Here is a 72,089-nt window from a genome sequence, read left to right as displayed (position 1 = left end):
CTTCAAGTCTGCAAAATTTCATCCAAATCGATTCAGATTTTGATATAGCTCTCATATATATGTATCGCCCGATTTTCTCAAATTTTGCCACAAAACCTTTATTTATCAACCGATCTTACTCAAAGTTGGCTAAATATAATCTTCTATAGCACTAACTATATGTGCAAAAAATCATCGAAATCGGTTCAGATTTAGCTATAGCTCCCATATATATGTACCGCCCGATTTTTCTAAATTTGGCCATAAAACCCTTATTTATCAACGGATCTTACCCAAATTTGGCTAAATGTAGTCTTCTATAGCACTAACTATATGTGCAAAAAATCATCGAAATCGTTTCAGATTTAGATATAGCTCCCATGTATATGTATAGCCCGATTTTCCCAAATTTGGCCATAGAACCCTTATTTATTAACCGATCTTACTAAAACTTAGCTAGATCCAGTCCTCTATAGTACTAACTATATGTGCAAAATTTCATCGAAATCGGTTCAGATGTAGATATGGCTCCCATATATGTATCACCCCATTTTGAAAAATTCGTCCCTAATAACCTTATGTTTGACCATACAGGTCTCATTTCTTAACTGATCTTACTCAAATCTTGCACAAGGTAACCTTTTGTGGTATTAATCAAACCCGCAAAATATTATGCAAATTGGTTCAGATTTACATGTAGCTCTTACATAAGAATATTGCTCGATTTTTACAAATTTGTATTTATTACCCACACTAATTTAACGATTTTCTCTTTTTTAATAATGGGCTCAATATTAGTGGCATACTAACTCCGTAGGCGCAATATCAACACAGCCAGTGTTGCTAAAAGTAGGGGAAATTCCCTATATGTAGGGTTTTTCTAATATTTAGCGTCTTGTAGGGACGTAGGGCCACAATGTAGGACATTTTCACTCAACACAATTTGTAATAATTTTTACATTTTGGTGGCTCTAGAGGAGGAAATTAGAAACCGGCAAGGCTTGATCTTTAACAATGTGTGGTAAATTTTATTCCTGTAGAGAATTTTGTCAATATTTTATTTCTACACTGAAAAAACAGTGAACCCTTTTCCATTGCAAAATGAACTAAACTGTAGTAATATTGACCATGATTTAGCCCTTAAGATTTTTTTCAACTTGTCTAGTTTATAATTCTCTTAAATTTTAGTTAATCTATAACATTGTAGTTTCGTTCATTTTTACAACACCATAAGATTTATATACCCCTACCAAGTTAAAAAGTCAGTATTCTTTTGGTTTACTTGCTTATTTTGTGGGAAACCCGATAATTAAAATTGGTTAACAGTCTCTTTAAAATGTCGACGACTAAACTATTTTTAAATCATTCATTCCACAGTACAGAGAAATTAAATAATTAAAGGAACAACAAACCGTTTTACTATTATGAAAATTTTCATACATTAAAATGAAACTTTCTTTAAGCAAAACTACTTTATTATAAAAACTTATGATGAAAGTTCTTAATACAATTTTTTTGTGAATAAAAATTATGACCACGTGGAACAGAGAGTAGTCCATTTGAACCCGCTGTTTGGACATTTTGACTTATCCTTTTTTTAGTCATCGTAGGTAATTTTTTCACATACCTTTCTGGAAAAAATGGGAACAATAATGAAAATTGTTAAAAATTAACACCATGTAATGAAATATAATTTTTAATTCTTCATTTTAGCTTGTAACTTACCATATTTGAGGCCATTTTATCAAATGGTGTAAGGAATTCAACTTTTCTTTGGAAAACGTATCTCATAAAATTTGTACCTGAAACAATTAGAGAAATAATGAAGTATTCTAAATAAACTCATAAAACTGTGTTGTTATCGATGTGAAGGATCTAATAAAATAAATATTCTAGTTGAAAGAAAGCCAAAGTTTTAATATAAAACTTACCAATTCTCTATTAAATTGTACGCTGAGGGGAAATATAAAAAGTTGTCCAAATTTATTTGGGTTACTCTGAAATTAAATATTTATTTTTTACATTAAATAAAATTATTAAATAGGTTTTCAAAAAATCTAATGAAAAAAATAATAATATGCATAGAAAACCAAATATTCTTGATATCCCTAGACAGTCATCATTCGTCAAAATGACGACACGTAATTTCATTTTCGATTTAAAATGCATTTTAGTCTATTGGGAAATGGTAAATTTAAGTTATACTAATTGGACCGTTTTATGAATTTTTATTATATACTACTTAAAACCAAATTGAATAAGAAAATAATTTCAAGTTTGGATCACTTTTTCGCTCACGATGAAAATCAGCCGTAGTCAAAATGACGTAGGATGACGTTAATGTACAAAAAATAAGGATGGCTGTCCAGGGTTAAAAGAAAGTGAAAGAATCCTTACCAATTCACTATTAAATTACAGGCAAAGGAGTACTAAAAATGTGTCCAAATTTTAAGGGGTTATTCCGAAATTAAATATTTGTTTTTACATTAAAAATATTACATTGGTTTCCAAAAAATTTGATTAAAGAAATACTAAAATAAGGTATTAAAAACCTGTAATTTTGATTATAAAAAGGTCATAAAAACGTAAATATTCTAGTTGAGAGAAAGCCAATTTTTAAAAGAAAACTTACCAATTCTCTATTTTTTTAAATTGTTCGAATCCATCTGGAGTTGCTCTGAAATCAAATATTGTTTTTACAACAAAGAAAAACATTAAACTGGTTTCCAAAAAATTAATTAACAAATAATAATATACATAAAAAATATTATTTTTAAAAGAAAGTAATATTAAAAAACTACTTACCAATTTATGAATAAACTATACGCTGACATATAAGAAAAATTTTCCAAATTCATCTGGAATTGAATATTATTTTTTTACATAGAATAATAAAAATTTCAATACACTTTCAATACAATCAACATATTTTCCTAAATATTCTTAATAACTTTTTTCTAAACTACCGATAAAATATTAATAACTTTCATTTAAAAGGTTTAATAAACAAACACCAATATATGTCTCAAAAATCCAAAATATTCCATGCCTTTATATTCCCTTGTTGCATACCTACTTAAAAGATGCAACAGCCCACGCCAACGCCAACTATACAACTGAAGCATGCCAAACAAAACCAAGCAAAGCCAAAACATTCCTACAACAACAAAAACACATGTGCCTTTATTGAAAACAACACCTCATCCAGCCAAATAAACCATCCGCGAATAACAAACACACACACACAAACCACTAAATGAACAAAAATAAAAACAACCCCACGCTCATGTATACACAACAAAACTCAAGTAACATCATCTTTACATTAATCACATTCCACTATGCCGATAAAGATCTCTGTACTATGCATTAGTTCATCGCATCTGCTGACAATTTACTCTAAGAATCATATTCGTAAAGGTAAACCAGTTTATGAACGATGAAACGTTTAACTTAAAATTTGCAAAATTTTCAAGAAATGTTATCTACCATTTTTGACGAAAATGTCTATAAATTTAATTACATGTGAACTAAAAATATTTCATTGGGTAATTTTTTACCAACAATTATTAACTATAGGAATTGTCAGTAAGAAATTGCTATCCACTTTCAAGTTCATTTTTCGTAAAAAAATATTTTCTCATACAAAAAAATCTTATAGTAAATTGCACTTATTATTTAGAAAATACTTTACATTTCACAAGTAGTTTTATAGCATGACAAACGAATTTTTAACTACCAGTTAAGAAAATTTTTAAGGAAATTTCCATCGTATTTTGTAGGCTATGAACTAAACGATTGCTACTTAAAATTTGTAAAATTTCCTTTCGAGTAGTTAATTTTTGTTAAAGATACGAAAAATGAACTAAAATTCTGGAAAATTCTTGTAATAAATTATTGTAAAAATCTTCTAAAATTTACGAGACACTTTTTTTCTGTGTGGATATGTACCCCTTAATTTTCTTAAATATGCAACTGCGGTTTATCTCCCAGACCTATATGTTACCCCACAAATGCTTATGATAACTAATTCTGTAATGGTGGTTTAGGGTATGATATAGTCGGCTCCGCCCGACTTTCTACTTTACTTACTTGTTGTTCTTTGTAATTGCATAGAAATAAAGCTTTCTCAAATACCTTTCTAACGATGGGTGATATCTACACCCGTGCTTAGCCAAATGCGCCAAAAACTTGCGCTAAACGTCAGTAACTCGGGTAAAATAATGCATTTCTGCAAATGTGCCGTTATATGGGGGCTATACCCAAATCTGAACCGATTTAAATCAAACTTGACACTCGTCAAGTAGTATATAATATCAAATATACTTCTTGTGCAAAATTTTAAGCAAATCAGAGAAAAAATCTGGCTTCTAGAGCCATATATGTGCATATCGGGTGTAAGATATATATGGAGGCTATATCTAAATCTGAACCGATTTCAACCGAACTCGGCATGCGTAGCTAGAATGTTATTTCTGGTACCTGTGCAAAATTTCCTTAGAATGAAAATTTAGATTCCGGTGCCCATTTAAGTGTATATCGGACAATAAATATATATGGGAGTATCTAACCGAACCGATTTCCACCAAATTTGGCCGACGACTGTACTACTAATTAGACTCCTCGTGCAAAATTTCAAGCAAATCTAAACAAAACTTTGGCTTCTGAGGCAATATAAAATATTGGCAAAATCAGGTGTTGTTGCAGAAGCCAAAGTTTTGCAAAAAAATAAATTGTAGGTACCATATCTTGCAAACGGTAAAAGATAATTGCACACGCACGCAAACTTTTTTGTAGATCTGTCCAGCAAAGAATAAATCATCGAAATCGGTTAAAAATTGCGGAGTTTACAGCTAAAACAAAATGTCATACCCCCGAGGTGACCAACTTCCAACGCCTACAGGTCAGCTCGTGGACCCACTAGGGACCCACAAATTGGCAAACTTGGAGGAAAAGAAGACTTCAGCTTTCACATACAGAAAAAGTTATATTGATATCTTTATCCGTTCAAAAGTTACAGAATTATTTCCAAAAAAAGCGATTTGGAACCACTGTGCGCTGGGGCACAATGTTTTCTTATGTTGAATTTTATAATTGCATAAATATTAATAATAATAATAAAAAAACCGATATGAAGTTTTCAATACACCCCCATCCTATGGTAGGGGGTATAAAAATTAAATCAAACCCAATAGTATGAGTGTTTTTGTTTGTTTTGGAGGAGGTTAGACCCCCAGAAAATTTTTTGAAAATCTATTTACGACTTTGCATTGTGGTGGCAGTTGCCGATGGCAACATATGTTTTTATTTCTTAACATTGTCTTCTAAATTGTAAGTTAGTTTCTTTATTATAAGATGAATTAAAAAATTTTGTGATATTTTCCCGAATAAATTTTTTTATATAAGTTTTATGATTTTCAATGCATTATAACGCTTGTCTGAAACATTTGACATCGAATATTTTCAAAAATTATTAAAATATTAAAGTTTTCTAGAATGGATTTTGCATTTTTGCGGAAAATTTTGAAAAATTATACCATTTTATAAACTCTTATACTACGTTCGCACTAGACACGAAATCCTCGTAAACGAGGATTTTGGCCGAAATCCTCCTAGATCTCAGTAGATTTGCAATAGGCAAATATCAGCTGGCTCGTAGAGGATTTCAACAAAATCTCTTTCAAAATCCCCTATACTGCCTTGTACAACTGTGGTTTTAGTACTAAAAATGCGCTTTTTGCAACCCTGCCCCAATTTTCCTTGTAGATGAATGTGTGTGTGCGTGTACACATACGGGTTTGTGTTTGTATTGATATATTTACAAACAGCTGTTAAATCCTCAAATCTACAAAATCTCGTTATTTTGCCAGTTCGAACACTTGAGTTTTTAAAGAGATTTTGGTTCTATTTAGAATTTCTATTTAGAATTTCGAGATTTCGTGTCTAGTGCGAACGTAGTATTACTATTTTTTTTAACCTATTAAAATAAAAATTCCCATTAAAAATACGAAAGAAACGAATTAAAAAAAATTGAATTAAAGCAACTTCGTGCGTAGTTAAAATAATTAACTTCTTTGTGGGGACATTTTTGGAAGTGCTTTTAAAGTTGTGCCTTTAGAACAACACCCAAATTTATTTGCTAAGAAAAAGTGTGGAACTACTTTTAGTTGCTTTTTATAAATTAATTATCTAGTTATGTTGAAGTCTAATTTTTTATTCATTTTTATAAAATAAAACATTTATTTAACCTATAACTTCAGTTTGTTAAGTTTTTGCTAGTTTTTTTAGGTATGTTAATGGTTATGCAAACAATAAAAGATAAATACACATCGCAAGCGGACTTTTTGTAGAGCTTTACAAGTTCTGCCAAAAATCATCGAAATCGGTCCAATATATATATATATATATATATATATATATATATATATACACCGAAAAAAAAGTTTACTATTGTTTACGAAAAATGAACTAACCCATAGTAAGAATGACCATGATTTGGCGCCAAAGATTTTTTTCATCTAGATAAGTTCATGATTTTCTTATAAATAAGATTATGTATTGCATCGTATTTTAGTTCATTCTTACTACGCTGAGGGAAGAATGTACTTACACTCATTCAAAATATTCCTGCTATCCGGAAAAATGAACAAGTTTTTGGGAATCCTATATTTAGAAATTGGTTTCAAATAAACTATTTATCAGTATAATTTTCAAAGAAGTAAATAAATTGAGGAATTAAAGGTACAACAAGCCTGTATACAACTAAGAAATTTTTCGTACAATATAAGACAATTTTTCATAACTACCAGTATTTTATTTCAAAAAATTATTATTATATTACATAAAACTATGGCTTATGATATACAATAAAAGAAATGTTTTTATTTGTACGCTGTATGTTGTTACTTTTCGGTAGTTAGTAATTGCTTCTTCAAAAGAGTAATATTCTATGTTAGTAGAATGAAACTAATTAATATCAATTTCCATTTTCTATCCATATGAAAGATATATGCCATAAGTTGCTATTTTCATTTCATTTTTGTCCAATTTCACCGATTTCGCTAGTTTTTGTTGTGTGGATTTGCGTCATAAGCCTCTGAAGTTAAAAAGGTATATGAAATATAAAAATATTATCAAATTCTATGGTATTTTGATCTTTAACTTACAAGAGAATTTTCTTAGAGCCAATAGGGATATCAGCTTAGATAGCATTAAACAGTAAGAAGATTCCAAAAAATACCATTAGATTTGCTGTCATCCTGCAAATGAAAATTATTTTTAATAAATAGAAATTTTGGCTTTATTACAAATGGACGAAAAACTTACCACATTGAAAAAAATCATCCAATTACTACATTAGTGGAATCATATCCATGCACAAATGGGACATTTTTGAAATCCTTCTCAGAATATAAATGAAATAAAAATATTATAAAATTAGATATAATTTCCACTTGTCAATATAGCATTTAGTATTTATGGTGGATATTAAGTTCGAGGTTAGTGGCTAAAATCCCAATTTTTCATGATTAGTTTTCTTTAGAAATACATGGGAACAAAATTGTGTTCATTTAAAATTTATATCAAATTTTTAGTAATTTGAGGTTGCTGAATCCAAATTTACACTTGTTTTTTAAGAGCTAGACTTTTTGAGATATACGGTTATGTTCAAAATTAAGGCACTTCCGCTATATATATTGGAATAACTTGAAAACAATTCATCATATTAAATTAAAAAACAGCGTTCTACATAAGCTTAAAAACGATTTTCTGTTCTTAATCGTGTAATCCATTTAAAGAATATAAACTTTATAAAAAACTTGTTTCGAGCTATTCTCCATCAAGTTATATTTAAATTTGCATCGAAGGCGTATAATTTTATACTTTTCTTACTGATTTATTTCTGATTTTAGCACCTAAACTCGAACTTAGTACACACCTTAAGGACTCGCTATAACATAAAAATATAGACTCAAAAAATTGTACTGTGATCCAGATGTAGAGTAAATATAGATCATTTTATTACCACTCATTATGAATATTTTTATGTAAACCAATTTAAAACCGCACTAATTTTAAATTATTAATAGAAATATACAGTTTCTTAATATGTGATTTATTTTAGAGTTATTTATTTTTTATCAATATAAAGTGTTTTTGTTTTCTCTAACATCACACCATTCACTTATCAGTTTCTAAAATGTTACGAAATAAATGTATTTTTATTAATAAACACAAATACCGCACGCAAGCGCACCACGTGTGCGCTTCATAAATGCATCAACAGAACTGAATGCACTAATAAAACTCAAAGACACAAATAGTCATAAAGGACACATATGTAAAGAAAAACAACTCCACACACACACATGATCCCTTTCTGATCTCGCTATTGCAACAAAACAACTATCACCACAAAAGATACCAACAACACACATTCCATAACATCATCGCAATAACAAACACAAACAAAAAAAAAAAAAGATGATGCAATAATTTCATAATTTCTTCTCACTTCAATTTCCAGTATCACGTTTATTGATTAGTTGGTATTCTATTTATAGGATAAGGTAAAATATATTCAAAATTTACGAGGAATCCATAAAAAATTATATACACCCGTCAAGGATTAAATTAACTACTTTTTATTCTACTTTATCTAAAATTTTCAATGTGAGGAAATATACTCCAACTTATAGTAAAAACCGAAATAAGCTGTAGGAAGCCGCCATACGAATCGGTACTGTGGTTAAGTTAATTTTTACTACAAAATTTTTTTTCCATACAAAAATTTTTCTTAGTAAATTGTCCACATTTCGTAGTAAGATTTTTATATTGCCTATGTCTTTTTATAATACAATCAACGATGCATTAACTATTGTATTGGAAATTTATTTAAGGAAAAATCCGTCCCATTTCGTAGTTAGTGAACTAAAAAACATTTACTGAATTTTTATAAGTTTTCCTTTAGCTAAGTTAATTTTCGCAGTGGTTACGAAAAATGAACTATATTACAGTAAATTTTTTGAACTATGTGGAAGTTAAACTGGTCCTAAAATTAACAAGACACCTTTTTTTCTGTGTATATATATATATATATATATATATATATATATATATATATATATATATATATATATATATATATATATATATATATATATATATATATATATATATATATATATATATATATATATATATATATATATATATATATATATATATATATATATATATATATATATATATATATATATATATATATATATATATATATATATACATTCATAAAGAACTTAACTCATTATATACATATTGTCATTAGCGTAGCTAGACAATTTTCCTAGCTAAAAATTTATAGACTGAACTTATAGGTTCAATTAATCTTTTATTTCATAAAATTGAATAAAAAATTGGGCATCAAAATAACTCGACAATTAATTTATAATAAAGCAACTAAAAGTAGTTCCACGCTTTTCCCAGCAAGAAAATTGTGAGTTGTTCTAAAGGCACAACTTTAAAAGTACTTCCAAAAACGTCCTCAATTAGTTTAACTACTTCATTTTTTACTTTTTTTTTGTCATATTTTAATGTGTAATTTTTTGTTTTCTTTTTTTTTTCAAATAGTTTAAAAAAAGAGTAAGTATAAATAAATTGGTACAAATTATTCAAATTTTGCCACAAAACTGCTAAATCCATTATAGAAAAATCGATAAGTTTGGAAATTATTCGAGGAAAAACGTTTCAAACAAGCGTCAGAATGCATTAAAAATCATAAAAACAATATAAAAATTATTTATTTGGAAAAATATCACAAAATTTTTTAATTCACTTCAAAACACTGAATTCGGATCTCACCTTAAGAAGTGATGCAAATTCATTGCAACGGCTGTTGAAACGGTGAACAATTGTCCTATGACAAGCTCATATTACATTCATTGCTTCTCCGCCAATTTTGCATCACTTCTAGACCCAAAAAGAACATTTTCACTACTTTTTAGGCAACGCTTTTTCGCAGCATTATTAAGATATTAATTTATGAAAGAATGTTTTAATATCAATTACTATTTTTTTAATTAAATTGTCTAAACTAAATCAATCATAAGTTCAACCACAGCTTTATTTCATAAATATCTGACTTCAAACATTGCCATCGGTAACTGCTACCACAACCCAAGTAATTCGATTGTTCATGAAAGTCATTAGCGGAACTTTGTGCAATTGTATATACTTGTTTTATTTTTCTAAAAATTAAAAAAAAAAACTATTGACATTTATTGAAAAATGGAAAATCATAAATAGAGTTTCAAATTCTGGGGGGGGCTAAAATTTTTCTGGAGGGGTCTAAGCCCCCTCCCCAGAGGCCTTCCTACGCTTATGCATATTATAATTTGAAGTCGAGTCTGAATTTGGAAATTTAAGTTGTCGTTAACACGGTTTTAAAGCACTTTGAAACTCAGCAAAAATGGGTCGCCAAAAATGTAATGAAAATGTTCTTTTTGAATCCGGAAATTGTGCAAAATTGACGCAGAAGCGATGAATTTACCATTGGCTTGTCATAGGACGGAAGTCCTCCATTCCAACAGTCATTGCACTGAATTTACATCACTTTTTTAGGTGTCATCCGAATTCAATGGATGTAAATTAAAAAATTCTGTGATATTTTGTTAAATAAATAATTTTTATAATTTTTAATGGATTCTAACGCTTATCGGAAACTTTTGACCTCAAATATTTTCAAAAATTCATATTTTTTCAGATTGGATTTAGCATTTTCTTGGACAAAATTTAAATGATTTGTACCATTTTATGACTTCTTACTCTGTTTTTAACCTATTTGAAACAAAAAAGTTAAAATTACCCTTTAAAAGTATGAAAAAACCAAGTTATAAAAAATTTAGTTAAAACAACATCCTGAGTAGTTAAAATAAAGAACATCATTGGGAGTGCATCTTCTGGAAGTGCTTTAAAGTTGTGCCTTTGGAAGAACTTCCAAATTTTTTTTTGCTGGGTAGCTCATGAAGAAAAAGCTGAAAAAAACGAATAAATTTAAATTTGACGCGAAATCAATACCAAAATCATTAGTGTACAAAATCTTTGGAAAAAATACAAAAAAAAATATCGTATTGATAGGATCAAAACATTCATAAACGCGCGATAAAAACAAATCTGCTATTTATTAATGGAATGGAATTACATTTACAAAAATTGGACAACAATAGTTTTGTTTGGGTAATTTTGCAATAAAAGTTATTCAGTATAAACTTACAAGACAATAAGAATGGGTTTTACTCTCTTGGGTAAAATTAGCAAAAATGTACAAGTTCACGAATTTATCATTAATTCGGCGTATTTAAGCCACTTAAAACAAAACATATTTATATTTTCTTATATGATTTAGATATTGTTGCAGTCTCACAGAAGTATAATTAAAATGAATACAATTAAATTAATATGCATTTTAAGTGAAAAAAACCTTCTAAGTTTGTTAAATTTCCATGAAAAATATGACTTTTGATACAAAAAATTTAGCGTTTTTTCTAGCTATTTTTTAGGGCAAATCTAGCGGTTTTTGGTGAAGCAATTCTGGCAACGCTGATAATCATTAAAAGAATGAAAAATGTTAACATTATCTGCGTACATTAAAACGTTACACCGTAATATTGATTCTGGTAAATCATTTATAAACAGGTTGAACAAAATCAGACCCATGTAGCTTCCCTGCGGTACTCCCGAAAATACAGCAATGTCTCTAGAAAGCGTATCACGAAATTTAACTTTCTGTGTTCTACCAGTCAAGTAAGAGCGAATCAATTTTAGAATCATATCACTGAATCCCATAAACTCCAATTTCCGTAGTAAAAACTTATGATTACCCTTACAAATGCTGGATTTAAATAATGGTAAAGGACTGTTTCCATAATGACGGGAAAATTCCTGAACTAAGCGATTTATTGAATAATTCGCATAGAGGCAGAGAAAGATTATCAGCACAATGTTTCAAAATACAAGCAGGAATGCAATCTGGAACTGGAATATTGTCATTTTTAAGGCATCGCAAATTTTCAAAAACAGTATTGATATTCAGTGATTGTATATTGAAGAGAATACAAGATTGCGGTATTGAGTAAGGATATGAATTACATTCATCATAGGGCTTGGTTGAGTAAGTTGATTCAAAAAAGTCTGCCAATAGATTAGTAATTCCAGCATCATCATCTGCGACAACAGATACAAATTTAAGTGACTTAGGAAAAGTTCTAACACTGCGTTTGGAGTTAATAAATCCATAAAAAATTTAAGATTTTCGTTTCAGTTCACTTTACATTTGATATGTGCAATTTATAAGATCTTTTATTCTCCATGTTATAATCAGATCAGGCAACACAATATTTGGAAGTTCGTTTTTGCAAAGCAGTACTCCAGTTTTCCACTGTTATTATTCGGTTCCTTTCATGTAATGGCAAAGGAATTTGAATACTTATTGTCGGATAATAACGATCCTTAGGTACTGTTAACGGATCAGAGGAAAGAGTAACAATATCTTTTTGGTTTGTAAATATAAAATCTAAAATAGTATTCCGGTAATTGTATACACTACTAATTTGACAAAGATCAAATTGGAATAACGACTCAATGAAGTTATTCCTAAATCCAGATACAGATGGAACTAAAGCGTTTGAGCCTAAGCATTGATTGATGGTAAATTGAAATCACCAAGGGTAATACGTAAATCCATACAGTTAGATTTTTGAAAGACTAACAAATAGCATTTGTATGTTTACCATAAATATTTTCTTTTGAAAATGGTGGAATATATGAACATGAAACAAACATGTAGTTTCAATTCAAACGAACTGCAACAAATTCAATACCATTTAACTCATTCGAAATTTTTTCAAAAGAATATTCAGAAGAAACTGCAATATGAACGCCTCCTCCAGTTTTCTTAGATTTATCCACTCGATCACATCTATAAATCTGATATTTATTACAGAAAATTTCAGAGTCTAGAACATTATCTTGAAGCCAGGTTTCAGAAAAAGCGATGATTTGATAGTTCAAGCCAAAACTATCCACATACAAGTTGGACAATTTAGTATTCAGTCCTCCAACGTTTTGATAAATCAAAGATAATTCGTTTTCAGATTTATGGGCAGTTAGTTTTTTTGATGCAGTAATAGGAACAGTCGGTAAACGAGTAATAAACAGTAATAAACGCTTTAGGAGGCCAAAAACCCGGGTCTAAAATTTTATCAAAGAGATCCTCAGGCACCAATATCCTAAACGATGGGAGCCACCATGGTGCAATGGTTAGCATGCCCGCCTTGCATACACAAGGTCGTGGGTTCGATTCCTGCTTCGACCGAACACCAAAAAGTTTTTCAGCGGTGGATTATCCCATCTCAGTAATGCTGGTGATATTTCTGAGGGTTTCAAAGCTTCTCTAAGTGGTTTCAATGGAATGTGGAACGCCGTTCGGACTCGGCTATAAAAAGGAGGTCCCTTGTCATTGAGCTTAACATGGAATCGGGCAGCACTCAGTGATAAGAGAGAAGTTCACCACTGTGGTATCACAATGGACGGAATAGTCTAAGTGAGCCTGATACATCGGGCTACCACATAACCTAACCTAATATCCTAAACGATGATTTTCTTCGTCTTTCAGCATATGTAGTTTAATTTCAGCATTATAATTCAACTTCCATTTGATGTATGATGATATGTCTTCCGATGTTGTATCCGGTGCAAAACGGGCAGCACATATGTTTTTTTGGGAGTAAAAACTTTTAAACGAGATCCTGGATCCAGTGTTGTAGGCGTATTCAATGGCGAATAGTAACAGTTGTTCCTTGGACCCCGATATTGCTATAGAACTGGGCTGATTATTACTAGTAGGTTAGGTTAGGTTAGGTTTGGTTAAAGTGGCAGCCCAATTAAGTTTCAGGCTCACTTAGACTATTCAGTGCATTGTGATACTACATTAACTAAAAGTACTTATTACATATGGGCACTTCTAGTTTTAACCGCTGAATCTTCTCGATTATTTTATTCTGTTGAACCAACCAGATTGTTCCAAAAACATTAGCAGACTGCTTAAGTTGACGTTTTCCAGGTCCGCCAGTAATCTAAAGCTATATGCCCCTAAAATTTGCTTACGCTTACACAAAATGCAGGACACTCACACAAGAGGTCTTTAATTGATTCCTTTTCCTCCACATCATGACATCTCAAACAATATTCATTATATTTCGCGCCAAGATTTTTTGCAAAATCGCCTATCAGGCAGCGACCCGTTATAGCAGATATCAGGAGTGATATCTGACGTCTCGAGAACTCTAGCATATCTAGTGTGCGGTTTAAGTTTAAATGGGGCCATATTTGCTTGGTGTCGTTACAACCCTTGCAATTCTCCCATCGAACATTTGCCATCATAACAGCTTTCTCACGCAATATGAGCTTACAGGTAGCCAGGGACATACCAACAGATTCTAGTTCCCCTGGAATATGTAAGGTAGTCCCTAGCCTCGCTAACTCATCCGCTTCGCAGTTCCCCGGTATGTTCCTATGGCCAGGCACCCATATTAGGTGAATATTGTGCTGCTCAGCCATCTTATTGAGAGATTTGCGGCAGTTTTCGAGTTATGCAAGACAGCCGTTTTCGAGTTATGGAACAAACCTCTGCAACGAATACACAAGCGAATACTTCAAGCACACGCCACACAATTCGAGTAGTAACTTCAGTGTCCATTTCTCAAACGAGTGAAATAGAAACTAGAGGCCTGCACAAATGTATTTGGCAGGCAAATACCAAATGGTGTTTACGGCCAAAGTCAAGACATGAGAGTATAAATGAGAGTACAAATAGTATTTGTAACCGAAGAAGCTCTGAGCAAATTAAACATAGTGTGTATTTATTTCAACAAATACTCGTACTTCCAATATTTGCCCTGATCCCGCAAACTCAAATACTCTCTTTGCAAAGGCAAAATGCATAAACACATTCATCGATAATGAATAAATAACACAAAACAACATCAAATACTCGGGACACGAAGCATAGCGACCGAGTATTCCTAGAGATTCATCTTTTTGCTTTGCTATGCTTTTGTGGTGCATTTGTTAGTCAGAGTTGCCAACTTGTAGGAAGAAAAAGTGGTATTTTTTGACTGTGTTTCGATCAATTATATTCATTTTTATACCCTAAATAGTGGTCAGGGTATAATAACAACAAAAACAAAAAATGTGCCTACCAGAAATATTGATTTTAGACCCCATAAAATATATACCGATCGACTCTGAATCACCTCCTTTAATTAAATGTTATTAATCGAAATGCAAAGAAACTTAATTTAAAAATAACGAATGTTGGTTTATTAGTTATTTAAACATAAAGGTACCTATGTTATATATCAAAATTCAAATAACATAATATGGTTGTCTTTTCTATGCTTATTGAAAATATTGCGATTTTGGAGTTTTATATTTACATGCAGCGGCAAAATAGGCGGTAACACTAATGGAGAGAATTCATATGTGAACCGTTATATTTTCATTGTTAGTTGCTGGTGCAATAGTCTGAAAATAGTCAGTTATTAGTAGTAATATTACCAGTTTAAACCAAAAAATATTTAGGAATTTGATTACCACCGCAATTACCATCAATCTCCCTGCTTTCAGCTATAAAAACATTTGTTTTATTGTGATATGGCATCCCTAATTGACATTATATTGCTCTCTTCTGCTTCTCAGTTTCTCCTTCTCTCACTTACTCACAACTCCAAACAAATGGTGGTGGTTTTATACATTTTACTAGCGTGGAGATGGAAATACAATAGGTACATCATATAAAACTTGCAAATACGCGAGATGTGTGTAAGTTTGCAAATGCTGAATATGTAAATAGTGTTTGGCGTGAGTTTTTGTATTTGTACACACAAGATAATTGTTCATGTGTAGGGAAAAATACAATGATTTGCGGGAACAAATGAGAGTAAACAATGACCCTCAATAGACAAAAATGTCTTGATATGTCTTATAAGACGTCTTGTGCAGGCCTTTAATAGAAACCTTGCACATTGTGAACCAAAACAAATAAAACCTAGTAAAGCAAGCACCCAACAATGTTTTGAAGTATTCGAATGTAATCGGAATTCCAAATCCATTCGTTTTACAATTTCCATTTCTGTGTAGATGAAGTTATTTCGTTTTCTCAACTATAAGAGTATGCTACACACACCAAAATCTATAATCTTTGACACACACATACACACCATTCCTATTTTGTTTATTGTTGGCACATACAATAAAAAGCAGAGACCCGCTCACAGCCTGCATTCATTGACTTCTGCCAATCAACTGATCGACGATTGTGTTTGTCTTTTGTTTGATAGTTACTTCGTGTCTCATACGAAGTTTCGTCGTTGCTAAAGCAAAGTATTCTATCTTCACTAAAAATGTTTTGATTTAAGGGCACCTTATACGGTCGGATAAACGCTGCGACACAACACGTTGCGGCGACAAATCCGATTGTATAAGGTCGTGTTCGGCTGTCGCGGGGACGTGTTGGTATAAAATCAAAACAACTTTGATTTTTTCTGGTTGGGTGGTACAAATCATTGAGTGTAAGGGGATGTTCGACAAACATTATCAAAGACAAATTTATTTTTACATTAAAAACAGGCATTTCTGCAATGAAATTAATGATGGATCGCCAATTCTGGTTGAAAATTAAAGAAATATATAAATCTAAACAAGTATTGTGGCAAAAACGTGGAAAAATTCCACTTCCAATCAATGGGAAACCAGGCGACAAGTATTTTAAATTCATCAAGTAATTTGTAATATTTTAAATGTGGATTACTTCAGGAATCATTGTTTTGACACATATACCAGGTTTTTTTTTATTATTTTCTTCCATTTTTTCAGTAAAAAATGGTTTCACCCATAAATCTTCGTACAACTTCATTGTTTGTTTATGCTTCTTCTTATCTTTTCATGTTGTCATCAAATTTGTTCGTGCAGTGTAAGGGCAAAACTTGAACGAACACACAACGAATAGACGAACCTCTGTCGGAGTGTTTATCCGACCGTCTAAGGTCCGCTTTACTAGTATCGTGACGATTACTTCAAAACCAAAATATTGAAAAGGACTGTAAAACGATTCCTTTTGAATGTGATGGTTCTGCAATGCTTTCGTGGAGTGTATTGCCTTCACTAGAACATCGATTACTTCGAATAGGCCTGTGCAGGCCTTTGTTATGGAAGACAGCCATGTTCGATTTAAGGAACACAGAATCCAAGGATTTTATTACAGGTTGACTGTCTGAGTATATATTCCAACATTTTTGGAACATTAGTCAGCCAATTCGCCACCTCTCTTATTGCTAATATTTCATCTTGAAAAACACTACAGTGATTAGGTAATCTTTTCGCTATTCGAAGTTCCAGATCTGCAGAATATACTCCGAAACCCACTTGTCCATCCAATTTGGAGCCATCAGTGTAGAAATCTATATATCGTTTATTCCCCGGGGCCTGTGTGCACCACGCCTCACTGTTGGGAACTTTTTGTCGAAAAGTGGTGTCGCCAAAGTATAATCCAATACGTTAGGCACATCTGGCATTATTTTGGGGACCGAACTGTGACCGTAACTTTTTTCCGACCACAGCGATAGCTCGCGCAACCGCACAGCCGTTGTTATAGCTGACTGTTTGGCCAACATTTCTAAAGGCAATAGATGCAGCATGACATTAAGGGAATTTGTTCTTGTCTTGCTGAATGCGCCTGAGATACACAAGCATGCCATACGCTGAAGCTTGTCTAAATTTGTCGGCTGGTTAAGTGCCGGCCACCAGACTACAACACCATATAGCATTATAGGTCTAGGTTAGGTGGCAGCCCGATGTATCAGGCTCACTTAGACTATTCAGTCCATAGTGATACCACTTTGGTGAACTTCTCTCTTATCAGTGAGTGCTGCCCGATTCCATGTTAAACTTTCCTCACCCTTTCTTCAATATTAAGCTTAAAGTTCAGCTTCCTGTCCAAAATAACGCCTAGGTATTTTGCACACTCAGCAAAGGGAATTTCAATACCCCTAAGGAAATGGGCCTAACCGTGGGAGTTTTGCAAACTTTGCAGTACATGATTAGTTTTGTCTTTGCAGGATTTACCCCAAGGCTATTATTTATTATTTTTATTATTTATTATTTTATTATTTTTCGCCCATTTCTCAGTCATCCGGAGAGCTCTCTTTATAATATCTCTGATTGTGGATGGGAATTTTCCCCTGACTGCTAGCGCCATATCATCTGCGTATGCCACCACTTTTATTCTTTCTTTTTCTAGGGAAACCAGAAGGTTGTTTATAGCAACATTCCTAAGAAGAGGTGATAGAACTCCTCCTTGAGGAGTGCCTCTGTTCACATACCTTTGTATGTTTGCTTGTCATAGTGTGGCTGAAATACGTCTCTTTGTTAGAAGTTCGTCTAACAGCCTAAGTATACCTGGATCAACATTCAGAGTGGTCAGTCCATTTAAAATCGAGCTCGGATGGATGTTGTTGAACGCCCCTTCGATGTCTACAAACGCCACGATTGTGTATTCTTTGGCAGATAGTGAGTTTTCAATAAAGCTGACTAGTTCATGTAATGCGGTCTTTTGGATTTTTGCACAAAGGCTATTTTTATTTCCATATCAATCCTATATATTTTACAAATAACCTATATGTAAGATATGATTAATTATTACCCAGCCATACAGATATCAGGGTCTTCTAAAATATATTATGATTGTGATTAACAATACATATTTTATTTTTTTTATTTTTTTTTTTATTTTGGCACAAAGGCTATTTTTATTTCCATAACAATCCTATATATTTTACAAATAACCTATATGTAAGATATGATTAATTATTACCCAGCCATACAGATATCAGGGTCTTCCAAAATATATTATGATTGTGATTAACAATACATATTCGATTGTTTTACATACCCATAACATAACATTTAAAAATGCAAAAATTCGGACGTAAAAAACAGCACGTTTCATAGTAGTGGTAATAAAAACAAAACAAAGACAAATTAACTAATTCAGTTCAAAAACTTATATCTAATTACTATGCTACGTATTTAAAACTTATTCTATGCTTTAATTACTATTTACAGCTTATTAACTAATTGTGATAATATTTACAACTTACAAGCTAATAATCTATTTACATATATACAAATTTCATTGCACAATAATATAAACTGTGTTGGTGAGGTCAAGAGAATCACTGCGTCTGTGATAGTACATTAACTTATCTCCGGAATATAAATACCCCTGTTCATTCAGGTTTAGTAGGGCAGCTGGGCGAAGGTGCCTCAGAGTTAAATTAGTTCGTGGATCAAAATCTATCTCCATGCAAGTCTGCACTATCGAGTTCGTGGTGTCTTTACATTTATTCAGATGTTTTAATGCATAGCATGTCATGAAAACATCTATTCTCGGGAAGCCAGCTGCATCATAGATCCTTCTACATGAAGGACTTCTGATAGAGCCGTCTGTGCATTGACGGTGACGCAGGCCCATACACATTTTTATTATCCTTCTTTCCCATTTGCGAATCCTCTCCATCTGGTGAGAGGATATGTCAAGCCAACACGGAAACGCATATGCCAGAATCGGCCTAATTATCTGCCTATAAATTAACAATTTTATCCTCGGAGAGAGGCCCTCCCTCATTCGAAGAACCCTAGAATACCCAAAATAAATCTTCTTCGACTTCCTAAGAATATGGTCGGCGTAAGTTAGTAGCAGACTTCTTTCAGGAGGCCCAGGGATATCACTGATGAAAATGTTGTACAGTATGGGTCCCAGCAAAGAGCCCTGGGGCACCCCTGCGTGAACCACATACTGTCCAGACAATTTTTCACCAACTTTAACCCTGTATATCCGTCCTTTAAGAAAGCTTGCTACTAACCTACACGCCTGATGATCAAAGCCAAACGAGTGAAGTTTATATAATAAACCATCATGCCATACTGAGTCGAACGCCTTGGCGAAATCCAGCCCAACCGCTATGGATCCCCACTTCCTCGCAAACCCTTCAACGACAAAGTCGGTGAAAACCATGAGAGCATGAGAGGTTCCAACGCCAGGCCGGAAACCGAATTGACAGTCCCTCAGTATGTCTTTGTCCTCAATAGTCCTCTGGATCCTAGCCAGTATGAATGATTCGTACAATTTCCCAAACGAGGACAATAATGAAATAGGCCTATATCCGCCAACTGTACCGTGATCAGCCCCAGGCTTAGCAATTGGGACCACGACTGCCTCCTTACAAATCTTAGGGAAATATCCGAGGTTCAGACATTGGTTGAAAAGCACACTGAGAAATGTCAGAGCATTCTCACTTGCTTGTTTCAAAACAATGTCTGGGAACCCATCAATTCCGTAAGACTTTTTGGGAGGGCTTCGAGACACGGCATCGCGAACAGAACCCGGGGTGATAAAGCCATTTTCATACCACCTGTCCCTGTCCAAAATCACAGAACCATCCGCCAAAAGGTCAAATGTGAAATTCACCATGGGGGTAACATTCCCAAATTCACAGACAACTCCTTGTGAAACTGTCCTGTCCCTTATATATACACAGCCAACGCCTCAGCCTCATGTGCATCATCAACAATCGTCAGCCCCAACGATGTCCCCAACAGGCTCCCTTGATGTCATGTAATGCGGTCTCAGTAAATCTGCCCTTCGAGTATGCATGCTGTCGTTTCGAGAGCAAACTTGAATCGACGCTAGTTCTAAGATAAATATCTATCATCCTCTCCAGAGTCTTAAGTAGGAATGAGGATAGGCTGATTGGTCGGAAATCCTTCGCACTCGAGTGAGAGGCTTTTCCCGCTTTATGTATGAAAACGACTTTTATTTCCCTCCACTTTCCTGGGATATATGCTAAGTTGATATATCGCCGACAACCAGAGGATGATTCTATCAGTCACTGGTTGTAACTCCGCGGGAGTAATTCCATCAGGTCCGAGGGATTTGAATGGTCCAAAGCTATTTAACGCCATTTTAGTCTAGATTCCGATACAATTTCCTCGATAGGAAACGACCGCTGAGACCCTGTGGCACCGCCAGAACATGGTTCGACCGTCTGATTTCCAGGAAAATGTGTGTCCAATAGTACCTCCAGCGTCTCCTCACTGGACGTTGTCCAATTGCCCTCCGATGTTTTAGTGAAACCTGGAGCGAAGTTAGTGGATGCTAGTACCTTCCGTAGTCTGGAAGCCTCGGACGTATTTTCAATACTGCTGCAGAAATCATTCCAAGAGTTATGCTGAGTCTTTCTCAGTTTTTGTATTCTTTCAGATTCTTCTTGTAAGCGTCCCAATCCTCAGGAGCTCTGGTGGACTTTGCTTTGTTAAAGAGCTTCCTGCAGGATTTCCTCATATTACTTAACTCCGTAGACCACCATGGTGGTCGATTTTTTCCCCTTGGCTTCCCTCTAGGGCATGTAGTTTTCAGTGAGATGTTGAAGGCCTCAATATCTTGCACAGTGCTCATATTTGTCTCTGGTATTTCCGGTATCATCATATTGAACGATTCTCTATACCTATTCCAATCAGCTTTCCTAACATTTGGCAGATATATGGTCTTGGTGGTATGAACATCTAATTTGAAACTGATGTAGCGATAGCGATGATCTGAGAAGCTATGTTCACTTAAAACCTGCCAATCAGATATCATTTCATTCAGTTCTTGCGAGGCCCAGGTGACGTCCAAAACCTCTTGCCTGTTTTTAGTGACAAAGGTTGGGGCATCTCCCTTATTGCAAACTACCAAATTAGTACGCAAAACAAACTCTAGGAGTGACTCTCCTCTTGTATTAATGTCACCACTTCCCCATATACTATGATGTACATTTGCATCGCATCCTATAATGAGTTTTGTCTTTGTTTTCAATGACTCCTCAACTAAGGTGTTAAGGGCACATGGAGGCATCTCCCTATCATGTCCTATGTAGACCGAAGGTACCCAATACTTGCATTTGGCTAATTCTAAACTGGCAACGACAGTGTCAGTATTGCACATTGAAGGAAGCAAAAACAAGTTGAGCTCGTTTTTATCAATTATACAGGCTCGATTTACATCATTACCAGTATCCTGAAATTTTGGAACCCCGAAGTACTTAATTCATATATTTTGTTTCTATAAACATATGGTTCTTGAATAAGAACTATATCTATGTCACCTTTCATCAGGAGAACTTTTAAGGCAGCACATGCAGCTTTACAATGGTGAAGATTTATCTGGAGGATCCGTAGGTCCATCGAGATTTTCAACAACCGTCACATCAGCCGTTTCAATCGATTCATCAAGAATGTCCTCTTCAGAGATCTCGGTGACGCTCGCAATAACCATAGGTTCAACTTTGGTGAGTTTTGAGGCTGTAGAAACTTCCTCTCGCATCTCCCTCGACTTTCTGATTCAGATAGAGGCTTGTCCATTTTCGAATCCTTCAGCTGATCGTTTTTATATACCTTCATTTGGATATAATTAAAGTCATAACATACACGGCCCTGGGACTTTGCTAGATGTGGCAAGCCACCGTGGGAGCCACCGTGGTGCAATGGTTAGCATGCCTGCCTTGCATACACAAGGTCGTGGGTTCGATTCCTGCTACGACCGAACACCAAAAAGTTTTTCAGCGGTGGATTATTCCACCTCAGTAATGCTGGTGACATTTCTGAGGGTTTCAAAGCTTCTCTAAGTGGTTTCACTGGAATGTGGAACGCCGTTCGGACTCGGCTATAAAAAGGAGGTCCCTTGTCATTGAGCATAACATGGAATCGGGCAGCACTCAGTGTTAAGAGAGAAGTTCACCACTGTGGTATCACAATGGACTGAATAGTCTAAGTGAGCTTGATACATCGGGCTGCCACATAACCTAACCTAACCTAACCTAGATGTGGCAAAGACTGAGTGTTCAATATAAACACTGCATGCCGTCTTGGTCCATCCACTTCATCCAAACGGCCAACCTTCCAATCGGCTCTTGGAAGATCTGGATTGCATTGTTTCAGTATATTTAAAACAGATTCAGGGTCAGGAGGGTTTGCAGGTATCCACGCATGTGTTCTGCCGGTATGTCTTTCTTCTCGACTAACTGTAGATCAGCTTCTTTCCAAACTTCACCAATTAGTATCAAAGCAGCTTTAAAACATTCTATAGACCTCTGGTCCTCAAATGCGACTAGCTTAAATCGTCCTTGATACCAACCAGCCACTTGGTGTCGAGGATCTGGGCCGGGAAACTTTTCCAGCACCTGTGAATAGACGCAAGACAAAGCATTTCCTTCCATTTTTGCTTTGGAACCATACCGTGCAATGCTCCTTTATTAATTATAGCCATCACAAGGCTGTCTTTAGCAACTGAGGCAAACGATCTTTGATCCCTTTTGGAGGATAGCAGCTCATCCGGTGATCGCTCCCTTTTTCCAGCTTCAAGAATTCCTTGAGCCCATTTTAAGGAATCGCTTTGTTTAGCCGACAACGTGCTTGGGTCGACTGATCCTAATTTCTTTAGGGTAAACGATGCATTTCTGCGTTCCCTGAATCTCTTTCGTGAGGGATTACTCATTTTGATGTCGTTCCCTTAGAAAAGGTTCGACTTGTCAAAGTGTTGCCACCTGTCGATCCGTCTACAGGTCGACTAATTGGGCCTAACTCTTGGTCATTGCCCAAATTTATAACTCCAATCGATACCCGTCCACTGGGCCCTGAAGATAGCAACCCAGTGGATGAATTTGAATTTCGCTGCATGGTGTCTTAATATCCAAATTCGTAGTAGGTACTTATTACGATGAGTTTATCCGCTATTAAAAAAACAGTCCGTTCCGTTGCGTTCGACAGTTGAATGACGACCTAGTAGTAGTATCGTTTACAGTAATAGCTGGAATGGAATTTATATCTTTCTCGAGGTTTAGCAAAGAAGGAGTTTGTAGCAGATTGTTATTAGAATTTGGTGAAATAATTGCATCAATCGGGGCATCAGTGATATGATTAATATGTTGAGATTTCTTTCTTTTTCTTAAGGAGTCTGATGGAGATTGTAGTCCAAGCACGATGCTTTATCAAGCATTTCATTATATGCAGAGAACTTTTCCATTATTGAAGAAAGATCTTCGGCTATACGGGCAAATTCATCACGAGTATCTTTGAGGAATGAATCAAATTCTACATCATAAATTTTGCCCTTACTACAGCACCATCGAAGGCCCTTATCTTCAAGGAGATTATCCGCTGTACGAGCAGCAATACCAACACATTTACCATGAAATGTAGTGTAATACACCAACATGATACAACGGGCTCATCTAATTTATTATTTTTGCAATTTTTTGCACAAATCATTTTCGACAGGGATAATAACACTGAACAATGAGGTGAATATTTTTAAATGTTGAATTTAAAACAGTTAGTGTAAACAACAACCGAAAGCTTATTGAGGTGTATATATTTGGTGTGGTGAATTATTGTGGACAACAACCAAGCAACCAGACAAAGCTTTCTTTTGTGGTGGTGATAATAAAATCAACTGATTAATACCATAGACCATAGACCAAGAAAATATAGAGACATACCTTGATAATTCACCATGGTGTTATTTATTTGCAGTGCGCAGTCATTGCACTCAATTGCGCAGTCAAGTGACTCAATTTCTTTTTGGAAAACAAAAATAACCGTATAAATTAGTAAATTTGCATTACAAAAAAGGTGTGGATGAATAGTATTTTGTAAACTTTCACAATATTTGGTGTTTCAACGAGAGAACAAAGGAAAGAAAACAAATTAAAGCCAAATTAAAAAATCACTCATTTGCAGACGAAAAAGAGCCATCTACGGATCTTTCGTCTATGCCATAGACCAAGGAAGGTATAGACATCTCAAGTGAATTCACAGCGCTGTAGTTTGTCTGCACACCGTAGATGGCTCTTTTTCGTCTGCAATTGAGTGATTTTTTAATTTGGCTTTAATTTGTTTTCTTGATGAAACACCAAATATTGTACAAGCATATAAAATTCTATACATCCACACCTTTTTTGTAATGCAAATTGACTGATTTGAACGGTAATTCTCGTTTTCCAAAAAGAAATTGAGTCACTTGACTGCGCAATTGAGTGGAATGACTGCGCACTGCAAATGAACAAAACCATGGTGAATTATCAAGGTATGTCTCTATATTTTCTTGGTCTATGTTAATACTTTGTTCCATAGACCAAGGAAGGTATAGACAACGAAAGTGAATTCACAGCGCTGTAGTTTGTCTGCACACCGTAGGTGGCTCTTTTTCGTCTGCAATTGAGTGATTTTTTAATTTGGCTTTAATTTGTTTTCTTTCCTTTATTCTCTCGTTGAAACACCAAATATTGTGAAAGTTTATAAAATACTATTCATCCACACCTTTTTTGTAATGCAAATTGACTAATTTATACGGTTATTCTCGTTTTCCAAAAAGAAATTGAGTCATTTGACTGCGCAATTGAGTGGAATGACTGCGCACTGCAAATAAACAAAACCATGGTGAATTATCAAGGTATGTCTCTATATTTTCTTGGTCTATGCTTTGTTCATAGACCAAGGAAGGTATATACAACGAAAGTGAATTCACAGCGCTGTAGTTTGTCTGCACACAGTAGAGGGCTCGTTTTTGTCTGCAGTTGAGTGATTTTTTAATTTGGCTTTATTTTTGTTTTCCTTCCATTGTTCTCTTGACGAAACACCAAATATTGTAAAAGCTTATAAAATCCTATCCATCCACACCTTTTTTGTAATGCAAATTGACTGATTTGTACGGTAATTCTCGTTTTTCAAAAAGAAATTGAGTCACTTGACTGTGCAATTGAGTGGAATGACTGCGCTCTGCAAATAAACAAAACCATGGTGAATTATCAAGGTGTCTCTATTTTAATTGGTCTATGCTTTTTTCATAGACCAAGGAAGGTATAGACATCTCAAGTGAATTCACAGCGCTGTAGTTTGTCTGCACACCGTAGATGGCTCTTTTTCGTCTGCAATTGAGTGATTTTTTAATTTGGCTTTAATTTGTTTTCTTGATGAAACACCAAATATTGTAAAAGCATATAAAATACTATACATCCACACCTTTTTTGTAATGCAAATTGACTGATTTGTACGGTAACTCTCGTTTTCAAAAAAAGAAATTGAGTCACTTGACTGCGCAATTGAGTGGAATGACTGCGCACTGCAAATAAACAAAACCATGGTGAATTGTCAAGGTATGTCTCTATTTTAATTGGTCTATGCTTTGTTCAAATCTTGTCAAAATTTTATTTCTTCAGAAAATTTTGTCAATTTTTTTTTGCGAAAATGTCAAAATTTTATTTCTTCAGAAAATTTTGTAAAACTTTTATTTCTATAGAAAATTTTGTCAAAATTTTATTTCTATAGAAAATTGTTTCAACATTTTATTTCTATAGAAAATTTTGTCAAAATACTATTTCTGTAGAAAATTTCCATATTTTATTTCTATAGTAAATATTGTCAACATTTTATTTCTAAGGAAAATTTTGTCAAAATTTTATTTCTATAGAAAATCTTGTCAATTTTTTATTTCTACAGAAAATTTTGTCAAAATTTTATTTCCATAGAAGATTTTGTCAATTTTTTATTTGACATTCTACCAATCTACAAAAAATTTACAATTTTTTTGTAGAACTCTACCAACTGTGGCAACAGGGGTAAGCTCTAAGCATTATTGCTAAATACACCATGTGTGTATTATACACTATTTTATAGTACTCTGTTCCTCAGTGTGGTGGAAAAAAACCAATTTCACGTTTCACATATGCGGACGAATGTGTTATAGACAATATTCCTCTCAAAAAAAAAAAAAAACACAAAAGTGTCCACTTTATCAACCCTGAGCTAAATTTGAACGAAGTGTCAATTACAATACACCATTCGATGAAGCAACACTAGTCATGTTTATTTTAGCACATTTATCAATTTAAAACACAGTACTTTCAATATAAAGGGTGATTTGTTAAGAGCTTGAGAACTTTTTTTAAAAAAAAACGCATAAAATTTGCAAAATCTAATCGGTTCTTTATTTGAAACGTTAGATTGGTCCATGACATTTACTTTTTGAAGATAATTTCATTTAAATGTTGACCGCGGCTGCGTCTTAGGTGGTCCATTCGGAAAGTCCAATTTTGGGCAACTTTTTCGAGCATTTCGGCCGGAATAGCCCGAATTTCTTCGGAAATGTTGTCTTCCAAAGCTGGAATAGTTGCTGGCTTATTTCTGTAGACTTTAGACTTGACGTAGCCCCACAAAAAATAGTCTAAAGGCGTCAAATCGCATGATCTTGGTGGCCAACTTACCGGTCCATTTCTTGAGATGAATTGTTCTCCGAAGTTTTCCCTCAAAATGGCCATAGAATCGCGAGCTGTGTGGCATGTAGCGCCATCTTGTTGAAACCACATGTCAACCAAGTTCAGTTCTTCCATTTTTGGCAACAAAAAGTTTGTTAGCATCGAACGATAGCGATCGCCATTCACCGTAACGTTGCGTCCAACAGCATCTTTGAAAAAATACGGTCCAATGATTCCACCAGCGTACAAACCACACCAAACAGTGCATTTTTCGGGATGCATGGGCAGTTCTTGAACGGCTTCTGGTTGCTCTTCACTCCAAATGCGGCAATTTTGCTTATTTACGTAGCCATTCAACCAGAAATGAGCCTCATCGCTGAACAAAATTTGTCGATAAAAAAGCGGATTTTCTGCCAACTTTTCTAGGGCCCATTCACTGAAAATTCGACGTTGTGGCTCGTTAGTAAGTCTATTCATGATGAAATGTCAAAGCATACTGAGCATCTTTCTCTTTGACACCATGTCTGAAATCCCACGTGATCTGTCAAATACTAATGCATGAAAATCCTAACCTCAAAAGAATCACCCTTTACTTAAAAAAATGGAAGAGCACTAACTTATAATACTCTGTTCCACAGTGTATATATATAAACTAAACGTGGGTATAAAGTTCAATGACCGTACACATAAATAAGTTGAATATGATCTAAAGCTAAGGAAAATTTTCGTACGAATCCCAAAAATTGTAAGAATGACCGAAGTTTAAAATTGCCACGATTAGGCGCCAATATTTTTTTTTCTCTACTCTTAGTTCATTTTTCATCTATGAGAGGGTGTAACTGCAGTTAAAAAGTACAACAGGGTATTAAATTTTCCTGGTTTTAACAACGCTTTGTGGAAATCTCAAAATGTGGAGTACAATTTAGTTCCATTTTCGCACGAGTTTATTTAGTGAAACTCGCCTTAAGATAATAAAATTGTTAAAATTTTCCCAATAGACTTTACAGCTTGGATTGGTATAAGTTGTTCTTGTGCGATACACCCTAAACATTTTATCAGATGGCGCAAAAAATTGGGCATTAGAGACTTACGCACTGGTTGATAAGCGAGAACTTCACCACCGGTGAAGTACGTCTTCTTTAAAATAAAGACATTTTTACTTATTACTTATTTTGAGGATTTGAGGGATTAATACTTATTTTATAATTTGGATTTTTAAACTGACATTTGTTTGTACGTGAGTAACTTTATTAATATACCGCGAAAAAAGAATGAAAATTTGATAGATGAGATCTGTATCGTAATTTTATTGATCCTAGATTCAAAGCCAATAGGTCGCTAAAAATATCTTAATTTTAACGAAGCCGCATCTTTGGTTCGGAATCAATACCAAAATCCTTGTTTTTTTAGTGCATACATGTCACAAAATTATCAAGAAAATTTTTACAATGTCTTCACTCTTAACTGATCTTATTAAAATTTATCACAAAGTTACACTTTGCAATACCTCCCATAAATATGTACTTCATTTTCGTAATTATAACCATTGAATAGAAATGGGAAGTATCAGCTACACTGAAAAAAATATTGTCGTTATGCCAAAGATTTCATGTCCTTAACATACGAATACAAATTTTGTTTAGCGTAGAAGACGGATTTTTCTAACATAAAATTTTTTTCCATGTCCAAAAGTCAATAAACTTTTCAATGAAGTCCTGTTGTCCTTATAATTAAGTGATTGGACTTAAAAATGGGTATCATAACATAAAAGAAAAATTTGTTGGGCTAAGTCAACTTGACTTTAATAAATCAGAAAAATTCTTTAAAATTAATGAAATTGTCTTTAACTTTGTTGTCTTTTTGCATCTTGAACTACAAAGAAAAAATTGTTCAAAAATAGGACATGTTTTTCAATACTTTATTTTAAAGACGTTGTTTACTTGAAACATAGCATAATTTCTACTGGAGCCCGAATTTGGAAAATAAAGTTGTCGTTAACTCGTTTTTAAAGGAATTTGATAGCATATGAAGAAAAAAAGCTGAAAAAACGAAAAATTAAAATTTGCTTCCTAGAAGCAAGAACACAAAACCAAAATTTAAAAGAGAATTGTGTCTTAAAAATATCCTTACTTGTATTCTCCGCTTCTTTGGCTCGGAATCGATACAAACATTTTTAAAGTAAAGACAAAATCTTTGGAACCGGGCATGCTTTTTTTCAGTGTACATCGTAAGAGATTAAGTTTAACTCCCAAGCTTATTCAGTAAGTGGTATGATGTAGTCGACCACGCCCGACTCTGTACTTTAGTCACTTGTTTATAAATAAGTCTTTTAGACTTCTTCCGAACTTTTATTTCTTGAAACTACACTCAAAAAAAGTTTACTTGGATCCAAAGATTTTGACCTTCCTTTAAGGATTTTGGTATTGATTCCGAGCCAAAGGCGCGGCTTCTTTAAAATAAAGACATTTTTTACGGACCTCCCTGAATTTAAATCTAGGATCGATAAAATTAAAATTGGATACAGATCTCATTCATCGAATTTTTATTCTCTGTTTGCGATATATTAATAAAGGTACAAACAAATTCCACTTTCAAAATCCAAATTATGCCAAGTACTTCAAAGTAAAAACAGTTTTCTTAATGCTAAAAAAAAACTTTAAACCAAAGATGTAAATCCTTAAAATAAGTCTTAGCCTATATTTGAAGCGTTTTTATCTTAAATTTAAAAATGCAATATGTCAGTTGAGTGAAGTACGATTTCTTTAAATTAAAAATGTTTTTCTTTATTTTAAGGAACTTTTGCCTTTGTGTCCTAAATTTAATGAAAAAATTTTTTGAGGCAAGGAATATAAACTTTCTTTTAATTAAAATGTCATTATTGCGTATATTTCGAGCCCTAAAATGTAAGCTGCATAATCTTCCATATTAGGTCAATATTTTTTTCAGTGTATAAATACAGATGCTGATGATTGTCGGAAGAAGTAGTTCGTTTCTCCGATAAAACAGTTTACCTCTTTTGTGCATGGCATCAATGATATCAAGACTAACATACGATGATGAATGTTTCAATCTCATTTTAGTTACATTTTTTATCTGAGTTTATTCTGCAAGATAAATGGATAAATCACCAATGTCGCTAATATTTTGGTTAGTGGAATTTTACTCTACCTTCCAGAACCACACACATACTTTTTTGATATCTTTAACAAATACCGGCAAACAGAGGAACGTGAAAACTTCATCATTTCTTTAGTTTGGTGTGCTTTACCATCTGAAATGCAATTCAGTCAATTTAGAACCATTAAAAGGTTTCCATACTCTTGGATATACACGTTTTCTAAACTTTGAGTAGCTTAATAAGTTTTTCTGCGAATTTACGGAAATTGAATGAAAAGTAATGAGTGCTTTTGAATTACTTTCATTGAACTGGAGTTAATTGTGCACAAAATATCTATATTTAAAATGTAAAAAAAAATAACAAGTGCCCTCGTCACCATAGTTCATAATTATTAATCGGAGAATTATTTTCACATAGAAGAATTAATTTCAATGACCGAGAACATATTTATTACACATAAATAAATGCAAGTAAGACATAAACAGGTATAAAAGCAAGCAACATTGATTTTTGTCACCGGTGGTGAAGTTCTCGCTTATCAACCAGTGCATAAGCCTCTAATGCCCAATTTTTTGCGCTATCTGATAAAATTTTCAGGGTGTATCGCACAAGAACAACTTATACCAATCCAAGCTGTAAAATCTATTGGGCAATTTTTTACAATTTGATTATCTTAAGGCGAGTTTCACTAAATAAACTCGTGCGAAAATGGAACTATATTGTACTCCACATTTTGAGATTTCCACAAAGCGTTGTTAAAACCAGGAAAATTTAATGCCCTTTGAACTTTTTAACTGCAGTTACACCCTCTCATAGAAAAGTAGAGAAAAAAATTATTGGCGCCTAATCGTGGCAATTTTAACCATCGTTCATTCTTACTATTTTTGGGATTCGTACGAAAATTTTCTTTAGCTTTAGATCATATTCAACTTATGTGTACGGTCAGTGAACTTTATACCACCGTTTATTTTATAAAATGTTTGAGACATACTTAAACAAAGGAAAATTTCATTGGGCTAGGGAAAATTTCGAAAAAAAATATATTAAAATTTAACTATAAACAACAAATTTTTTTGCAATAACAATAAGTTAAATTCAGACCGCCCAAAGCCGTACTTGGGCATTAGAGAGTTAATATAAGAAAAAGGTGCTATTGAGCGAAAATAGTAGAAAAATAATAAAACAAGTCTGTCTGATTCGAAAGATTTTGTGTTCACACTAATGAATTTGGCGGAGCCAAAGAAGCGAAGAATTCAAATTAAAATACATTGAAGACACAATTCTCTTTTCAATTTGAGTTTTGCTAACTTGATTCTAAGAAACAAATTTTAATTTATTCGTTTTTAAGCCTTTTTCTTCACGTGATCTCAAAGTCTTTTCAAATCGTATTAACGACTTCAAAAATAATTGTGCTATGTTTCAAGTAAAAACGTTCTTAAAATAAAGTGTTGAAAAATGTCTCCTATTCTTGAAATCTTTTTTGCTTTATAGTCAAGATACAAACAGTCAACAAATTTAAAGAAAATTTCATTTTTTTTTTAATTTTAATCTGAATTATTAAAGCCAAGTTGACCTTAGTTGAACAGGGTTGTCTTTCATGTTAAGATACCCTTTCTTAAATTGAATCACTTAAATATTAGGACAAAAAGACTTCATTGAAAACACTTGGAGAAAGAAACAAAACTTTGTAGCAGAGAAATGTGTCTTCTATTTTTTCCGTTTTTTACTTCATATAACTAGTGTACGCAAAACAATATTAGAGTAAAGGAAACTTTCTCCCAACATAATAATTGCATGATCTAAAATAAAATTAAATTGGCTTTAGGGAAATAGAGGGCTCTCTTTTTGGGTGTAGTCTAAATGTATCAGCATGAACAGCCATAACCCACTTAAATGGATCCTGAGCAGAAAATGAAGGCACCGAGTCGCGTCGCCATTATTTGTCGCCGCCTGCCATTTTTTGCCAGTCGACGCTGCCGCCAAATATGTCGACTCATCTCGACTCAAATTTAATCAAATATATTGATTTAAACCAGAAAATGTATTAATAACACTAGTTTACACTGAAAATGTACACTTGATGAGAGTCAAATTTTCTTATGTGGTTTGATCTGCTGAATTCGAAAAAAATTTGATGTGCTGAATTCGAAAAAAAAATATGGAACAGTTTTTGAGATATCCCGTTATTTTTAGTTTTTCGCTCTTTTTTCACTAAACAAATAATAGTTAGAAACGTACGATTATATCGTTGTTGAATAATTCTGCATAATTGGATCTGTGATAAGTTAAGTGGTTCAAAAAATATCGATGCGAAAAAGCCAAATTTTCCAAAAAAAAATTATATTTTACAATGAACCTTTTCCGCCAGAAATGTATAAACCATTGAAAAACCAACTAGAAGAAAACCGGCCGAAAAATGACAAAGTTATAAGCAATTGAATGATGTCAAATCATGCAAATATGAGACACTCACCCACACCAAAGTTGGTCTTATTACTTACGTTAGAATATCATCTATACGACCATGGAGAGAAATTTTATTTTTTAATGGTTTATACATTTTCCAGCGGAAAAGATCCATTGTAAAATACGATTTTTTTTTTTGAAAATTTGGCCTTTTCGCATCGATATTTTTTGAACCACTTAACTTATCACAAATCCAATTATACTAATCGTGTATCGTCATCTTAATACCTTTCATTTAAGTACCTTTCATTTAAGTAAGTATGAAAAAGAGCGAAAACCCAAAAAAAGGGATATCTCAAAAATTTTTCCATAATTTTTTTTTTTAAATTTTTTCCGAATTCAGCAAATCAAAATACATATAAAGTTGCCTCACATCAAGTGTACGTGATTTTTTTTATACCCTCCACCATAGGATGGGGGTATATTAACTTTGTCATTCCGTTTGTAACACATCGAAATATTGCTCCAATACCCCATAAAGTCTGTTGAAATCACAATAGGTCGGATGGTATTGCAAATGGGTCATATCGGTCCAATTTTACGTATAGCCCCCATATAAACGGACCCCCAAATTTGGCTTGCAGACCCTCTAAGAGAAGCAAATTTCATCCGATCCGGCTGAAATTTGGTACATGGTGTTAGTATATTGTGTCTAACAACCATGAAAAATTGGTCCACATCGGTCCATAATTATATATAGCCCCCATATAAACCGATCCCCCGATTTGGCTTGCGGAGCCTCTAAGAGAAGCAAATTTCATCCGATCCAGCTGAAATTTGGTACATGGTATTAGTAGATGGTCTCTAATTACCATGCAAAAATTGGTCCACATCGGTGCATAATTATATATAGCCCCCATATAGATTAGACCTCCGGAGCCTCTTGGAAGACCAAACTTCATCTGATTCGGTTGAAATTTGGTACGTGATGTTAGTATATGGTATCCAACAACCATGCCAAAAGTGTATGGACTAACGCAAAATTTAGAAAACGATTTAAGATACCACAACCCAAGTAATTCGATTGTGGATGACAGTCTGTCGTAGAAGTTTCTACGCAATCCATGGTGGAGGGTACATAAGATTCGGCCTGGCCGAACTTACGGCCATATATATCCCAGCAAAAAAATTTGGAAGTTCTTCCAAAGGCACAACTTTAAAAGCACTTCCAGAAGATGCACTCCCAATGATGTTCTTTATTTTAACTACCCAGGAAGAATTCATAAAATGGTACAAATCATTTAAATTTTGCCGAAAAAAAGCTAAATCCAATTTGAAAAAATTGTAAATTTTTGGAAATAGTTGATGTCAAACGTTTCCGACAAGCGTTAGAATCCATTAAAAATTACAAAATATTATAAAAATTATTTATTTGACAAAATATCACAGAATTGTTTAATTTGCATCCAAAACATTGAATTCGGATAACACCTAAAGAAGTGATGCAAATTCAGTGCAACGGCTGTTGAAATGGACGACTTCCGTCCTATGACAAGCCCATGTTAAATTCATCGCTTCTGCGTCAATTTTGCACCACTTCCGGATCCAAAAAGAACATTTTCATTACTCTTTTGGCGACGCTTTTTTTGCTGGGATGTTACTTGTTTTTTTTTTTTTTTTTTGTAAATTTTGAACCTTTCACCAACAATAAATTAACATATACCCCAAACACATTGTGTTTTAAGCATATATATTATCAGGATTGTTCCAAACAAAATATTGTTTGTATTGTTCAAACATATTATGTTTCACCTGATGCATACACTGGTAGAAAAAAAATTTAATGAAATTTTCTTTGTGTATACATATATTTTTAAAGCGCCAATTGGTTACTTTCATTCTTTTACTTGCAGCATAATCAATATGTCTCTCTTTCTAAATACATATATGTTTATAGGCTATTTCTAAATTAATATATATGTTTGCCTCCAAGCATATTATATATACAAAAATTTTTATCCCAAACATAATATGTCCTAACATATTAACATTTAGGCCCCAAACATGTTATGCTAGTTTATGAATATTATATGCAGCACTTAAAAAATTTATATAGGCTTAGCCGTCAAGCCGCCGCCCCGGAGGCTCCATTCTTTGATCCTGAGGTGGTAGTAAAATAGTTATTTATACTTTCACATTATTTTGGACCATTACTCTTAAGCTGCATTTAATACTTTACAAATTTCAAATAATTTACCATTATTTTTTGGAAAATCAACAGCAGAAATCAGCTTACCTTTGGGCATATTTAACCATGAAAAATTCCAGAATTATAACACTTATGCACTTTGTCACCCTAGTGGCGGGTATTATTATCGGATTTACATTTTCACAAGTAATGGATGTAGCAGAATTAGAAATGCTAAAATCTGGAAAATGGATAACACAAATTACATGGCGAGGCAATACTACAACACTATCAACAAATGAAACTGAAAGTTCTGAGAAAATAAATTCTACCGATTTATTTGCCCTGAATACCACAATGGCCGATCGGCTATACGATGAGGTGAAAATCCTATGTTTAATTCTTACTTCGCCAGCCAACCACCAAAAGAAAGCTATACATGTTAAAAACACATGGGGATCACGGTGCAATAAATTGCTTTTTATGAGCTCTGAGGAGGATGAAACATTGAGTGCCATAAAACTGCCTGTTGATGAGGGCAGACAATTTTTGTGGAATAAAACTAGAGAAGCTTTCAGATACGTTTATGATAATTATTTGGATGATTATGATTGGTTTTTAAAGGCAGATGATGATAGGTAAGAAACTTTATTCAATATCTAATAGTAATTGTCATATAAATATATATACCAAGCAAAAAATTTTGAAAGTTTGTATAAAAGCACATCCAAAAATGTTCTCCCGAAGGTATACTTTATTTTAACTATTTTTTAACTATTAGAAAAGGTTTCGTTAATACGATGAATTCCTACGTTGTATTAACGAAATTCTTCATTAAAAGTCAGCCAACGTACCATTTCATTATAACAACGTAATTTTACGTTATATTTACGAAACCATTTATGGAACACATTTCGTAGTATTAACAAATAATTGCGTTGCTATAACGTAGCATTTTCGTTGTATTAACGAAAATTATTCGTTGTATGAATGAAACTTATTCATTGAATGGGTGCAGCTTATACGTTGTATGAATGAAAATCATTCATTGTCTGAATGAAAGACGAACGTTGTATTAATGAACACAAACTTTATACTTATGAAACCTAACCCATTAATGTATTTGAGTGTAGTCATTGGTAGTGTATTATTTTTTGTTAAGATCTTAGAAATATAATTTATATACAGTAGGAAATAATACAATTTCTCCAATTTCTTTGCCACTAAAATTAATTTCGGTAATTGTTACACGTTTTCATCTGAAAGTTTACTTCCAAAAATTTACACCAAATTTCTTGTGAATATAAAAAATTAACTCAAATTTCGTTATATTAACGAAAAATAATCAACGAAGCCCGTTCGTTAATAGTACGAAGCATTTTTCTACCAGTGCAATAACTTCCATTATTTAAATTTTTCCAATCACGCTTTTTTCATATTTTTAATGGGTAATTTTAATTTTTTTTTGTTTGAAATACGTTAAAAACAAATTAAGAACTAATAATATGGTACAAATAAAATTTTGTCGAGGAAAATGCTAAATCCATTCTAGAAAAATATCGAATTTTTTAAATTATTTAAGATCAAACGTTTCAGACAAGCATTGGTTGGAGTGCATTAAATATCATAAAAGATATACAAATTATTTATTTGGCTGTTGAAATGGGGAAAATCCGTCTTATGACAAGCCCATCGCTTTTACGCCAATTTTGCATTAAAAAGTACATTTTTAGTACTTTTTACTTGGGTTGTAGTAACACTTGTCGAGGCAAGGTATCTTAAACCTTTTTAACATTGTCTTAATCCATATGGAGTAGAGGTGTGCACGTGACACGAAATTGTCGTGACTCACGGAAATTTTCGTGACTCACGCGTGAGTCGACAACGGCGCGAGTGTGCGTGAGTGTGATTAACAAACCCAAATGTCGTGCGTGAGCGTGAGTCGAAAATATTATCTTCGTGAGTGTGCGTGAGTAAATATTTACGCTCACGAAAAAATCCCGCTCACCAACATAAAACGCTTAAATGTTAAATTCATTTACAATTTTAGTGACACCTTGGATGTGAAGAGTTTAATAACGTTCTCGATTTTATTATTACTCATGTTTTCAAACACGTTACTAAGGCAAATTACTCAAAAAATTGTTCGTGAGTCAAGACATTTTTCGTGAGTACGAGTACAAATTTTCATTTCGTGAGTGTGCGTGAGTCCTACCAAACAATATCGTGCGTGAGTAAGATTTTTCCGTCGTGAGTGTGCGTGAGCTTGAGTAAACTATTACTCACGTGCACGTCTCTAATATGGAGGCAGATCGCTTTATATAGAGGTATATATGGTTAGGTTAGGTTAGCTTAGGTGGCAGCCCGATGTATCAGGCTCACTTAGACTATTCAGTCCATTGTGATACCACATTGGTGAACGAGGTATATATGAACTCATATGAACCAATTTTTGCGCGGTAATTAGAGGACAAATTTAAACCGGAAAGGATGATCCGATATGGACCAACTTTTACATGGTTACATATTAACACCATGTGTTCCTCCACGAGGATCCGCAAACCCAATCTGGGGATCGGTTTATATGCGTGCTACATATAATTATGGATCGATATGAACTAATTTTTTCATAGTTGTTAGAGGCCGTAGACTAACACTACGAAGCAAAATTCAATCGGATCTAATGACCATTGAAAAAAAAATCACCTTGTCGTGCCTTTCCAATTATTGTGGCCATTTATGCTCGGCAGGACTACAGGATTTTAGTTTGATACAAAACACCTTTGATCGTTTCACTCGGTTGCAGTAGCTCATTATACACCACATCCGTCTTGTCCCACCAAATACACAACAAAAACATCTTTCCATGGACATTCGGCTCTGCCGTCATTTGGTTACCACGTCGAAGCCATGACCGTGGTAACCAAATGATATTTTTCGCTTGGGATTGTCGAAGGGGATCCACTTTTAATCATCATAACGATGCGATGCAAAAACTTTTCCTTTGTTACCTTTGTTCGCAAGCTTCCCGCAAATGCTGTTTTCTGAGCCCGTTAACATCCAAACGTTATATAGTCTGATATCCCAAACGCTATATATTCTGGTATTTTAACACATGTGTCCCAAACATTTTAAGGAACATTATATTTTGTACCCAACAATATTGTTAAAAATTAAGAAAATCAATAAAACAAACATCAAAGGTGCACATCGAAGAACAACAAAAGATATCTCAGAAGTCGCCTATATTTGGTCCTCATTAGGGAGGAGTTCTCTTATGAGAGGTTACTTTTAATGTGATTATAACATATAGCGAACGTCCCACGAAAATTTTCCAATTTTGAGAGGTGTCCGGTTTTTAGAGTGTCCAAGATTGAGGGGTTTCAATGTAATTGGAAACCAGTATTATAATTACATTTATTCAATACATATTTAATTTCATATACATCCCTGTAGGAATTTCTCGAACTCACTCAAAATCAAACTAACTTTTTACTAACTAATAACTGTATAAATAACTCAATATTTATACAGTCTTGAGTCATTTCCATTTTTCCTAAACTCACTTTTTCTCGATCAGCAATGAGTTACCTTTTCGCTCATATATATTTTTACATTGTTTGAATTTAGCTTGTAATTTCTGAGAACTTTTGTAATTTTTTGTCACGGATAGCGGTAAGTAACTTATAAATGCACAATTAAAATGCAATTTAGTAATTAAACTTTCCTTTTTTCCACTAGAAACCATCATTATCAGTGACGGAATAAATGGAAACTTTGAATAAAAGTATTAAATGACAGTTTGAGGACGAAGATATAGGGAAATACACTTAAGCCTTTTTGACTTCACTGACGAATGTCACTTCCATTCAGTGTGCGTCATTACAAAAGTATGTACAACTCCCTCTGAGTTAAACGAGAAAATTAAGACAACACTCAAACTCAAGACAAGATGAATTAAACTAATATTACCCGAATTTTTATTTACGTTATATTTTATTTATTGTAAAATAATTTTAAAAAATCTGAATTGATTTTTTTAATTAATTCAAAATAAAATGAGTCAAAAATAATAAAACAAAAACAAAATATTTTATTATCCACAAAGAGCTCACCATAAACTAATCAGTTAGGAGCTAACTCATAGTATGCTCATATTTTATGTTATCAGCCTAAAGCTAACTCACTTTGAACTAACTTTTCGTTAGCTGAAGCTTATGCGGGGTTGAGTGAGGACTGACTCGTTCCAATGACAACACGTGTTAAAACTGAATAGGATTTTACATGGGAAATGAGTTTTGAGTCACCTATGACTCAGTTATGACTAACAATTTATTAATTTAAAGTCACCTCAATTTCCTACAGGGATAATTCACCTTCAAATATAGGGTGCATATGTGTGCGTTTTTGTATTTGGGTGTCGCTTGCTTCTTGCTATTAGAAAATTAACATTTGATCTGCTACTCCTTTTGGCTCTTTGTATATTTTCGGAACAAAAATATGATTCGCGTTTGCGTCATAATTTCGCACAAATGATTTTAATATAATAATTAATTCTTAAGTCACATTGCGTAATGCTATAAAACTTACTAATCTCAACATATGGAAGGATTTCCATAATATGCTCTATCTATGAACTGCTGTGGAAACCGAGCATACACCCAGAAAAAAACCTGTAATCGATACCTGTCATCGATATAATCGATATGTTTGCGCGTGGGTTGTTTTTAGTCGGAATCGGCTTGTTATGGTATACGGAGAGATTGTTAAAAAATAATATAGTAAAATAATATAATAAATAACAAATAAAATATATAAAATATTTGTTATTTTAAATTAGTGAGAAAAATTTTCGTTTTTTGAAAATTATTAAAAATAAATAACAAACAATAAGTCGATCAATATTCGTGATGGTGTACAAAGAAAGAAAACACCAATTCATTCATCAGGTAACATTCAGGATGATAACCTTTTGTGAAAAAATTGGTTTATGATTTTTTTATACTTTCCATATATGAATTCAATTCAGTTAAATTTTTTCATTCTGTAGTATAGTGGTATATAAATATAGGAAAATGTTAACTAATATATGGAATGCATTCTACCTAACTTCTATGAAAATCACATCGTTCAAACAAATAAAAATGTCTTTGGCGCTATACGAAGTTCAACTTTCTTCACAATGAGTTCATTTTAACTTAAAGAAGGGGTCACTTTTTTCTGGGTGTAGTACCGGCCTTAACCCTAGACAGCTTATCTACGTATGAAAGACGTATGCGTTTTTTTAGTTTTTCGCTCTCCCTCATGAAAATAAATGTAAGTTTTTAGTTATACAATAAATAAAAGTTTTCCCAAAAACGTGTTTAAATAATAAGGATTTGTATATTTCATTTCATTTCATTTCATTTCATTTCATTTCATTTCATTTTATTGAGTACCTACACAACAAGATTAAAATCTTATAATTACAGTGCAGGATTATAAATGTTAAAACATCTCCGATTAATAATAAGTACAATAATTAAATTTAAAGATAAAAAGAAAATAAATTAAAATTAGAATAAATAAAAATTGTATTAATAATAATTGTCGGAATCGGCTTGTTATGGTATACGGAGAGATTGTTAAAAAATAATATAGTAAAATAATATAATAAATAACAAATAAAATATATAAAATATTTGTTATTTTAAATTAGTGAGAAAAATTTTCGTTTTTTGAAAATTATTAAAAATAAATAACAAACAATAAGTCGATCAATATTCGTGATGGTGTACAAAGAAAGAAAACACCAATTCATTCATCAGGTAACATTCAGGATGATAACCTTTTGTGAAAAAATTGGTTTATGATTTTTTTATACTTTCCATATATGAATTCAATTCAGTTAAATTTTTTCATTCTGTAGTATAGTGGTATATAAATATAGGAAAATGTTAACTAATATATGGAATGCATTCTACCTAACTTCTATGAAAATCACATCGTTCAAACAAATAAAAATGTCTTTGGCGCTATACGAAGTTCAACTTTCTTCACAATGAGTTCATTTTAACTTAAAGAAGGGGTCACTTTTTTCTGGGTGTAGTACCGGCCTTAACCCTAGACAGCTTATCTACGTATGAAAGACGTATGCGTTTTTTTAGTTTTTCGCTCTCCCTCATGAAAATAAATGTAAGTTTTTAGTTATACAATAAATAAAAGTTTTCCCAAAAACGTGTTTAAATAATAAGGATTTGTATATTTCATTTCATTTCATTTCATTTCATTTCATTTCATTTTATTGAGTACCTACACAACAAGATTAAAATCTTATAATTACAGTGCAGGATTATAAATGTTAAAACATCTCCGATTAATAATAAGTACAATAATTAAATTTAAAGATAAAAAGAAAATAAATTAAAATTAGAATAAATAAAAATTGTATTAATAATAATTGAAAAAAATATATATATAGAAATTACTTTTAATATTCAATTGCATTGTATTGTTGATGATTGAAATTGAAATTGTGATACTATATTATATATACAAGCAAATTTTTAATGATAAATATTCTAATTTTGAAATAAATTTTGAATACTCTTCTTAAAAGATGATGCGTTGCTGATGCATTGTATATCGGGTGGTAGAGTGTTCCAGAGACGTATTGTGCCAATAAAGAACTGCCATTCAGATACAAGACTTGTCCTTATAAAGGGTATTATATTCCTATTTCTATCAGATCTGGTAAACCGAATTTTATCATAGAGATAGCTGGGTTTCCGTTTGTAAATCAATTTATGTAGAAATACTAACGACTTGACAGTAAGCAGGGTATTAAAACTAAAGCCAAAGAGGGAGTTTGTAACATGCGAAACATGATCGGTCCTGCGTAACCCATACACATAACGAACTATACTATTGAATGCCACGTTAAGTCTATTTTTGCTCACGGAGTCACAATTCGCGAAGAGTTCAGATCCGTAAATTAAACCCGGCAACAAAAGACTTTTCGCCAGGAGAAGTCGAATATTGACTGGTGTGTAGGAATGAGTAACCCATAAAGCACGTAGTTTTGCATATGTTTGTCCAACGGCTGTGTTTACATGACTTGACCAACTCAATGTGCTATTGAATACTACTCCAAGATTCTTAGCACTAGTGACTACATCGATTTTTTGACCATTACACATAATGTCAGCATTGGACAAAGAGAACCTTCTATTCTTGTGTATAATCAAACATTTAGATTTTTGTGGATTTAGTAGCAGACCATTTGCTGTTGCCCATCGAAACACACGATCAAGGTCGTGGTTAAGTTTCCCCAAACACTCACTAGTATCACCTACCGGACTACTTAAAAAGATTTTTATGTCGTCTGCATACATAAGTATCTGACAATGGACTATTTCTAGAGGGAGGTCATTTGCGTACATGCAAAATAATAGAGGTCCATTTATAGAACCCTGCGGAACCCCTTTCGTAACTGGTAATGGCAATGAATAAGTATCTCTGGTGTAAACCGTCTGTAACCGATTGTTAAGATAGGAAGTTATGAGAGAGGTAGCAGTAGGTGAGAAATTGAAAAATCTTTGAAGTTTTAGACATAACATTTTGTGATCAACAGTATCGAAAGCCTTTGAGTGATCTAAGAGTACAAGAAAACTAACATGGTTCTCATCAATATTTCTCCTAATTGACTCCGATACTTCGATCAGTGCACTCACACAACTATGATCTCTTCGGAAACCAGACTGCCTTTCAGATAACAAGTTACCGCGAAGATGATAATCATATATCTGCTTATGTAAAATCTTTTCGAACACTTTAGAAACACAACACAAAATAGCAATGGGTCGTGACTCTGAATTAGATTTCGGTATAGGAATAATCTTTGCATGCTTCCATATCGTGGGATAAGTACTGGAGGTCAGAATTGTGTTAAATAAGTAGGTGAAAAGAGGTATAAGTTGAGGGAGCAGTATTCGTATAAACCTGGGGTCCATTCCATCCAGGCCAATAGCATTCGACTTAACCATGAAAAAAACTCTCTATGACCTCATCTTGGGTAACGCACCTGAACTCGAAATCGTTCCTCTCAGATAAGATTCCTCCTATGCCGTCATCCGTGTCATAGAAGGATGTGTCCGTCGGAGGGGCAGGGATATTAGTAAACATCTCGTTCAAGTCATTTGGATCACCTTGATAACCGCCCGATGACCTAGACTTCCCAACGCCAATATCATGTTTAATTCTCCATTTTTCCCTGGAATCTAAAGCAGAATTGAAACGCATAGAGTAATATTCAGTCTTCGCCGCATTGATATTTCTGTTCGCTATTCTCCGCGACGATCGATACTCCTCTAGAAGATGTGGTAATCTAAAGCGCTTCTATCGTGAGTATGCAATATCCCTTTCCCTAATAGCAGTCTTAATCGTGTCGTTAAACCATAGAATAGGTATAAGTACAAAAATTTAAAACAAAAATCCACAAATTTTGTCCACATGATGACAAACTATGATACGTCCACAGACGTATGTTTAGCATATCCGTGACTTTCAGTAGGTTAAGCTTTGTAGGATTAATATACAAAATAGTCATTGAATTCATTTTATGATCAGGTAATATGTTCGCGTTATTGCACAAGTGAAAATCAAAAGTCACAGTGAGAAAATACTGCTTTCATCAATTCAAATTTCCTATTTTTTAAATCGTACACTGGCTGGATCAGCATTTGTATGCATTTATTAATTAACTTCTTTGAACTACTTTAACAGTTATGTGATTTTGGAAAACCTTCGACTTTTTCTATACCCGATGTCGAATGAGGCTCCCGTTTATTTTGGTTGTAAATTTAAACCACACGTCAAGCAGGTTAGCACTTGTCAATTACTAAGTTTGTTGATTCGTAATTTTTTTGTGATTTTTTTAGGGATACATGTCTGGTGGAGCCGGTTATGTTCTAAGTAGAAAAGCTGTTAAATTGTTTTTAGAAAAGGCATACGACGATAAGAAAATATGTCGTCCTGGAAATGGAGGAGCCGAAGATAAAGAAATGGGCAATTGTTTGCAAAATGTTGGTGTCGTAGCAGGTGATTCGCGTGATGACCATAAACGAGGACGATTTTTTCCATTCGGTCCCGCTAGTCATCTAAAGCCATCTTTGAAATCCCTTTGGTATTGGCGTTATATATTTTATGCAACAAACGATGTAAGTAAAAGCTCGTATACATTTGGAGGCTATGTGACCATGGTTTTTTGTTCATTTGCAGTGCAACATGTGAATTCATAGCGCTGTGGTTTGTCTGCACACCGTATATGGCACTTTTTCATCTGCAAATGAGTGATTTTTTAATTTGTCTTAAATTTGTTTTCTTTCCTTTGTTCTTTTGATGAAACACTAAATACAGTCGAAGCTCAGTTTAACGAACGATATATTGTCAGGCCCTTTCGTTATTTAGAAAAATACGTTAAATCGAACGGGAATATTAAATGTTAACTTTTATTGAAAATCGTAGTTTTTTTACCAGATGAGTATAAATTCATAATCATTTGAAAAAATTAAAGCACAGAGACACTTAAAAAATAATACTTAAAATAATCCTGATGAACTTGATATATCTAGGTTAGGTTAGATTGAAGAGAGGATCCAAGATTCGCTGTCGTATGGGGGCCTACATACACCCATGTCACAATTTGTATACTCTAACTTCTTAGACGAATTGCCTAATTTGTTCCCGGTTTCAAGAATGGCCAGGCGTAGTTGTGTTCATAGTAACATCTTCCTAAAACGTCTTACATACACCACTACTCCGCTGCTCCTGTCGGCATAGATGTACTCTCAACGCTAGATTGCCGTTTCGACCGGGCACCAAAAAAGTTTTTCAGCGGTAGTTTATCCCTCTCACTAATGATGTTGATATTCCTGTGTATTTCATAGTTTATCTTCAGCTATAAGAGCGAGGTTGTTTGTTATTGAGCTAAATATAGAATCGGGTAGCACTCATTATTAAGAGAAAAATTCACCATCTGTCCAACTGGCAATCCTACGAAATATTGCCACTAACGGACCTATTACAGGACTAGTACCTGTGCTCGAGTTTGTCGTAGTTTTTAAATTTTCATATAATTTATTGATTTCTATACTCTCTTTATTTTAAAATTTTATTTGATCTACACATTTACCTATTGACCAACATAGTCCAAAAGTTTTTCTTTCTGATGCAATTTGGATGATCAAAATATTACCGGTAGCTAAGGGTTTGTCCCAGACTGTTTCATGAGGACCTGTCTAGTCCTACTAAGTTCTCCCAGGTCATGTAGTTTGGAATGAGTCCAATCCGTGGCCTGCAGTGTAAATTTATCCCCGTCAATGACAAACCCGTGTTGAAGTGACCGGTCCCTTCCATACGTTTCGGCCAGAACTGGGACTGGTCTATTCACACCAGGGAGAAGTCCTGTACCGGTTCTGTTGTAAATCCATTTCCCGTAGCGAAGCTGCGCCACTCTATCTAACCTAACTTTACCAGTTACCCGGCCATTGAATATGTGTTTTCAAACATTTTAATGGAATCTAAATATCTTGGGAATGCCGTACTTTGTAGACATTTCCTAAGGACTTAAGCCATACTCCCAATCGTCAAATATTGCTGATTTTTTGTTGTTTATTTTCTTAAGATTAAAAGCCTTTTCGTTAAATCGAACGTAAATTTTGTTCAATTGTTCGTTATTTAGAATACTCAATGTTAAGAATTTTGACGTTCGTTAAAATGGATTTTCGCTAAATGGGATATTCGTTAAACAGAGCTTCGACTGTATTGTAAAAGCATATAAAATTCTGTACATCCACACCTTTTTTGTAATGCAAATTGACTAATTTGTACGGTAATTATCGTTTTCTAAAAAGAAATGCAGTGATTTGACTGCGCAGGAAGAAGATAGGAAGATAGGAAATTGGCTTGCGTCATACCAAATGTTGCATTTACCATGCAAGTTTCACACATGTTTGTAATTTTTTATTTGTTTTTCGTTTTTATTTTTTAAATGAAAAAAATAATTTTCTTTATGAACAACAATAAAAAAATTACATTTTCCCCTTTATCGAAATTTATTTAGTGCACTTAATTTCTTTTTATTTGCATTTTAATGCTATTTCAATACTTGTCGCATACTCGTTTGGTTCGATAAACAAAAAGTATGAAACCAGCACCGTAAATGGTTTGATCTCCTCAGTAGCCAATTTCCTGTCTTCCTAAAGTTTATTGTCTTTGATTGCGATGACTGCACACTAGAGGTGTGCACGTGAGTAATAGTTTACTCACGCTCACCCACACTCACGACTGAAAAATCATACTCACGCACACTCACGCACGAAAACGCCGTGACTCACAAAAAATACCGTGACTCACGAAAAATATCGTGACTCACGAATAATTTTATGATTAATTTACCTTACCGAAGTGTCTGAAAACATGAGCATTATTAAAATCGAGAGTGTTATTAAAATCTTAACATCCTAGTTGTCACTAAAATTGTAATAGAATTTAACTCTTAAGCGTTATATGTTGGTGAGCAGGAATATTTTCGTGAGTGTAATTCGTCACTCACGCACACTCACGAAGATATTATTTTCGTGACTCACGCTCACGCACGACATTTTGGTTTGTTAATCACGCTCACGCACACTCACGCTGTTGCCATGAGCGTGAAAATAAACAAAATAATTGTGAATAAATATGCACCCTTAAAAAAAATGGCTTCTGTAACATATACCTCAGACACATTTTGCTTCAAGCATATATATTTTCAGGATTGTATTGTTCAAACATATTATGTTTCACCTTAAGGCATACACTGGTAGAAACAAACTTTAATGAAATTTTCTTTGTGTGGATATATTTTTAAGGCGCCAATTGGTTATTTCCATTATTTTAGTTGCATCATACTCTCTAGGTCTCCCTTTCTAAACACATATATGTTTATAGGATATTTCTAAATGAATATATGTTTGCATCTAAGCATATTACATTTACAAACAGTTTATGTCCCAAACAGAATATGTTCTAACATATTAACATCTATGTCCCAAACATGCTATGTTTATGAACATTATATGCTTGGACTTAAAAAAAATTGTGTTAAAAAAATTGAGTTCCCAACATGTTGATTTTACACCCAAACAGTATTTTTCGTCCTTGTGACACGTCTATACATTTTCTTGGTCTATGTTTTGTTTCACTGTCAAACATCTTCACAAAAACTATATACTGTTCTTCCAAACAAACTTCCTTACAGCGAAAAGCAAATGCACTGTTAAAAAATATATTTTTTCATATGTTCCCATATAAACAAAATGTGTTTCAGGCACAATTCTTAAACACAATATATTTAAGTGCAAACATGTAATGCTCCTAAACTAGCACTAAATGTTTGGGACACATATGTTAATATGTTAGAATATATTATGTTTGGGGCATTAATGTTTCATAAAAATAATATGTGTGAATGTAAACATATATAAATTTACAAATTTCTAGTAAACATATATATGTTGTGATATTTTATTCAGAGAGCGACAGAGAGAGAGAGAGAGAGAGTATAGAGAAAGAAATAGAGATGGAAACCGGGAGGGTTGGCGAAAAATATCAACATAACACAGCGAGTGAATCAAAAGAGAGTAATTTCTGTGAAACCGCTTGTATGTTGTTTCGAAAAACTGTTTTATGATAAGGCCAAGAATTTGATATGCTTAAGTCTAAATATTATTTAATCTGAATATTAGAATGAGTATTCGGAGTAAAGAGAATAGACATTCGGAACCAAGAGAATAGACATTAAAAACAACACCATGTGTTTCGCCTATGTATTTGTGGACATGTGTTTTGTTTATCATTTTTGTATTATGAGCTCAAGTTTTTTCTTGATTCGTTAAAAGAAATCGGAACGTACGACGAGTAAGTCAAACTATTCAGGCAAAGGAAATTTACAAAAAAAATCGGTGGAAAATATACAAAAATTATAAAGGGATCTTTATAAAAAAACGAACGGGCATTAAACTCTTTTTAGAGTTGGAACAGTAAAATGAAAAAAGAGGAAACAGTGAAAAATTAAACAGTAAAATGTATAAAAACAAAGTCTTTATTAATAAGTAGTCCAAGAGGAATTGACGGACTCCTTCAAATATAGAAGCGGGCATTAAGTTCGAGTTTTGCAGCTAAAATTATTTTTCACTTTAGCGGCAAAACTCGAATCACTAAAACCAGAATAACGTTATAACTTTTTTGGGAAATTGAATACGTTTAATTTCTTTAAAATGAATTATTAAAGAAAAGTAGAGCGATAATGCCAACTTAATACCGGCCTTAAAGGTAACAAGTATATACGGCCGTAAGTTCGGCCAGGCCGAATCTTATGTACCCTCCACCATGGATTGCGTAGAAACTTCTACGAAAGACTGTCATCCACAATCGAAATACTTGGGTTGTGGTATTTTAAAACTTCTTAACATCGTTTTCTAAATTGTGAGTTAGTCCATACGTGGTATATATTAGACAAAAAAGTTATATATAGTGAAGTCAACAAATAATTATGAATCGATATGGACTTTTTGCACGGTACGTAGAGAGCCAGAATTGAAATATGGGGGTCGCTTATATGGGGGCTATATACAATTATGAACTTGATATGGACCAATTTTTGTGTGATTGGAAATCGATTTATCTGAGGGATATATATAACTATAGACCGATATGGACCTAGTTAGGCATGGTTGTTAACGACCACATACTAGCACAATGTACCAAATTTCAACTCACTCGGATGAAATTTGCTCCTCCAAGAGGCTCCAAAACCAAATCTCGGGATCGGTTTATATGGGGCTACATATGATTATGGACTGATATGGACCACTTTTGGCATGGTTGTTAAATATCATATACGATCACCACGTACCAAATTTCAAGCAGATCGGATGAATTTTGCTTCTCCAAAAGGCACCGGAGGTCAAATCTGGGGATCGGTTTATATGGGAGCTATATACAATTATGGGCTAGGAACCAATTGCTGCATGGTTGTTGGATACCATATACTAACATCACGTACCAAATGTCAACGGAATGGGAAGAATTTTGCTCTTCCAAGGGGCTCTGGAGGTTTACTTGTTGCTTACTTGTTGCACAATCATGTATTTTTTCTTTTTTTTTAGTACAGTCATTTATAAGATTTTATGTCTTGTTGTACTAAAATGACACAAATAAATAAATAAATAAATAAAAAAAATAAATCTGGGGATCGGTTTATATGGGGCCTATATATAATTATGGGCCGATTTCGACCAATTTTTGCATGGGAGTTTGAGGCAATATATTAACACCACGTACCAAATTTCAACTGAATCAGATGAATTTTGGTCTTCCAAGAGGCTCCAGAGGTCAAATCTGGTGATCGGTTTATATGGGGGCTTTATATAATTATGGACCGATGTGGACCAATTTTTGCATGGTTGTTAGAGACCATAAACTAACACCATGTACCAAATTTCAGCCGGATCGGATGAAATTTGCTTCTCTTAGAGACCACGCAAGTCAAATCGGGGGATCGGTTTATATGGGGGCTATATATTATTATGGACCGATGTGGACCAATTTTTGCATGGTTGTTAGAGACCATATACTAACACCATGTACCAAATTTCAGCCGGATCGGATGAAATTTGCTTCTCTTAGAGGCCTCGCAAGCCAAATTTGGGGGTCCGTTTATATGGGGGCTATACGTAAAAGTGGACCGATATGGCCCATTTGCAATACCATCCGACCTACATCAATAACAACTACTTGTGCCAAGTTTCAAGTCGATAGCTTGTTTCGTTCGGAAGTTAGCGTGATTTCAACAGACGGACGGACGGACATGCTCAGATCGACTCAGAATTTCACCACGACCCAGAATATATATACTTTATGGGGTCTTAGAGCAATATTTCGATGTGTTACAAACGGAATGACAAAGTTAATATACCCCCATCCTATGGTGGAGGGTATAAAAATGAAATTAAGTACAAAACACGAAAAGTTTTAAATGCATTTAAAATGGTGTTAAATGCTAGTAAAAAACTGTTCACGCCGAAATAAATGTATGTGTATATTATAAAATTATTTATGTATGTTTATACTCGACTACACGTTCTTCTTTTGTTAGAGTTATTGAATTCCTTCCAAAATTTCAAACTTTTATACCAAAAACAGTTTTTTGTTACAAAATTGTTATTTTTGCAATAAAAAAATATTTTATCCAAAAGCTCAGTCCATTTCGTTTATATCAAAATCTGTTCCTTTCTGACTGTAAATCTTTAATAACCCACATTTCGAAGTTTCGTTATAAAAATTTAATATAACATAGTATAAATATAAATGTGTAAATTAAAAACAAGTATATACGGCCGTAAGTTCGGCCAGGCCGAATCTTATGTACCATCCACCATGGATTGCGTAGAAACTTCTACGAAAGACTGTCATCCACGATCGAATTACTTGGGTTGCGGTATCTTAAAACTTCTTAACATCGTTTTCTAAATTGTGAGTTAGTCCATACGTGGTATATATATTAGACAAAAAAGTTATGTATAGTTAAGTCTACAAATAAATACGAATCGATATGGACTTTTTGCACGGTACATAGAGAGCCAGAATTGAAATATGGGGGTCGCTTATAAGGGGACTATATACAATTATGAACTTGATATGGACCAATTTCTGTGTGATTGGAAATCGATTTATCTGAGGGATATATATAACTATAGACCGATATGGACCAAGTTACGCATGGTTGTTAACGACCATATACTAGCACAATGTACCAAATTTCAACTCACTCGGATGAAATTTGTTCCTCCAAGAGGCTCCAAAACCAAATCTCGGGATCGGTTTATATGGGGCTACATATGATTATGGACTGATATGGACCACTTTTGGCATGGTTGTTAAATATCATATACGATCACCACGTACCAAATTTCAAGCAGATCGGATGAATTTTGCTTCTCCAAAAGGCACCGGAGGTCAAATCTGGGGATCGGTTTATATGGGAGCTATATACAATTATGGGCTAGGAACCAATTCCTGCATGGTTGTTGGATACCATATACTAACATCACGTACCAAATGTCAACCGAATGGGAAGAATTTTGCTCTTCCAAGGGGCTCTGGAGGTCAAATCTGGGGATCGGTTTATATGGGACCTATATATAATTATGGAACAATACCGACCAATTTTTGCATGGGAGTTTGAGGCCATATATTAACACCACGTACCAAATTTCAGCAGAATCGGATGAAATTTGCTTCTCTTAGAGGCCTCGCAAGCCAAATCGGGGGATCGGTTTATATGGGGGCTATATATCATTATGGACCGATGTGGACCAATTTTTGCATGGTTGTTAGAGACCATACACTAACACCATGTACCAAATTTCAGCCGGATCGGATGAAATTTGCTTCTCTTAGAGGCCTCGCAAGCCAAATCGGGGGATCGGTTTATATGGGGACTATATATAATTATGGACCGATATGGACCAATTTTTGCATGGTTGTTAGAGACCATATACTAACACCATATACCAAATTTCAGCCGGATCGGATGAAATTTGCTTCTCTTAGAGGCCTATCTTGTTTCGTTCGGAAGTTAGCGTGATTTCAACGGACGGACGGACGGACATGCTCAGATCGACTCAGAATTTCACCACGACCCAGAATATATATACTTTATGGGGTCTTAGATCAATATTTCGATGTGCTACAAACGGAATGACAAAGTTAATATACCCCCCATCCTATGGTGGAAGGTATAAAAAAATGTGTTCGGTCGGAGCAGAGATTGAACCCACGACCCTTTGCATGCAAGGTGGACATGCTAACCATTGCTGCACGTGGCAAACAAATGTATGTTTCTGTTAAATAATGTTTTGTTTGCAACGGCTCGTGGGCGCCGCAAACTATGCTATATAAATATAACACCTACGTAGCCCAGTGGATAGTGTGTTGGCTTACAAACTGTATTGTCCTCGGTTCGATTCTCCGTCCAAGCGAAAGGTAAAATTTGAAAATTTTATAAAATTGAATAATTTCTTCAACATTATTTGTATTACAGAAAAAGGTGCCAAGAACTAAAAAAATTCGTGGAAGTGAAAATTATGTGAGGAAATAAGCACAGTCTAATAAGTTTTGAGGGCGTGGGAAACCGCATTTGGTTGTCTAAAATTTCATTTGACAGGGAAGATTTTTTTTTGCGTGTAAAATTAACTTATTTTTATTTGGAAGCATTTAGTGTGTTTAAGATAATTTTTTGAGAAACTTTCCTAATCCTGATGAAGTATTATTTATTCCAAATATGTCTCAAAACATTTTATGAGCTGAATTTGGGTATAAAATTCAATGACCGTTAAATGGAAGCTGCATCCTAGCTTCAAGTATATAAAACCTTTAGTTAAAGTAGTATTAAGAAAGTATACTATGGTCTAAATTTTTGTTTTGAAAAAATTTTTTTTTAATGGAGCTCAGTTCGATGAATGCTGTTGAAAATATAATAAAACAAGTATATACGGCAGTAAGTTGGGCCAAGCCGAATCTTATGTACCTTCCACTATGGATTGCGTAGAAACTTCTACGAAAGACTATCATCCACAATCGAATTACTTGGGTGGTGGTAATACTTACCGATGGCAACGTATTTTAAAACTTCTTAACAGCGTCTTCTAAATTGTAAGTTAGTCCATACGTGGTATATATTGGACACAAAACGTATATATAAGTAAGTCTACAAATAATTATGAACCGATATGGACTTTTGCGCGGTAATTAGAGAGCCAGAATTGAAATATGGGGGTCGCTTTACATGGGGGCTATATACAATTATGAACCGTTATGGACCAATTTTGGATTGATGGGACATCGATTTATCTGAGGGCTATATATAACTATAGACCGATATGGACCTAGTTTGACATGGTTGTTAAAGACCTTATACTAACACCGCGTAAGAAGTTTCAACCGGATCGGATGAATTTTCTCCAAAAGGCTCCGGAGGTCAAATGTAGAAACCAGTTTATATGGGGGCTATATATAATTGAGGACCGATATGGACAAATTTTTGCATGGTTGTTTGTGTCCATTACACAAAACATAAAACTTCAACTGAATCGGATGAAATTTGCTCCTCCAAGAGACTCCGGTGATCAAATCTGGGTATCGGTTTATATGGGGGCTATATATAATTATGGACCGATATGGACCAATTTTTGCTTGGTTGTTAGAAACCATATACTAACACCATGTACCAAATTCCAGCCAGATCGGATGAAATATGCTACACTTGGAGGCTCCGCAAGCCTCCAAGGTCGGATAGTCCCCGTTTATATGGGGGCTATCCGACCTACATCAATAACAACTACTTGTGCCAAGTTTCAAGTCGATAGCTTTCTTCGTTCGGAAGTTAGCGTGATTTCAACGGACGAACATGCTTAGATCGACTCAGAATTTCACCACGACCCAGAATTTATATACTTTAAGGGGTCTTAGAGCAATATTTCGATGTGTTACAAACGGAATGACGAAGTTAATATACCCCCCATCCTATGGTGGAGGGTATAAAAAAGCAATACCCTTGATTTGGGTTTCTCTATGTCGAAAGAAACACCAACATATACAAGAAGTGTTAACAAAAAAGTAAAAACAATTTTAAAATTTGAATGAATTCTCAGGCCAAAAATTTGAAAATACTCATTTTTGATAATCAATGTATTCTCATACAAACGATATGAACTTTCAAAAATAGAGAAACCGAAATTGAATTCGAATTCGAGTGACTCTTTTTCAGTCGACTTGGTTTTCGTTCGACATAGAGAAACAGGGCACAAATAATATTTTATTAGATATTTCTATAAATATGAAGCATTGATATGAATTTTGATTTTTTATTCATTTCAGGGTTTGAACTGCTGCTCGGATTATGCCATATCATTTCACTACATCAGTCCTGATAATATGTATGTCCTGGACTATTTAATTTACAAACTAAAACCATTTGGCATACTACCGAATTCCTTAGATTTGCCGCCAAAAAACAACATGGATGAATTGCTGGCTAAGTGGCAAAATGAAAAGTCAAATAATACACTTTGATAAGTAAAAGGTCAGAAACAGGCATAATGTAATGTCATATAAATAATGGAAAACCAATTACTCAATGCAAAATGAAATTCCACCACCCATGTGACCTAATGATAATACTAAAAAATATTTCTTATCAAGATTATGTACTTATGGTTTAGAGCAGCCAACAGTTGCACTATGTTAGAAGAAATTTCTTTAAAATAAAGAAACAACAATTAAACTAAAGTTTATGTTTTTTTCGAATTAAATTTGTTCTTAAAATTTGATTTCCTTCTTTGAAGTCTTTGATATAAAGCAAATGGTCTTTAATGTATAAAATAGATTTTGAGCATCCTCCTACACACAGGGAAGGAATATAGATCACCCCGAACATGTTTCAAGAGCAAAATGTTGTTTTTGGACGGTGAACAGGAACTTGTTTTTCGCAACCATGGTATTTTCTCGAAAATTATGTATCCGATTTCGACAACCATGTATACCGAGAAAACAACATTTTTGCCACAAAAATGTTCCATGTTCACCGTCCAAAAATAACATTTTGCTCTTGAAACATGTTTGGCGTGACCATATTTCTTCTCTGCGTGTACATACTTGATTGACAGCTAGATAACTAAAATGTCTAGTTAAATGTTAACTTAACCAGGCTAGTAATGTTTTTCGAACAATAACACTAAAAATCAGTATACGCTTTTATGGGAAAAATTAACCACGTCGTTCGTAAAATGAGCTAGTTTGTACTCCATTTTTGGAAATCTCTATAATGTGTCATTACTCCTTCTCCTAAAAGATTACATGAAATCAAATTAAAGAAAAAATTATTGGAACTAAATCATAATGAAGTTAACCATGACTTATTTTATTCGTATTATTGGAAAATTGTACAAAGATTTTTTTAAGACCTACTTGAGAAAATACAAATATCAAATTTCGAAATTAATCGCAAACTTAGAATAAAATAATTTTTATTTAAAAGCTGTTTGGATGAATGTGAAATAATGTAGCAGTTATTCGTGGCCATATTTTTTTACACTTTTGCAGCTTACGTTTTGATAGAACCAGTATATGTTTTTCCCGAACATTTTATTTTTCAACATGTTTGCTGCGGAAATAATTTGATTAATACTTCGAGTATACACGCAGAGAAGCAATATGATAACCTCCTAGAGCATTTTTAGATGGGTATAAAACGACATTTTTGCCTCAAATATGTTTTTTTGTTTCTCTCGCCAAACATGAAACTGTTTTCGAAATCAGATAAATATTGTCCGAAAAAATAACATGGTTGCGACAAACATGTTATATAACATGTAAAGTACTTTTCTCCTACGGCATGTGTATGTAAATGTAATCCGGAGCGATGCCAATTTATTAGTGGTAATTACTTTTCAATTAGGATTACCTACACGATTACTGGGTAATGAGAGTTTTTGCCGAGAAATTAGAGTGACACAAAACTGTTGTGACTCACGAAAATTTTCGCTGATGGCAACGGCATGAGTGTGTGTGATTTACAAAACGGTATTCACGAAAAATACTGTCAATCACGGTATTTTTCGTGAATCTCGACATTTTCGTGCGTGATTACAAATTTTCTTTTCGTGAGTGTATGTGACCGTGAGAAAAATATTACTCACGTGCACACCTCTACTACAAATGCACCCATCTTGAACTTCGTATGGCATTAAAGACATTCTTGCAATTTTGAACTCCATTTTTTTCCTTTAAACTACAAAATTTTCTTTACAAATGTGAAAAAATAATTATGTCTAATAAATTTTCTGGAATGTGTCGAAAAGTATTTACTTATTTTTGGGATATCGGCGTGATGTCAGCGTTTGTAATGCTGTTTAGTTCAAATTTTCTAAAAATAATATAAACTTTTCTACAAATAATCAATATTTTTCTTCCTGGTGATTTCTTTGTTTTTATACCCTAAACCACATATTGGTTAGGGTATAATAAGTTTGATCGGCCAAAAAAAGTGCCTACCAGAAATATTGATTTTAGACCCCATAATATATATACCGATCGACTCAGAATCACCTCCTGAGTCGATCTAGCGCTAGGTGTCCATCCGTCCGTCCGTCTGTCCATGTATTTTTTGTTCACAGGATTCCGGTCGCAATTATTAACCGATTTTGATGAAATTTGGTACAGGGAGTTTTTTGGGCACAAGGACGAACGCTATTGAATTTGGAAGAAATCGGATCAAATTTAGATATAGCTCTCATATATATGTATCGCCCGATTTTCCCAAATTTGGCCACGAAACCTTTATTTATCAACCGATCTTACTCAAAGTTGGCTAAATATAATCTTCTATAGTACTAACTATATGTGTTAGTACTATAGAAGATTACATCCCTCTCGAAAGAGATTCAAGGAACGAAGAAATGCTTTGTTTATTCTAAAGAAATTAGGATCAGTCGACCCAAGCACGTTGTCGGCTAAGCAAAGCGATTCCTTAAAATGGGCTCAAGGAATTCTTGAAGCTGGAAAAAGGGAACGATCACCGGATGAGCTACCATCCTCTAAACGGGATCAAAGATCGTTTGCCTCAGTTGCAAAAGACAGCCTTGTGATGGCTATTATTAATAAAGGAGCATTGGACGGTATGATTCCAAGGCAAAAATGGGGGGAAATTGAGAACGCGATGTCTGGTGTCTACTCAGAGGTGCGAAAAAAGTTTCCCGGACCAAGTCCTCGACGGCAAGATGCTGGATGGTATCAAGGACGATAAAAGTTAATAGCTTTTGCAGACCAGAGGTCTATGGATTGCTTCAAAGCTGCATTGATGCTAATTGGTGAAGTTTGGGAAGGAGCCGCTTTGGAGTTAGTCGATAAAAAAGACATACCGGCTAAACCTAGAGCACATGCATGGATACTGGCAAACCCTCCTGATCCTGAGTCAATACTAGAGAGACTAAAAGAATGTAACCCAGATCTTCCAACCGCCGATTGGAAGGTTGGTCGTTTGGATGAGGTGGATGGACCAAGACGACATGCGGTGTTTATATTAAACATAGAGTCGCTGCCACACCTAGCCCAGACCCAAGGACGCGTAAGTTATGGCTTTCATGATATCCATATGAAGGTATATAAAAGCGATCAGCCAAAGGATACCGAAACGGACAAGCCTCCGGTAGAGTCATCAGTGAAAAAATCTGCTAGCGAAGCCGAAGGAGACATAAAACCTGCAGACTATGGCGAAAATCATATGCGGGATGTTTCTAGAGGCTCAAGCCTCACCAAAGCTGAACCACGGATTGTTGCGAGAGTCACCGAGATCTGTGAAGAGGAAGCCCTTGATGACTCAATTGAATCGGCTGATGTGACGGTGGTTGAAAATTTGGATGGTTCTACGGTTCCTCCAGATAAATCTTCACCATTGTAAGGCCGCTTGTGCTGCCTTAAAAGTTCTCCTGATGAAAGGAGACATAGATATAGTTCCTATTCAAGAACCATACATATATAAGAACAAGATCTGTGAATTAAGCACTCCGGGATTCAAACTTTTGCATAATACCGGTAACGATATAAATCGAGCATGTATAATTGCTAAAAACGAACTAAACTTGTTTCTGCTTCCTTCATTGAGCAATGCAGACACTGTCGTAGCCAGTCTAGAGATATCCACATGCAAATATTGGGTATCTTCGGTCTACATGGGACATGATAGGGATATGCCACCCTGTGCCGTTAAGACCTTAGTTGAGGAGTCACTAAAAACAAAGACAAAACTCATTATGGGATGCGATGCAAATGCACATCATAGTATTTGGGGAAGTAGTGATACTAATGCAAGGGGAGAGTCGCTAATAGAGTTTATTTTGCGTACTAACCTAGTAGTGCACAATAAGGGAGATGCAGCAACCTTCGTCACCAGGAACAGACAAGAGGTTTTGGACGTAACGTTGACCTCTCCGGAACTGAATGATAAGATATCTGAGTGGCAAGTTTTGAGGGAACATAGCTTCTCAGATCATCGCTACATCAGTTTCAGATTGGCTGTTCGTACTTCAAAGACCATATTTCCGCCAAATGTTAGGAAAGCTGATTGGAATAGGTATAGGGAATCGTTCAATTTGATGATACCGGACAAATATGAACACTGTGCAAGATATCGAACACGCAGTGGAGCGGATTACTAAGGCCTTCAACATTTCACTGAAAGCTGCATGCCCTAGAGGAAAGCCAAGGGGAAAAAATCGGCCGCCATGGTGGACTACGGAGTTAAGTAATATGAGGAAATCCTGCAGGAAGCTCTTTAACAAAGCAAAGTCCACAAGAGCTCCGGAGGATTGGGACACTTACAAGATGAATCTGAGAGAATATAAACGAGAACTGAGAAGGTCTCAACAAAAAGAAGGTCTCTTGGGATGATTACTGTAGCAGTATTGAGAACACGTCAGAGGCTTCCAGACTACGGAAGGTACTAGCATCCACTAACACCGCTCCAGGTTTCATTAAAACATTGGAGGGAAATTGGACAACGTCCAGTGAGGAGACGTTGGAGGTACTTTTGGACACACACTTCCCTGGAAATCAGACGGTTGAACCATGTTCCGGCGGTGTAACAGAGGCTCAGCGATCATTTCCTATCGAGGAAATTGTGTCGGAATCTAGAATAATATGGGCTTTAAATAGCTTTGGACCATTCAAATCCCCCGGACCTGATGGAATTACTCCGGCGGAGTTGCAGGCAGTGGCTGAAAGAATTATCCCCTGGTTGACGGTGATATATAAACAATGTGTAAACTTAGCATATATTCCAGAAAAGTGGAGGGAAACAAAAGTCGTCTTCATACCTAAAGCAGGAAAAACCTCTCACTCGAGTGCGAAGGATTTCCGACCAATCAGCTTATCCTCATTCCTACTTAAGACCCTGGAGAGGATGATAGACATGTATCTTAGAACTAGCGTGGATTCAGGTTTGCTCTCGAAACGACAGCATGCATACTCGAAGGGCAGGTCTACTGAGACCGCATTGCATGAACTGGTCAGCTTTATTGAAAGCTCACTATCTGTCAAAGAATACACAATCGTGGCGTTTCTAGACATCGAAGGGGCGTTCAATAATGTCCATCCGAGCTCGATATTAAATGGACTGACAACTCTGAATGTTGATCCAGGTATACTTAGGCTGTTAGACGAACTTCTAATGAAGAGACGTATTTCAGCCACACTAGGGCAAGCAAACATACAAAGGTATGTGAACAGAGGCACTCCCCAAGGAGGAGTTCTATCACCTCTTCTGTGGAATGTTGCTATAAACAACCTTCTGGTTTCCCTAGAAAAAGAAAGGATAAAAGTGGTGGCATACGCAGATGATGTGGCGCTAGCAGTCAGGGGAAAATTCCCATCCACAATCAGAGATATTATACAGAGAGCTCTCCGGATGACTGAGAAATGGGCGAAAGATAATGGTCTTGGTGTAAATCCAGCAAAGACAGAAATAGTCATGAACTGCAAAGATCGCAAAACTCCCACGGTTAGGCCCATTTCCTTAGGGGGTACTGAAATTCCCTTTGGTGAGTGTGCAAAATACCTTGGCGTTATTTTGGACAGGAAGCTGAATTTTAGGCTTAATATTGAAGAGAGGGCGAGAAAAGCCACGGTAGCTTTGTACTCGTGCAATAAGGCAATAGGGAAAAAGTGGGGACTAAGACCAAAAATTGTGCATTGGCTATACACGGCAGTAGTTAGACCTATAATGCTATATGGTGTTGTAGTCTGGTGGCCGGCACTTCAGAAACCGACTTGTTTAGATAAAGTTCAGCATATGGCGAGCTTATGTATCTCAGGCGCATTTAGTAAGACAGGAACAGACTCCCTTAATGTCATGCTACATCTATTGCCTTTAGACATTTTGGCCAAACAGTCAGCTGCAACAACGGCTGTCCGGTTGCGCGAGCTATCGCTGTGGTCGGAAAAAATGTACGGTCATAGTTCTGTCCTCAAAGTAATGCCAGATGTGCCTAACGTAGTGGATTACACCCTGGCAAAACCACTTTTCGACAAAAAGTTTGAAACTCTAATTCCCAACAGTGAGGCGTGGTGTACACAGACCTCGGGGAATAAAAGATATATAGATTTCTATACTGATGGCTCCAATTGAATGGACAAGTGGGGTTCGGAGTATATTCTAAAGATCTGGAAATTCGAATAGCGAAAAGATTACCTAATCACTGTAGTGTTTTTCAGGCTGAAATATTGGCAGAGAAGAGAGGTGGTGAATTGGCTGAGAAGTAATGTTCCAACAAATATTGGCATTAATATATACTCAGACAGTCAACCTGCAATAAAATCCTTGGACTCTTTGTTCCTTAACTCAAAAACGGCCATAGACTGCCGCAAATCTCTCAACGAGATGGCTGAGCAGTACAATATTCACCTAATATGGGTGCCTGGTCATAGGAACATACCGGGGAACTGTGAAGCAGATGTGTTAGCAAGGCTAGGAACTACCTTACATATTCCAGGGGAACTAGAATCTGTTGGTATGCCTCTGGCCACCTGCAAGCTCTTACTGCGTGAGAAGGCTGTTATGGTGGCCAATATTCGATAGAAAATTGCAAGGGTTGTAACGACACCAAGCAAATATGGCCCCATTTTAACTTAAACCGCACACTAGATATGCTAGTGTTCTCAAGGCGTCAGATAGCACTCCTAATATCTGCTATAACGGGTCGCTGCCTGATAGGCGAATTTGCAAAAACTATAGGTGCGAAGTATAATAACTATTGTATAAGCTGTCATGACGTGGAGGAAAAGGAATCAATTAAACACCTCTTGTGTGAGTGTCCTGCCTTTTGTGTAAGGCGTAAGCGAATTTTAGGAGCATATAGCTTTAGATTACTGGCTGACCTGGAAAACGTTAACTTAAGCAGTTTGTTAATGTTTTTGGAGCAATCTGGTTGGTTCCACAAAAATAAATAATAGAGAAGGTTCAGTGGTTAAGACTAGAAGTGCCCATATGTAATGGGTACTTTTAGTTAAATGTGGTATCACAATGGACTGAATAGTCTAAGTGAGCCTGAAATTTAATCGGGCTGCCACTTTAACCTAACCTAACCTAACTATATGTGCGAAAAATCATCGAAATCGGTTCAGATTTAGCTATAGCTCCCATATATATGTACCGCCCGATTTTTCTAAATTTGGCCATAAAACCCTTATTTATGAACCGATCTTACCCAAATTTGGCTAAATGTAGTCTTCTATAGCACTTACTATATGTGCAAAAAATCATCGAAATCGGTTCAGATTTAGATATAGCTCCCATATATATGTATAGCCCGATTTTCCCAAATTTGGCCATAGAACCCTTATTTATTAACCGATCTTACTAAAAGTTAGCTAGATCCAGTCCTCTATAGTACTAACTGTATGTGCAAAATTTCATCGAAATCGGTTCAGATGTAGATATAGCTCCCATATATGTATCACCCGATTTTGAAAAATTCGCCCCTAATAACCTTATGTTTGACCATACATACAGGCCTCATTTCTTAACTGATCTTACTCAAATCTTGCACAAGGTAACCTTTTGTGGTATTAATCAAACCCGCAAAATATTATGCAAATTGGTTCAGATTTAGATGTAGCTATATATATGCATCGCTCGATTTTCCAAAAATTTGGCCATACTCTTATTTATTAACCAATGTTACTCAAATTTCAAATTTTGATGTACTAGCCGATCGTACTTATACGTACTTGTAGCTCATACATAAGAATATTGCTCGATTTTTACAAATTTGTATTTATTACCCACACTAATTTAACGATTTTTTCTTTTTTTAATAATGGACTCAATATCAGTGGCATACTAACTCCGTAGGTGCAATATGAACAAAGCCAGTGTTGCTAGAAGTAGGGGAAATTCCCTATATGTAGAGTTTTTCTAATATTTTGCGTCTTGTAGGGACATAGGGCCACAATGTAGGACATTTTCACTCAACACAATTTGTAATAATTTTTACATTTTGGTGGCTCTAGAGGAGAAAATTAGAAGCCGGCAAGGCTTGATCTTTAATAATGTGTGGTAAACTTTATTCCTGTAGAAAATTTTGTCAACATTTTATTTCTATATAAATTTGTCAAAATTGTATTTCTATAGAAATTTTTTTCAAAATATTATTTCTATAAAAAATTTTCTAAAAATGTTATTTCTGTGAAATTTTTTCTCAAAATTTTATTTCTATAGAATTTATTGTCAAAATTTTATTTCTATAGAAAAATTTCTCACAAAAATTTGTTTATAGAAACTTTTTCCGATATTTTATTTTTATAGCGATTTAACAAAAAGATTACTAATTTGGGTAGAATTCTACCAACTGTGGCAACCGTGGTGGTAATACAAATTTATATTCTAAGTTATATACGTTGCGTATTCATGTTTTAAGATAATAAAGTACTTAGAACCATTTTTGTTTTGTAAAATTTTTAAAATTTAACGAAAAATATAGTAGGGAAAATTGTTTGGGAATGTATGGGAAAGTAGGGAACTTTTTTTGTCCTTGTAGGGTAAACCGAACATTTTCCCTGGCAACATTGACTATGAGCTATAGTCAGATTAACACAAAGCACCCATAGACATGCACCTTTAATTTTCTTAAATATGCAACCGCGGTTTATCTCCCAGACCTATATGTTACCCCACAAATGCTTATGATTACTAATTCTGTAATGGTGGTTTAGGGTATGATATAGTCGGCCCCGCCCGACTTTCTACTTTACTTACTTGTTTTTTTTTTTTAAGAATGAGAGTAGATAATACACCGCTGAAAAACTTTTTGGTATTTAATCGAAACTGAGATTGAACACATGACCTATTATACGCAAGGCGGGCTGTGCTAACCATTGCACTACAACGGCAGCTCCTTCCCAACAAACACAAGGATGAGCATTTTTCATAGGTAACGCCATTTCAATTTGACAGTGAATCCCATCTTCAACATTAATTCAAATGGCCTTGCAAATTGCTTGCTTTCAATAAACTTTCCAATAGGTTTGAAGCATTAAAATGAAATTTAGTTTGAAAAGTTGTTGCTAATATGTTGAGAAATTGTTGTTAACGTGTTGATTTCTACTGTTGATGGTAATGTCTGTTTTTTGTTGAGAACGCGATTTTCTCAACAATTTTTCAAATTGAACTCTAATCTAATTCTTTGAAAAAATGTTTGAATGCGTATTGAATATAAGCATTTCTCCAATGCTTGTGTTTTTTGGGTTATATTATTCCAATAAATTTTGTCAAATCTACTTTTATTAAATAATTTGTATATCATAACTTCAGTATGAAGCAAACAGTACCCAATAAACACAAATGTTTGAAAAATACTAAAATTCAATAATTTTTCAAACATTTTTTCACAGGATTAAGGTAATATTCAAGTTGAGAGATTGTTGAGAAAATCGCGTCCTCAACGCACTATCGATGTGATGCGAATCATCATCAAGTAGTTGTTGATATGGAAAACATAAATACCAAGTTTAATTAGTTGCACATTCATTTATGGAAACTTTCTCTTTTCGATAAGAGACTATGATTTTTCATCGGTCAGCCTCTTAATGTTTCCTAGAATGCAGCATTCAAATATTTTAGTTGTCTGCAAAGAGATTTGAGTTTAGTGACTTCTTTAAAGTTTTCATTTCGTGTTTTATTTGTACTTACCACTTAAGGCCGGTATGCATCTCTAGCGAAAAATTTCATTCCCATAAGAAATGCATTGCTATTTATGCTAACGAAATTTTCGGTAGCGTTCAATTTCGTAAGCTGGTACGCACCTCTAATGAAAATAACAGGGTTGTCAAAAGCATATTTTGGCAGCAAACATTTAATTTATTACAATCATTGTGTGCGTAAAAGTTTTAAAAGGTCTGTAAATAATAAACAATTTATTTGAGGAATATTTGGAGCATATATTAACAATTTTTAAAAGCGATTAGCTGGTTTAAAATTTGTGTACACAGCCCTGTTTTTTTGTTGTAGACTTAAATAAATGTTTGCTACCGAAAATTTCGCTAGAGGTGCACGGACGAAAAAGACTGTTTTTCATATGTTTGGGTATAAACATTATATGTTTGGAACTCAAATTTTTAAACACAATATTTTTGAGTGCAAACATATAATGTTCATAAACTAGCATAATATGTTTGGGACATATATGTTAATATGTTAGAACATATTATGTTTGGGACATAAAATGTTTGTAAATATTATATGCTTGGATGCAAACATATATTAATTTAGAAATAGCCCATAAACATATATGTGTTTACAAAGAGAGACAAAGTTTATGCTGGAAGTAAAATAATGAAAGTAACCAATTGGCGCATTACAAATATATATACACAAAGAAATTTTCATTATATATAGGAAAAATACTATGTGTGAATATAAACAAGTATAAAGTTACATATTATGAGTAAACATATATATGTTGTGATATAAGACTTCGCCAAAAATTATATATGCTTAAGTAAAATATTAAAATGAGTATTCGGAGAGAAAATTCATTCAGAACCAAGATAAAATATATTTGAAAAAAAGAGCATGAGTTTTGTTTCGTCAAAACAAATCGGAACGTAGGACGAGTAAGTCAAAATATTCAAACAAAGGTAATTAAAGGGATCTTCATAAAAACTAACGAAAGGGCACTACACACTGAAAAAAAGCATGTCCGGTTCCAAAGATTGTGTCTCCACTTTAACAATTTTGGTATTGATTCCGCATATTTGGAGCATATATTAACAATTTTTAAAAGCGATTAGCTGGTTTAAAATTTGTGTACACAGCCCTGTTTTTTTGTTGTAGACTTAAATAAATGTTTGCTACCGAAAATTTCGCTAGAGGTGCACGGACGAAAAAGACTGTTTTTCATATGTTTGGGTATAAACATTATATGTTTGGAACTCAAATTTTTAAACACAATATTTTTGAGTGCAAACATATAATGTTCATAAACTAGCATAATATGTTTGGGACATATATGTTAATATGTTAGAACATATTATGTTTGGGACATAAAATGTTTGTAAATATTATATGCTTGGATGCAAACATATATTAATTTAGAAATAGCCCATAAACATATATGTGTTTACAAAGAGAGACAAAGTTTATGCTGGAAGTAAAATAATGAAAGTAACCAATTGGCGCATTACAAATATATATACACAAAGAAATTTTCATTATATATAGGAAAAATACTATGTGTGAATATAAACAAGTATAAAGTTACATATTATGAGTAAACATATATATGTTGTGATATAAGACTTCGCCAAAAATTATATATGCTTAAGTAAAATATTAAAATGAGTATTCGGAGAGAAAATTCATTCAGAACCAAGATAAAATATATTTGAAAAAAAGAGCATGAGTTTTGTTTCGTCAAAACAAATCGGAACGTAGGACGAGTAAGTCAAAATATTCAAACAAAGGTAATTAAAGGGATCTTCATAAAAACTAACGAAAGGGCACTACACACTGAAAAAAAGCATGTCCGGTTCCAAAGATTGTGTCTCCACTTTAACAATTTTGGTATTGATTCCGAACCAAAGAAGCGGAGAATACAAGTAAGGATGCTTTTAAGACACAATTTTTTTTTAAATGGGGTTTTGTGTACTTGACTCTACGAAGCACATTTCAATTTTTCGCTTTTTCAGCTTTTTTTCATATGCTATAAAATGTCCGTTAAAAACAAGACTTCCAGTAGAAATTATGCTATGTTTCAAGTAAAAAATGTCTTTAAAATAAAGTATTGAAAAACATATCCTATTTTTTAATGATTTTTGCCTTGTAGTCAAGATGCAAAAATGCAACAAATTTAAAGACAGTTTCATTAATTTTAAAGAATTTTTCTGAATTATTAAAGACAAGTTGACCTTAGTCCAAAAATTTGTACTTTCATGTTATGATACCCATTTTTATGTCAAATCACTTAATTATAACGACAACACGACTTCATTGAAAGTATCGACCTTTGAACATGGAAAAAACTTTATATTAGAGAAATGCGTCTTCTAAGCTAAGCAAAAGTTGTATTCTTATTTTAAGGACATGAACTATTTGGCCTCACGACAATATTTTTTCAGTGCACTCTTTTTAGAGTTGTGAAAGTAAAATGAAAACAGGGCGAAACAGTGAAAAATTAAACAGTAAGATCTATAAAAACAAAGATTAGTTCCTCTTTATTAATGAGTAGTCCAAGAGGAGTTGAACGATTTTTTCGAAAATAAAAGCGGGCATTGAGTTCGAGTTTTGCCGCTAACATTATTTCTCATTTTAGCGGCAAAACCAGAATAACATTACAACTTTTTCCGGTAAATTGTATTATAACAAATTGTATTTTAACGCGATAATACCAACTTATACCGGCCTTAAGAATTAAATTAAGTACAAAATTATTCGTTAATAAAAATTCATATTTATTTGTATTTCTAAATTAATGGTGTTACATGCTAGCAAACAATTGTTCACACCAAAATAAATGTATGTAAAATTACTGTTTAGAATTTAAATATAATATGCTTTTGAATGATTATCGTTAACCTTAGAATTCGATGGAAAAATATTTTTATATACTCGAATTCACGTTCTTCTTTTGTAAGAGTTTTTGAATTTCTTCGAAAATTTTAAACTTTTATACAAAAACCTTTATTTGTTACACAATTTTTATTTTTGCAATAAAAAAATAATATTTGATTTAAACTCAGTCCATTTCGTTTATATCAAGCATTTTTCTTTTCTGACTTTAAGTCTTTTATAAAAAACACTTTACAATTTCGTAGTAAAAATTTAATATAATAGTATATAATGCTGAACACCTTTTCGGGAACTTCCGAACGAATCTGGAATATATGTTAAAAAATATATTTAAAAAAAATGGTGTTGGTCGAAGCAGGGATCGAACCCAGGACCCCTGTCACGCAAGGCGGACGACCAACCACTGCTCCACGCTGCCAACAAATGTATGGTTAACAATGTTATGTTGTTAAACAATGTTATGTTTGCATCGGCTCGTGGGCGCCGCAAGCTATGCTATATAAATATAACTTATAACGATAATTATCTCTTGATGACCATAACAGCTACGTAGCCCAGTGGTTAGTGTGCTGGCTTACAAACTGTGTGGTCCGTTGTTCGAATCCCCGTCCGGCAAAAGGTAAAATTGAAAAAAAATTATAAAATTTAATAATTTCTTCTACAATGTTTGTATTACAGAAAAAGTTACTAAGAACTAAAAAACTCATGGAAGTGAAAAAATGTGAGGCAATATACAATTAGGCAGAAAAAAATTTTTGAGCACAATATTCTTTGGGAGAAAATTCTTCTCAGCATATAATAGTTTTGGGTCCAAACATATTATATGTTCACATAATAACATATAGTTTTTTGGAAGACAACATTATTGAATTTGGATGGAAAAATAAAAAATGTTTCGAACTTAGACTACCCAAACATATTATATTGTTTAGACCTATATGCTTTCAAACATATTATATATTGGAAGAAATCAAAAATATAAATGTTTGGGCAATACCCAAAAATGTATATGCTTGAAGCAAAATATGTTTGGGAGTATATGTTACAGAAGCGATTTTTTTTGAGGGTGTACTAACAGCATGTAGAACAAAACTTGTCATTTTGAGAACCTACCTCAATTACATATGAGCTTTTTCTGAAAACTTGATTCTGGAATTGTGACCAAATGGCCTTACGAAAATAAGCCCTATTTGGCCTATAATATTTTTCACAGTGTGAGAAAAAATACAAAAAAGAAACCGTAAAACTATCAGCAATAGTTTTTGTATAAATGTCCATTTACTAGAAACATACAAAAGAAAAATTGTCTCAAATTTTCGTATTTTTCGTTTATTGTTAAAAATATTTATAAAAATAATTTTTAGTGATCACCAATATGGAAAATATTTATAGCTTATTTAGATTAAAGCCTCTACTTTAAAATAACATCGAGAAATAAATCGAAACTAAGTGGGAAAATAGAATTTGGTGTCTTTTTCGAATGTCCTTCTAAGTGGACATCGGTAGTGAAAGGGTTAAAATTTAGGACAGAAATCTTTGAAATGTGCGTCCTTCCATTCATGTCGTATGTCTGTGAAGTGACGCAAATTTTCCTTAAAACAAAGAAAACAATTTGAAATTTAAAGAAATAATCTTTAAACTAACTGAGATATTGGATCTATGGATTCAAGATAAAAAAGCTTCAAATATTTCGAATTAATTTGTGTTATTTTGAAACTTTGAATACATTTTTTTTTTTGTTTTTTGAAATTAACCTTTATTTACAGAGGTGCGCTATATACTGAGGTGATGGTAAATTTGACCCATTTAAATTTTTGGCAAAGAATTAATTATGTTTTTTAAATGGATAAATTAAGAAATTAAATATATCAAACTTGCAGTTAAAGAAAACATAAAGAACTCAGTAAAATAAAAACCACTTTAGTTAAAAGTTTGCTTTAAAGCATTTCTGCCACTTTTTTCAAAAAATAGAATTAAAATTACTAACTCAAGTTTTACTCTCTTGTATGTATACACAGAAAAAAATGAAGCAATAAAAAAATCAATTATTGGCATAATTGAATAAAAAAATTAAGTCAAATACGATTTTTATTAAGTTAATTACCAAAATAATTGGTTGAATGAAAAACTGTATAAAATTTCAAAATGTACTTATAATTGAATTCACAATACATCAATTACTATGTTCAATTGAACCAAGTATTAAAGTTATTGATTTAATTATGCTAGGTAATTGATGTAAATACTTTGAGCAATTTCGATAATTTCTACTTGCATTTAGAAACGTAGCACTCGAAATTTTTATTTCATGTATTTGCCATATAAAAAGTCAAATATAAACGATTTGTAAAATATTTTTTTAGTCTTTGTAAAATATTTTTTCAATCAAAAATAAAAACTGAGTACACGAAGAACAAATAGCTAACAAAATAGTTTCCAGCTTCTAGAGAAGAAGGTGAGTAAAAAATTGTACAAATGGCGAATGAAATTAAGTGTTTTGCATGTGAGGATAATTTTGATTGCCTTAAAGACTATTTTGTGCATTTAAAAAGGCATTGTGTGTTATCCCCTGACTTAAAATTTCGGTGCACTTATGAAAACTGTCATCAGCAATTTCAAGTGAAACATACATTTACGCGCCATTTAACAAGACATTACACTAAAACAAACGTACTCCCCAATATGATACCCAGCCAAAATGTCCATTCAGTAAGCGCTAATCGTATGGAATATTACGAAAAAACGAGTGAAGATATTGAAATGCGAGAATTGAGGGATGAAGGTGATAATAGAGAAAATAAAACCGATTATAGTAAGAAAATAGAAGAATTACATTTTTCGGCCACCGAGTTTTTAATTACTTTAAATTCAATGGACAATATATCACGTACAGACGCCCTTAATATCCGTTCTTTGGTGGAGAAACTAGTCTTGAACCCCATTATTGATCTATTCGAAAAATTTTTCGATTCTAAATTTGTGCAAAACAAAAATTTTTTGATGTTGTTAGAGATGGGAAGGATATGTTTCATAATGTGGAGACTGATTATAAATTCCAAAATGTTATGAAGAAATACGAACTTATAGATTCTCCAACTGAATTTACGATTTGTAACAACCCCGATGCAAAGGGAATACTAATGCCATTAAACTTTCAGCTTACAAAATTTTTTCAAAAAGATCTATATATAGAAAAAGTTTTGGCGTATATGAACCAGGAAGAAAAAAATCCTAAGTTTGAAAATTTTATTCAAGGAGATCTGTGGAGGCAAAAAAAGTCTTTATATCCAAATAAAATTTTAATACCATATTTTCTCTATGCTGACGACTTCGGTGTAAATAACCCTCTAGGCGCAAAGTCCAACAAACATGCGATGTGTAATTTTTATTACAGCTTTCCTTGTCTTCCGAAAAAATCTGCAAAGCAAAAGGAGATTTTCTTGGCTTGCTCATTAAAATCATGTGATGTAAAAACATATGGACAACAAAGTTTTTTCCCACTGGTAGAAACCCTAAAGAGATTGGAAGTAGATGGTGTGGAATTTGAGGTCGAAAGTAGTAAAATAAAAGTTCACTTTGTAATGGGTCTTATACTTGGAGATAATCATGGTTTAAACAATTTGCTGGGATTTTCGAGATCATTTTCATCTAATTACTATTGTCGTTTTTGTCTTTAAAAAAAACGGACGCCCAAGTCACTAATACTGAATATTCCAAAATATTACGAAACCGAATAAATTATAGAGAAATAATTGAACGCGAATTAGCAGAGGAAACTGGGGTTATGAGTGAGTGTGCTTTCAACGCTATACCATCATTTCACTGCACAGAAAATTTTGCGGTTGATATTATGCACGACTTTTTTGAGGGCGTATGTCATTATGTGCTGTGTGAGTCAATTGAATACTTTATAACAAAAATGGAGTATTTCACATTGAATTTGCTAAACAGTCGCTTAAAGCTATTCTCCTATGGGAAGTATGATAAAGGCAACGAAAAGGTTAGCATTTCCTTAAACGAAATTGACAAACGAAAACTAAATATGACTGCTTATCAGATGCTACTTTTTTTTCATTATTTCCCCATACTAATTGGTGAACTAATACCAAATGAAGACCAGGTATGGGTTTTTTTACTAGAGTTTTTTGAAACTATTGAAGATATTCTATGTTTTGAAGTATGCGATAATCTCATTAATCAAATACGTAAAAAAGTGGAACTACTAAATAACAAATACCAAACATTTTTCAAAAAGCCCTTAACACCAAAATTCCATTTTCTAACTCACTATGTATCTATAATAAAAAAATCGGGACCACTCAGAAACATATGGAGTTTCAAATTTGAAGGAAACCACAGGCAGTTCAAAATTTATGCTCATATTATTACATCGAGAAAAAATTTACCACTAAGTTTTTCATATAAGCAACAAATGCATTTTGCAAAGTATTTATTAAGTCATGAAGTAAATGAGGACTTAACTTTAAAAACCGCAAAAATAAACAAAGTTGTCGAAAAGCTTATAAGTGATATCTTACATATACCTTTACAATCATTTTCAATACATCTAAGCGCATCAATATGGGGTTACACATTTAATACTCAACTCTTCGTGTCCACTTTTTCGGAAGATTATACAATCTTTAATATATCTTACATAGTTAAAACGCATAGCAATCAAATTTTTCTCATATGCAAGAAGGTTTCAACAAAATTCAATGCCCACTACGCTGCTTTTGAATATGGTGTTATTTCTAATGAGTACGTTGCTTTAAGTCTTCATGATATAGTGGGACCACCAGTTGATGTCGTTTACACTGAAAAAGGCAGCTCATTTATAAAGTTGAAATAATTTTACAAAAGCATCTATTAAAATGGATAATATGGATATCGATTTATTGGACACCGATTTGAAAAATTTATTGTCCTCATGGAACCTTGCACACTTATATTCTTTATTACATGGTAAGTACTTGTTATTTTATAAAACCATACACAATTCTATTATTTATTATCAATATTACTATTTCAGAAAATAAAATTAATTTGGAAATCTTAAAAATTTTACAACAACATCACATACAACGCATTTTTGATGGCCGTCCAATAGGGGAGCATGCTCTCTTTGAGCATAAATTAGAACAATGGAAATCATCATTAAATAAAAATAGAAACCTCTCTTATTATACTCAAAACTATGAAGACGTTGACACAGTTGCGCAGCCGATGCATTTAAATAAACAGCAAGTATTCACTGTACATGATATCCTTAACAATACAAAAAGTGGCAGC

At 33.7% G+C, this 72,089-nt stretch overlaps 1 protein-coding gene and 2 long non-coding RNA genes across 8 annotated transcripts; 1 reads left to right on the top strand and 2 right to left on the bottom strand.

Annotated features, from left to right (window-relative positions):
• Positions 1-6,771: 6,771 nt before the first annotated feature.
• On the bottom strand, positions 6,772-8,240 carry LOC142227684 (uncharacterized). The gene is made up of 4 exons (XR_012719975.1): positions 8,006-8,240; positions 7,306-7,379; positions 7,146-7,238; positions 6,772-7,075 (listed from the first exon to the last, which is right to left on the bottom strand). It is a non-coding gene; the product is annotated as an uncharacterized LOC142227684 (long non-coding RNA).
• A 7,090-nt stretch (positions 8,241-15,330) lies between these two features.
• On the bottom strand, positions 15,331-16,439 carry LOC142227683 (uncharacterized). Its single transcript, XR_012719974.1, has 2 exons — positions 15,631-16,439; positions 15,331-15,561 (listed from the first exon to the last, which is right to left on the bottom strand). It is a non-coding gene; the product is annotated as an uncharacterized LOC142227683 (long non-coding RNA).
• A 14,222-nt stretch (positions 16,440-30,661) lies between these two features.
• Positions 30,662-54,466, top strand: LOC142225492 (glycoprotein-N-acetylgalactosamine 3-beta-galactosyltransferase 1-like). 6 transcript variants are annotated; one of them, XM_075295276.1, is made up of 5 exons: positions 30,662-30,777; positions 35,192-35,733; positions 43,859-43,955; positions 44,014-44,292; positions 54,056-54,466. In XM_075295276.1, exons 2-5 carry the CDS (start codon positions 35,222-35,224, stop codon positions 54,248-54,250), a joined length of 1,083 nt encoding a protein of 360 aa, XP_075151391.1. In that variant the 5' UTR covers positions 30,662-30,777; positions 35,192-35,221; the 3' UTR covers positions 54,251-54,466. The 6 variants fall into 6 exon arrangements, with proteins under 6 accessions (XP_075151391.1, XP_075151389.1, XP_075151390.1 ...); XM_075295274.1 differs by having other exon boundaries at positions 35,189-35,733; XM_075295275.1 differs by having other exon boundaries at positions 30,662-30,847; positions 35,189-35,733.
• The last annotated feature ends 17,623 nt before the right edge of the window (positions 54,467-72,089 follow it).

The sequence above is a fragment of the Haematobia irritans genome, chromosome 2, assembly GCF_050003625.1.
Source record: "Haematobia irritans isolate KBUSLIRL chromosome 2, ASM5000362v1, whole genome shotgun sequence".
In the NCBI taxonomy this organism is placed as follows: Eukaryota; Metazoa; Arthropoda; class Insecta; order Diptera; family Muscidae; genus Haematobia; species Haematobia irritans.
Note: the sequence above shows the minus strand (reverse complement) of the source record. Positions and strands in the feature narration are given on the sequence as shown.

Coding starts and splice junctions, on each gene's coding strand:
- LOC142225492 (XM_075295272.1), top strand. CDS start 30,966: ATGCAAGTAAGACATAAACAG. Junction 30,987..35,188: donor TGCAAGTAAGACATAAACAG/GTATAAAAGCAA, acceptor GAAAATCAACAG/CAGAAATCAGCTTACCTTTG. Junction 35,734..43,858: donor TTAAAGGCAGATGATGATAG/GTAAGAAACTTT, acceptor CTACTTTAACAG/TTATGTGATTTTGGAAAACC.